The sequence below is a fragment of the Gossypium arboreum genome, chromosome 9, assembly GCF_025698485.1.
Source record: "Gossypium arboreum isolate Shixiya-1 chromosome 9, ASM2569848v2, whole genome shotgun sequence".
Lineage (NCBI taxonomy): Eukaryota > Viridiplantae > Streptophyta > Magnoliopsida > Malvales > Malvaceae > Gossypium > Gossypium arboreum.
The window spans coordinates 10,879,071-10,951,159 of NC_069078.1; the positions used below are offsets into that span (position 1 = coordinate 10,879,071).

The window sequence follows — 72,089 nt, forward strand, 5'->3', positions numbered from 1 at the left end:
TCAATGGTTAAGTGTTCTTGGTGTGTGTGAGGTCCCAAGTTCAAGTTATGCCTTTGGCAAAATTTTGGATTTTTCTGAGTAAAGCCTTAACTTTGTCCAAATAGGCTTTTATTTAAATTTTGGTAAGTAAACAACAGAATGGGCCTATTGGTCTAGTGGTTAAGAGGAGTGTTAGTATGTTGGAGGTCGTGGGTTCGAATCTCTACGTGGACAAGAGAGAATTATTTTTGCTCGGTTTGGTAACTAAGAGTTTGAGTTGTAATTGATAACTGAATAATGGGTGGTTGAGATAATGTAGGTAGTGGGATTGAGTGAATCAGTCCCCCCAAAGTCATCTTTGTAACCGACGCCTAACTCCCTCCTCTGCCAGTTTTTCTTTTCTTTGCTTTTCTTTTCCTCCATCTTTTTTCTTTATAGTCAAATTTTTCTTCTCTTTTTCCCCCACTCTTTTTGTTTTCTTTATTTTTGCAAATCATTTTTTTCGGTACAACCATCGATCTTATTTGTTTCAGTAAGTTGGGTAAGCATGCTTTAGTTTTGGTATTCTTAAATCGGTAATTAATGGAATTATTTCGTGTTTAGGAGACCCTTAGGCAGCTGTGGGTTTCAATCGGGGCCGGGGAAGTGTGATTTCATTATTGTGCATTTAAGGTATGAGTTGTCAGAAATATTTGGGATTGTATGTTCTTAGTAATTCAGTTTGGTATCGGGTTAAGTGACTGAGATTGGTTTTTGGATGGTCAAAAATAGGTTCTGCAGTGCTCGGGGATCGTTTTAGCTTCAATTGAAACCAGGTGTGTACTCGATTGCACAAAAAATGAGGTTTTAGTGAAAGCTAAAAAACTCACTGTCGATGCCACACGAGTGTGTGGTCGCCCATGTGAAATGCCATGTGCCCTAACACGGGGGTGTGATCGACGAGGCCAGGTCGTGCGCACAAGACACAGCTGTGTGATGGCCAAGTAGGCCGTGTGCGACACACGGGCTAGATTGATTTGGATCGTGTGGGTCCATACAGACGTGTGGGTCCACACGGATAGTCCACACGAGCATGTGAAATTTTGGGCTAGGCCGTGTGATCCACACGACCAAGGCCAAATTGGGCCGTGTGGGCCACACGGGCAGGCCACATGGGTGTGTAAACCCATTTTCACTAAATTGATTGCTAAGGTTGTACGGGTCGCCTAAGTCGACTGTGAACCTACTGTTGGGTTAGTAAGCATTACTTAGACCCCTAATTGTGTGAACTGACTGATTAATGGATATATATAGAGTATGATGATAGTATGCATGTATACATTTACTGACTATATATACTAATATCATGAGATTGCATGTCATGTATTGTATGTTGCATTGCATGGGGTTGGGTTGATTTTATTTGGAGGAAGTGTACTGAAAGGCTCTTAAGCCTAATATACTAGCAGCTTAGTTGCAAACTACTATTTTGTGCCACATTCGGTACTACCTGGAGTGTAAGGATGGGTGGGTTGATTTAATCCCCACACGGAGTATAGGGTTGGACAAAGATGGTGTGTAGAGGCTGATTGGGTAGGACTTTATTACTGAATATTGTATATCTGTTATTGATACTGTTATGGGCTAAGGCCCTTGTGCATACTGACAATGATACTGGAAGGGGCTTAGACCCAATACTATTTTTGACTGTGCACTGTGTTTACTGTTGCTTGCTTTTCTGTGAGATTACACACTGAGTTTACTTAAACTCACCCTTCTGTTTAATGTGCACAAGTAATCCCCAGACCTAGACAGGCCGGTGCGGCGGAGGATTCGAGGGTGACCACAGTTTTTGGACTTTTATGATTTATAATTTATGGTTTATAGTTTTATTTATAGTGGTTTATGTGGATGTAATTTGGGGACTCTTTGGGACTTTTGCTTAAATTTGGTTTTTATCTATTTTTATGGATTTATAACTGCTAGACGTTGCAAAACTCGATTTTTAAAAAGCAAGGTTTTCTCTAAACACACGATTTACTCGAAACGGTTTTAAAAGCTTCCGCAACGAATTAGTTTAAAACAATCGATTAAACGAGTAAGGATTTTGGATTTAATAATAGATAAGAAAAGTAATTAAATAGAAATGGATTTATCATAGGAACTCAGTTTTCAAACAACCTATCATGTGACATCGCCAGATTCGGCCAAAACATCTGGGCCTAGTCTAGGGTGTTATAGTAGAAGTACACGTATGAGGCCCAAAAAATCTCTAGATTTCCCACAGTTGGGACCTCTGGATAAGTACAACTCGTACTCACCAGTTGCACCCTTTTGCTGACCTCCAACACTCCCTAACATATAATGTCAATTTAGACATAATAACTTTGTAGTTAATCGACATTTTCATGCTATATCGCTTGATGGTGAATATGCAGTCATCATTGTTCGTGATTTGTCGACCCATGAACAACTCTTTTGATTTGATATCTACCACCAATTGGTGAGCAGATATTATATCGGGGTATTTAGGGAACTTGGATATATGCACCGCATCGAGATCTACGCTCGACATGTGGGCCTTAAGGTCATTACATATGATATGCCACAACTCAGGTTCCCGACCGAAGGGTCGTGCACATTTTCATCAGCGTTCGCGCCTTTATCGTCAATATCATCTAGGACCTCATCTAGATGTTACTAAAATCTTCACCCTCGTGATCAGAATGACCATTATTATCGCATCCATATTCACCATCCACATTGGTCTCAATCACCATTGGATATGTTGATGCATTGTGTGGATCTTCACCATTTACACCATGGTCTCAAACACCTAGATTAAGGTTGCCATACACAGTCGGTACATGGCATAGATTTTCGGCCTATGTCAATGTCACTCCACCATCGTACTATTTTACCCATCTAACATTCATATCAATGTCAAACCCGCGTACAAATGATTGCCTATCAACAGATGCTCTCAAAACCTCCTTACACTGGTCTTGAACTCCATATTTTTGACTTAATAGAGTGACATCTTGAATGGGCTCCACATCCACTAACTCAACAACGAATTAGTTCAATGTTCGCCCTCCTAGTCGGGTAATAAAATAAGATCATTTTCTTCACGTCATCATCATCTAGAAGTTCCATCTCGGTAAATTTGATAGGATGTGACGAAACTAGAAATTTGTAAAATAGTTTCGACATCCTCCTCCCACAACGTTGAGCAATTTTTGAACTAATCTTTTCTTTCATATCATCGACAAAAACATTCTTATAAACCTCATTCCTATTTGCTGGAAAGATTCAAATATACAACCAACAGTTGTTTGTAAAATTACTCCATCAAAATGAACATATACGAAGAATTGGTTATCCATCTTCAATACTAATCTGTAAAATTAATTAAAAATAATTAAAATTAGTTTTTATTAATAAAATTAGATCCTACTACAAAAATATAATTAAATAAAATTAATTACAAACTAACCTTATAAACTCAAACTTTATTTTTGCAATGTAAAACACAAATCTTTTGCTTTCCTTTTTTGTTTTCTCCTCTCCTATTAAATAAATTTTCTTCCTTTTCTTCTCTAAAACTGCCACAAAAAACTTAACAACAGTCAAAACTTCAAAAAAACAAGTTTTTGGCCAAATTTTGGGTATATATTGTGTATGGTGCTGCCTGATAGCGTCACAGTGTCACCTGACATGTCGACGACGCCGATTAAAAAATATTATTTTTTTAGAAGCTAAAAAAAAAAGTTTGAAATGGAAAAAAAAAAACTAAACAAGCAAAAAAAGAAAGGGAGCATGGTCTCGGGCTCCCTTGCTTTTCTGCTTTCCAATTCTTTTTTTCAGTTTTTAGCCTTTTCGTTTTGTTATAGTATTTTTTTTGACACAGTCAACAATTGTATTAAAATTTTTCGGTGCTACCAACACACCGACAATTTCATTAAACATATATTATGGATACTTAGTATACTCATATTTATTCAAATATTTTTCAAAAATTACAAACCAAACGACACTATTTTTTTTTTTAAACTGATGATTGAGAGAAAATAGGGTAGTGTTGTCGGTAAGTCAGGCAACACTAATAGACTCTATTTAAAATAGTCCATTTTCGTAATTAATTATTTCTTTGAACTACTTTCGTAAATAATTATTATTTTTTATATTATTTATGTAAAAAAATCCGTAAAGTTGAGTGGTTGGAGCGACAAAAGTTTAGTATTTTTTAAGTATAGTGTTTAAGTTGGAATGAAGAAAATGACGTAAATAATTTATTCCATTTAAAAATTAGTATAATATAATATTGTTTATTGACGTAGGATTAAAAAAAGTGAATTCACTGAAAACTGGAGTCTAGTTTCCAACGTATTCTACATAGCAGAGTGCTATTGTTGAAAACAACAATAAAGAAGCTATGAAAACATTTCTAACTTCATTGTATTCTTGAGAGTCACCAAGCCATAGCTAACTGTTAATTAACTGTTTTTAACAACTACCTAACTTTATCAGTAAAGCTACTGATGAAATACTCTTAACAGCTATATAGAAAGAGCTCGGGGAAACGCTACAACCAATATTACATCAAGTTTGTAGAGAAACTAATTAAGCAAAAAATGGCAGCGGAAAAGGTTCTTCGGATGAACCCAGCTGATCATGAAATTAGCTATGCTAATAATTCATTTTATCAGGTATTTTATTTTTTTCTTTTCAATATCAATCAATTCTCCATTATATATATTCAATAAATACCAAGATAACTTTTTTCTTTTTTTCATCCAGAAAGAAGTATTAATGAAGGTAAGGCCAATCGTTGAAGAAGCCATCACAGATATGTTGAAGAAAATTGGTGTTCCAACTTGTATGAAGATGGTAGACATGGGTTGCGCCTCAGGCCCTAATACCTTCCAGGCTATATCTCACGTTATAGACACCGTCCATGGGTTATGTGAACAACAAGGGTTGAAATTACCCGAGTTTGAAGTGCTTCTAAATGATCTGCCAGAGAATGACTTCAACTCAGTGTTTAAGTCAATTCCTGATTTTTATAAACAAAAAGGAGATTTGGTTCAGGAAAGGTCTTTCATAGGAGGAGTTGCAGGTTCTTTCTACCACAGACTCTTTCCAAGTACAAGCCTGCACTTTGTACATTCTTCCAATGGGCTTCATTGGCTCTCAAAGGTCAGTCATGGCATTCCACCTCCATGGATATAAATCTATATCTATATATATCTTTTCTATCAATAATTAGCAGCTTTTAACCAAAAACATACCCTTCATTTAGAAACACTAATAAAAACTTTAAATCTAAATAAATATAAAATTTTATAAACTCAAGCTTTATCATATCAAATAATAATGGAAAATACACAAAAACGTAGTTAATTATAGAGCTTTGTTGAAATCTTCAAATATTTTGATATTGCAAATTAGAACTTTCATTTATTTTTATGGTGAGAAAGTTTTGAGGTATTAGAAAAGAAAACATGAAGTATAATTTGAAGATCATAATTCAGTATATGTAATTTCTACTTATTTTCTTTTCATAAATTTAAAATTTATTCTTTGAGTATCGTAATTGCATCAATAAATTCCATTTTAACTTTTAGTTATATTAAATGAATTTTAATTTAGGGTAAAACCAAATAATACAATTATTATTTACATATAAATCCAACAATGTCTTCAATATGCTTCTTCTTTTTTTATCAATACTTGTTATGGTTGAATTTTGATCATGTGATTAGCTCCCAGTTGGGCTAGAGAACAACAAGGGTAACATATGCATGGCAAGATCAAGTCCTCCCAACATATTCAAAGCTTATGCGAATCAATTTTGGGAAGACTTCACAAATTTTCTAAGTTCACGCTCCAAAGAAATAGTACGCCAAGGTTGTATGGTGCTAACCTTCATGGTTAGGAGAAACCCAAATCCCTCCCACGAACATCATTGTTTGGAACTTCTTGCTAAATCCCTTCTTGACTTGGTTGCACAGGTTGTAATTTGTATACCATATTTATATATTTTGGTTTCCTTATGAATGCATGTGCGGTACAATTATTCATTCAATATTGCAATAAATTAACTTAGTTAAGCATTGTAGGGAATTGTAAAAGAGGCAGATGTGGATTCGTTCAACCTTCCTATATATCCACCTTGCAAAGAAGAAGTGGTTGATATTGTTGAGAAGGAAGGGTCGTTTGAGATTAAGCAGCTACAGGTTTTCGTAATGGACATCGATCCTCTAAGCAGAGATGAGAAGGTTCGTAACAAAGAATTTTATATGAAAATGGGGAACAACATTGCAAATACTTTCAGAGCTGGTTTAGAACCTATTCTCTGCGGTCATTTTGGAGATGCTATACTTGATGAGTTGTTCCGGAAGTTTGCGTCACATGTAGCGGATGATCCAAATAGGTCAATGCATCAGATCGTTAACCTCGTGGTTTCATTGATAAAAAAATAGTTTTTAGTAAAGGCACTTAAAAATTATCAGAGGATCTGAATCACCGCATCAGGTAAATATTATTTACTTGACCAATATCATCTTGAAATAAAATTATGAAGCCCTCATAATAAAATTTGAATCTATGTTATTCAATTGGTAAATAAGAGTTCATAGTTACTCCAAACAAATATTCGATATATTTTTTTACAATTTAATCCTTAAGCTTTAATTAATTATTTTTTCAGTTAAATTACTCAACTTATCTTCAATATATTTGTAACACCCTGATATTCGATCCGATCATCGGGTCAGAGCTATAAGGTGGCACATTCGTTGTCGGAGTAATTGTAATATATAACATTCAATTCAACATTAATATACATTCAATTACAAGTGAATCATACGCATTAAATAATATACAATAATTTTTGAGTCTTATACGAGCTTATGAAAGATCGTTTACTAACCTGAGGTCGATACAGACCAAATTGTAAAGAATGCAAAGTTTCAAATCGACGTCGTGACTTCGAGATTTCCTTATCGCGATGTGACTCTCTAAGTAGGGTTCGTCGCAAGAACCCTACTCTGCTCCTTGTTGTGACGTCAAAGGTTCGTTATCACAATGTGGCAATCTGTTCCTTCCAAATACAATCTAAACTCTTTTCCCGGGAGGAGGATTGAAGTGTTGACCTCCCCCTCTTTGCATTAGTGTTTCTTTCTTCTGCTTCTCTTGCTATTCTTTGGAACGGTCACATGATATCATCCGATCTCAATGTGCGTACGAAATATCTATGGTGGTGTTGTACGAGATCTTTCTCTGTTTGCTATGGGAATGGGAACAGCTCTTTTTTCCTATATCCGCTATGCTATACAAGTTGAATCAACCTGAAATTTATTTATATACATATTTCCATGCTACTAACCTGATAACCTACCAAAACATCAAGTGAGAATCTACCTAAAATGATGGCAACTTTCAAACAATTAAGTTTTACAATTTAGCCATTTTCATAAACAAAGTTTAATTGCTAACAAGTTCACACCAATTTCATTCAATTTCTTAACAATGACAACTTTCAAAACTTTAATAAATTTACAATTTAGTACATGAGATGACTAAATCAAACTCTCATGACCTCAAGTCTATAAAAAAAAATACAAAATGGTTAGAGGCTTACTTTGGAATTAGGGTCGAAAGCTTCAAACCTAACAAAAATGGTGTTTTCCTCTTAGTTTTCTTCTTTGTCCAGTTGGAGAAGATGGAATTCTCATCTCACCTTCCACTAAGTTCTGTTTTATACATAGCTTAAGGGTTAATTAAGCTTAATTTACTTAATTAATCATGTGTCTTGACCATTTAACCTTTGTTTTCTTAATTTAATTTATACATGTATTACCATCCATTGGCATATAATTTAGAATGGTTTATTAACCATTTAAAAATTATATTTGGTCCCATAAAATCTCACTCCCTATATAATATTGTATATATGACGTAGGATTATAAAAAGTGAATTCACTGAAAACTGGAGTCTAGTTTCCAACATATACTATGTAGCAGAGTGCTATAGATAGAAAGAACTTGGGGAAACGCTACAACCATTATTACATTAAGTTTGTAGAGAAACCAATTAAGCAAAAAATGGCAGCAGAAAAGTTTCTTTGGATGAACCCAGCTGATCATGAAATTAGCTATGCTAATAATTCATTTTATCAGGTCTTTTATTTTTTTTTCCTTTTTCTTTTCAATATCAATCAATTCTCCATTGTATATATTCAACAAATACCAATATCTTTTTCTTTTCTTCATTCAGAAAGAAGTATTTATGAAGGTAAGGCCAATCGTTGAAGAAGCCATCACAGATATGTTGAAGAAAATTGGTGTTCCAACTTGTATGAAGGTGGTAGACATGGGTTGCGCCTCAGGCCCTACTACCTTCCAGGCTATATCTCACGTTATAGACACCGTCCATGGGATATGTCAACAACAAGAATTGAAATTACCCGAGTTTGAAGTGCTTCTAAATGATCTCCCGGAGAATGACTTCAACTCAGTGTTTAAGTCAATTCCTGATTTCTATAAACAAAAAGGAGATTTGGTTCAGGAAAGGTGTTTCATAAGAGGAGTTGCAGGTTCTTTCTACCACAGGCTCTTTCCAAGTACAAGCCTGCACTTTGTACATTCTTCCACTGGGCTTCATTGGCTCTCAAAGGTCAGTCATGACACTCCACCTCCATGTATTTAAATATATATATATATATATATATATTAGCGTCTTTTCTATCAATAATTAACAGCTTTTAACCAAAAGCAAACCCTTCATTTAGAAACACTAATAAAAACTTTAAATCGTTATATCTAAATCAAAAGAAATATGAAATTTTATAAACTCAAGCTTTATCGTATCAAATAATAATGAAATAAATTATAAAAGTGTACTTAATTATAGAGCTTTGTTGAAATCTTTAAATATTTTGATATTGCAAATTAGATCTTCTATTTTTTTTATGAAGAAGTTTGAGGTATTAAAAACAAAACATGAAGTATAATTTGAAGATCATAATTCGTGTATGTAATTTCTATTTATTTTTCTTCTTCATATCTTTTCTTTCATAAATTAAAATTTATTATTTGAGTATCGTTATTAGATAAATAAATCCCATTTTAACTTTTAATTATATTAAATGAATTTTATGTTAGGGTAAAACCAAATAATACAATTATTATTTACATAGAAATCCAACAATGTCTTCAATGCTTCTTCTTTTTTTTATCAATACTTGTTATGGTTGAATTTTGATCATGTGATTAGCTACCGGTTGGACTAGAGAACAATAAGGGTAACATATGCATGGCAAGATAAAGTCCTCCCAACATATTCAAAGCTTATGCGAATCAATTTCAGGAAGACTTCACAAAGTTTCTAAGTTCACGCTCCAAATAAATAATACGCCAAGGTTGTATGGTGCTAACCTTCGTGGTTAGGAGAAACCCAAATCCCTCCCACGAACATCATTGTTTGGAACTTCTTGCTAAATCCCTTCTTGACTTGGTTGCACAGGTTGTAAATTTGTATATAATATTTATATATTTTGGTTTCCTTATGAATGCATGTGGGGTACAATTATTCATTCAATATTGCAATAAATTAACTTACTTAGGCATTGTAGGGAATTGTAAAAGAAGCAGATGTGGATACTTTCAGCCTTCCTATATATCTACCTTACAAAGAAGAAGTGATTGAGATTGCTGAGAAAAGAAGGGTCGTTTGAGTTAAGCTGCTACAACTTTTCGTAATGGACATTGATCCTCTAAGCCAAGATGAGAAGGTTTGTAACAAAGAATTTTATATGAAAATGGGCAACAACATTGCAAATGCTTTCAAAGTTGGTTTAGAACCTATTCTCTGTTGTCATTTTGGAGATGCTATACTTGACAAGTTGTTCCGGAAGTTTGTGTCACATGTAGTGGATGATCCAAATAGTTCAATGCATCATATGGTTAGCCTCGTGGTTTCATTGACAAAAAAGTAATTTTTAGTAAGGGCACTTAAATATTATCAGAGGATTTGAATTACCTATAACGTGACAAGTCTTCTATGAATATTATGAAATATTGTTGACTATTCTAGGATGTCGTAGAAAATGACTCACAAATATCAATATGAATTAATTTTAAGACGTTTGAAGATTTATTAGCGCCCAATCTTTTGGTTTTGGTCTGTTTTCTTTTGATGCAATTAACACAGACATCAAAGTCTATGAAGTTAAGCGACTCTAAAATGCCATTAGACACAAGGCGCTTAACTCTACCTTTTGAGATTTGACCTAAGCGCTTATGTCATAATGATGTTGAATTTTTCTTATTTAATTTTCGTTTAATATCACGTGATTCTACATGCAAGATTTCATTATAGGATGCAACTGTATCTAGCAGACAAAGGTTTTCATAAGCATTTAAATAATCAGTTCCAACAACATTTGAATTTAAAGACAAACTAAACTAATTGTTTCCAAATGAATAATAATATCCAAATTTGTCGAACAAAGAAACATAAACTAAATTACACCTAAAAGATGGTACTATAAAAGTGTCTTTTAAATCCAAATAAAAACTAGTTCCTAATAACAACCTAAAATGTCCAATTGCTTCCATTTTCATCGATTTTCCATCGCTCACGAAGATGTGTCTTTCACCATCACTTGGCTTTCAGTAGCTCAGGCAAATCTACATAGAAACACTTATGTGAGTAGTAGCACCAAAATCTATCCACCAAGTGTTTTTAGATATTGAAGCTAAATTAACCTTAGAACATACCAAAGTAAGAATTATACATTTCTTTACATGCCAGACATGATATTTGACACATTCTTTCTTCACGTGTCTAGACTCGTTACAAAAGAAACAATCCTTTGTAACTTCTTATTGTTTCTTTTTAGCTAGACCCTTAGTAGTTTCATTCTGATATTTTATTTTCTTGCTCTTATCTTTAGAGGCACTAGCCAAATGAACACTTTCAGACTTATCATACTTCAACCTTTCTTCCTATTTCACACAATGAGAAATGAGCTAATTTAGATCCCATTAATCTTATTGATAGTTTTAACTAATTTTGAATTGGTTAAATTGTGCAGAAAGCGATACCAAAACCATAAAAACAAACAATTCCTCAGAAAAATTAATCTTAAGTGTCTTATATCTTGAAGCAATATGAAACATCTCCATAATTTATTCCCTTACATTTTCTTGACCTTTATACTTCATACTTCATAGATATCAAAGAAGTCAATATATATATAATCGAAATATCAAATCAAAATATCAAACCCATAAAATTTTATGAACCAATCATTCCAAAAAAAATAGAAACTTAATTAATTCCCAATGATTCGACATGACAAGGCTCTAATACCAATTGTTAGAACCGTAAAATTTTGATATAAAACTTAATAAATCAAACTTTGTCATGTTAGATCATCAAGAATAAACCAAAAACAAAAGTAAATGCGGAAGCGTACTTGAATCCATTATTGGAGATTACCCAGAAGGTTTTAATCTTCTAAGAAAATAGTTTTTCTCTTTATATAATTCACTGTGATGATAATGGAAAAAAAATGAGATATCATTATTTCTTGGGGACCACTACCTCTTTTAAATAACTGATTATTAAATCAGCATTGGGTATTTATAATTTGGCCCCTTATCAAATTATAAGTACTACTTATGACATCTACATATTATTTCCATGACACTTTAATTCCTATAATATTTATAACATAATTGGTTACTTAATATTGTATTACACTTTATAATTGCATTATATATTATATATTATACATATGTGCTCATAATTGAGGATTTTAATTCAACAAGACCGACATGTTTTGATGTATTATTTTGAGTTTATTGATATTTTAAATATTTATCGCATATATATTTATAATCTCACTTTTAGTTTCTTAATAAATTATATATTATTTTGATAAAAATAAATTATAAATTATATATACATACAAATATATCCCAATTATATACATATAAATATATTTCTATGTAAATATAAGTTTTCAATTATTAATTAAGTTCAATAATTTAATTTAATAGCTTTTAATTTTAAATTTAATAATAGAAAAATTAAAATGGTTAAAATAAAAAAATAAAAAAATAGTTTAAAATATCAAAATTTTGTACCAACCGATATAGGATGATACAAGCTAGTATTCATTGAAAGGAGCCGAAACATATTAAAATATTGACCCAAAAAAGTAGACTACTCTACACATTCCAATTACTTAATAGACTTGTGATTAGTCTCGAATGAGGTTAAATTAGATATTAAATCAATAGAATGCTCTGTTGGAGTTTATTTTCTAAATTTATAATCCTAAAACTTGAAATTAACTCAATTTAAATAGGGATGAGTAAAACTCGATTTGATTTGATTCGAAAAATAAAATAAAAAATCAAATTTTGACTTTTTCAAGTCAACTCAAATAAGTAATTCGAGTTTTGAGTTCGAGCCGAGTTGAATTTTACAATTCGAATAATTCTAGTAATAGATTGGTGTAAATACTCTTTTAGTCCTTGCCAATTTTGAAAATGAGCAAATTTGTTAATCTCTAAAAAATTACAAAAATCCAAAATAATTTTCAAAATTTAAAATTTATATTTTAAAAAATTATAATTTTTTAAAAAATATAGAGTAAAATTTTAAAATTTTCTAAAATAATAATTAGACCTAAATAAGTTAATTAATGATTCAAGTATATCATAGTAGAGTATGTTAATATTTTATTATTTTACTTTGAAAAATTTTTAATATATATGATTTCAAATTTATGTACATCAAATTAATTATATGGTAATAAAATTTTAATTTAATATATTTAATTTTTAATTTAATTGAAAAATTTCAATCAATTCGATTCGACTCAAATTTTATTTTACTAGACTCAAGAAAAGTTATTAAATTAAATTAAAATAATAAAATATAACTCCTCATCTCATTTAACATTAAATTTGTTCCATGCATCGAAGTGAGATAAAAAATTTCATTTATCTTATTTTATTTAATCTCATATTACAGTATTGTGAATAGAAATCCGACTTGGTGCAAGAGTTCGGAGTGTATCGAACATAAAGAGAAAAAGGAGTTCTCTTGGTGCTGAAGCGAGCCGTTTTGTGACCCATTGGCGCCTTGGCTGCGTTGCTCTGAGAAGCAAGCTCAAGCTCTCAAGAGAAGATTAGCTTCTCCATTTCGAAAACAGATACTTATGATTTTGATCCTAGATATTCCAAATTTACCCTTTCCCTTTCTCTAATTTTACCACCACCATGCCCATCTCTCTTTCATCTTCCCCCTCTTACTCTATTCTCAACCTAAAAACCAGACTCCACTCTCCGCTCTATCTCACGACAGTGAAACGACACCGTCTCTGGTCTCCAACTCCAACCAAAAATTACAATGCCGATTTCCAAGAAATTCTTCCCGGAAAATATTCCGGTCATTTGGGAGCCGTCCAGGCACGTGGCAGCTGGTGGAACCTTCCCGGTGTCCAAGCTTCGGAATCCTCTACGGCGAAGCCTGTTACTGTTTCGATGGCTCTTAAGCGAATATGGGGTTTGATCGGAGACGATAATTGGATTGTTTTTCTCGCGCTCGGTGCTTTGTTCATCGCTGCTGTTCGTAAAATTCATAACTCAATTGAAAATTTTAGCATTTTAAAATGAATTTCTTATTTCTCTATTTTAAAATAAAAAAAAAGAGTTAAATTCCAGGTTTCGGAGATTTCGATGCCTAGGATATTGGCGGCGTCGGTATTTTCTGCTAACAGTGGTGAGTCCGCAGCGTTTTTTAGAAGCTCGCGGATGTTGATTTTACTGTTAATTATCTCAGGAATTTGCAGGTATTTTATAAAACTTGTAAATGTTATTTGCTTTCGTTTATTTGAGTGAATTGTTTGAAATTTTATTTCTCTCTTTTATGTGAATTGCAGTGGCTTGCGAAGTGGCTGCTTTGCCATGGCAAATACAATCTTGGTAAGAAATTTTTTTTACATAAATTTAGTGCTACTTACGCTTTTGCTTTGCAAAATAAAGGGGGAAAGTCTTTATTGTTATTTTTTTGGTATATTGAACTATTATATTTCAATTTTTAGCTTCTTATCATTCATTTTAGTTATTTGCTAAAAAGTAGTAAATAAACACAACCTTATATTTTCATTTCCCTTTTTCTCTGACTGCAATACTTTAATTGCAGGTTAAGCGTCTTAGGCGAAGCTTATATGCATATCTTGTTTTTCAGGTTCGTGATCTATTTGAGAATTGTTTGTAGTACTTGGGGTTGTGAATTATGATGATGATGATACTTGGGGTATAGGTTCGACCATCTAAACACCCTTCAAATGCGTGGAAAACTAGAAAAAAAGTTCAACATATCTGTGTTGGACACTTACCTGTATTGGTTTGTAGTAAACCACTATCTGCTGCTGGTGCTTTTGATGTAGGATATATCCTTTTTTGACATGGAAACAGTTGGTAGTTTGACGAGTAGGCTTGGATCAGATTGTCAACGGCTCTCTCATGTTATTGGGAATGATATCCATCTGATAATCCGCAATGCTATTCAGGTTTTTTTTTTTTTTTAATATTATGCTTGCTGTGAATTTTTGTTTCCGGGTAGAGTTTGATAACTTAATTCCTTTTGGATTTTTAGGGAACAGGTGCTTTGATAAATTTACTGACTTTATCTTGGCCACTTACATTACCAACTTTGATTATATGCTCTGTTCTTGCTATAATATTTTCCATTTATGGCCGGTGAGAATTCTCTCTCTTTTCACCTTAATTAAGCTATTGAATTATCCCTCTTAGCTTATTTCTGGATCTCAGTTTATGGTAGATTGCTTTTCTTTATATGATTATGTGGTGTACTTATTATGCATATGCTGAACTAGCATTGCTGATGATTTTGGTAGGTACCAAAAGAGAGCTGCAAAGTTAATGCAAGAGTTCAATGCATGTGCCAACAATGTAAAACATGACTTCAGATTGCTGCCAGAGTTATGCCAGTCAAGTAACATTCTAATATAACCAGTATCTTAATGTAGGTTGCACAAGAAACACTTTCTTTGATGAGAACTGTCCGGGCTTATGGAACAGAAGGAGAAGAAGTTGAAAGGCAACATTCTATCTAGCATTACTCCACTAAGCATTCAAAAAATTTATGGGTGTACTTTTTCCTCTTTGATTGGCGCTTCTTTGTAAGGCACAGACGTTGACACCCAGGGCTTTCATGACAGAAAAAAAATGTTAAATTTTATTGTTGATCCCATTTGGTTTTAGGTACAAGCGGTGGCTGGATGAATTGGCTTTTGTAAGCATTCGAGAGAGTGCAGCTTATGGATTGTGGAGTATGAGTTTTCTCACCCTTTACCGTTTTACACAGGTTATTTACCATACATCCTATCCCTTTGCCTCTGGTTGTATTAACCCCACTGCAAATGATGAAATGTAGGAAGATGCATCATAGTGATAAAAAAAAAAGGTTGCTAATTCTAATGAAGATTTATTATATGACTTACTGTTAATTCACATATGATATATTGCAGGTTCTTGCGGTGCTTTTAGGAGGAATCTGCATCATGAATTCACAACTATCACCTGAACAGCTTACTAAGTACATATTATACTGTGAGTGGTTGATTTATGCTACTTGGAGGGTCGTAGACAACTCATCATCACTATTGCAGTCCATTGGAGCATGTGAAAAGGTTTTCCATTTAATGGATCTCTTGCCTACTGATCAGTTCTTATCACAAGGCAAGTAATTTGTGTCTCTTTTTAGGGTGATATCCCGTAATCCTAGATAGTTTTTAGATTAACGGAGTTTTGTTTCAGTTCATTCAGTTTAGCTTTCATCATTTGACATGCTGTGAGAGATAGTCTTTGCACTCTTTCTTGCCTAGTCTTTGCACTCTTTCTTGCCTCTTATTAAATTGTTAAACAATTTGGAGAAGAACTTTGCATCATCTTACCTGTATCCAAAGCATTTAACCTGAAAGAAATTGTCTCTTATTATTGTTCATGAAAGATGCTAAAAACGAGAATCAAATCCTATAATCTTAAACTTGTAATTTGATCGGCTAATTCATTTTAATTCAGAACTTTGTTCTAAATCTGATGATCTCATTAGAACCAATTTTTCTTTCAAATAATTAATTTTCTTTGAATTGTCCACCCCAATGTTTTCAGGAGTGAAGCTGCAGAGACTAATGGGGAATATACAGTTTGTGAATGTATCTTTTCACTACCCTTCAAGGATCTCAGTATGTCTCATGTCCTTACAAAAGTATCATTATACCAAATCGTAAATTTTTATTTTGTTTCTATGGTATGCTATAATTTCCATTATCTTAACAATCATCATTAAGATTTTAAAACTTCTTCATTAGGGATTCTATAGGGAGTCATCCACAATTGAGCAATCAGCCATTAATAAAAAAATATAAAAGATCTCCGTAACTAAATTGATAAATTTGGTCTACCTTTTCAATATTCTTGCCCTCTCACCTCCTCTTCTTCCTGATTTTCTCGTTAGAGTGGATTATGACAAGAAACATTTTCTGGTCTCTATTTTCTGATATTCAAGCAGGTACCTATACTAGATCGTCTAAACCTTGCTATACAAGCCAACGAAGTGGTTGCAATTGTAAGAAATTCCATTTCATGGTTGTTACTATTCTTCCATTGGTGTTTAAAACGGGGATTTGAGGTTTGACTGATCATTCTTATCTTGACAAGGTTGGTTTAAGTGGTAGTGGAAAAAGCACAATAGTGAATCTCCTGCTACGTCTCTATCAGCCAGTTAGTGGTCAGGTTAGCTTTGTCCTTCTCATATATTATGTTTCTCCATATCATCATACTGGTTCAATGACTGCTGTGTGTTGGCAGGTGATTATTCTTTTATGCTTTTTTTATTTAGTTACTGGTATTTGGAAGTTAGGGATTTCATGCTAAGTGTCTCTGATGGTCGAATTGCAGATATACATGGATGGTCTCCCACTCGATGAGTTGGACATCAGGTGGCTGAGAGAAAAGATTGGATTTGTTGGACAGGTCAGACTACATATTCTCTTTTCTTTGAAGCATGCTTGAATGTAGCTACACGGAATATTCTAAATCTGTAATTCAGTCAGGAACCCGATTTGTTTAATATGGATATCAAGTCCAACATTAAATACGGTTGCCCTAGAGAAGTTAAAGATGAAGATATAGAATGGGCTGCAAAGCAAGCCCATGCGCATGAATTTATTTCATCTCTTCCTCATGGTTATCAAACAATTGTTGATAATGATTTGCTCAGTGGTGGACAAAGGCAACGAATTGCTATTGCTAGGGCGATTCTCCCTGATCCTGCAATTCTTGTCCTGGATGAAGCCACCAGTGCGCTAGATGCGGAAAGTGAGCACTATCTCAAAGTAAGCATATAAAACTCATTGTCCTAAAATGATAGTAAAATATGAAATTCGCCATGTTTTTAACGAGCACTAATCCATTACCTTCTATTATCTTTAGGGGGTTTTTCATGGACTCAGAAATGAGAGTAGATCAAAAAGAACAATCATTCTTATAGCACATAGGTCTGGTATTTTCATATTTGCAGCTTTAGTCATTTTGATTTCTAGTTTTAGATTTGATCATGTTTGGAACATTGGAATTAACTCTGCAGGTTGTCTACCATTAAGACCGCTGACAGAATTGTTGTAATGGACAAGGGTCAAATCATCGAGGCATGATATTTTTTTGTCTATTCTCTTTTTGCAAATAATGGTTGTATCTTTTGACTGAAATCAATTATAGCCAACTTATGCATTTGCTTGCTTTATTTGCGGTCAGATGGGTGACCACACTGAGCTTCTACAGAAGGGTGGGTTGTACTCTCGATTAATCGGTGCCCAAGCCAAATCCATGGCTTGATTCTAAAACCCTTGGAGCAATTTCAGCTGTTTTTCTCAGTTGCCGATTCAGGGTAGAAGTAAGTAAGTAATCAATTACCTGTTGTTTTATTCATCATTGTTTTGCAGCTACCGTCTCATATTGTAGGATAGACATATGTTGTTGCACGAGTCTGTCTTTAAAGCCGTAGTCCTAACTTTGTACTTGAAATGCTGATTGGCAAATCAAGGCCCGCAAATATTTGCATTCGACACTTGTATTTGATTCGAATACGCATATAAAAACATAAAACTCTTATCTATCTATCTATAAAAACTTAAAAAGATTAAATGTGTGCATATCAAATTTGAAATCTCGATAACATAGCTCATAAGTAATTTTTCTGGAGATGTATAGTGCATTTGTCCTCTTAAATAGACTACTTGTCATGTTGGAGTTAAAAGTGCATGCATTTGAACTGATTAAAAGCTAAATGCAAACGTCAAAAATCATGATTTTGTTTTCGTCATAACAAAAACCCAAATGGACACCAAAAAACTCTACAAGAAAACAGATACAATCATGAAAATATGAGTGAATGTAATTAACTTTTATTAGCAAAAGATGTATATACCTTAATCTTATATTTTATGATAATATTATTTGGTTCTTTTTTAATAAAGTCATTAAGTTTTTAGATCATTTTACTAAAATGACCCCGAAAAATAAATAATTACAAAAATGATTAGGTTAAAAAATAATTACCAAAATGACCTGAAATGAGCAGTAAAATGGGATTGGGAGACTTAATTGTCAGCACCACCTTGATTTTTGACCCAATCATTGATCATTGGGTTAGGCTTAGAAAAAAAATTTGGGGTTGGGGGGACTTAATGGTCTACACCTGGGTATTTATTTTTTCAAACAGTAGCACACTAATATATATTTATATTAGTATTTGAAAAAAAATTTTGGTTGGGGGATAAGTGGCTGACACCACTTTTTAATATTAAAAAATAATTGTTTTTTGGTGTTAGTAAACTGATGGTCGATACTCATTTTATCAGATAAAAAAATTTTGGGTTTGGGAAACTAGATAGTCAGCATCACCTTTTTCTTATTAAAAAATTAATTTTTTTGCTTGCTGGCACACTAATGGTTGACACTCACTTTATCAGATAAAAAAAAATTGGGTTTAGGAAACTAGATGGCCTGCATCAGCTATTTTGTGAATCGAAAAAAAAATTTTGGGTGCTAGGACATTTATGGCTGGCACCCTTGTACTAAATTTGAAAGAAATATTTTTTTCGGGTGTTAGGACACTAATGGCTAGCACCTTTTAAATATATAAAGTTGTTTTGTCTTCCATTTTACCTTTTTGTTTGCTTTATCAGTTGAAAATCGATACTAAGAATATCAGTTTTGTTTGTTGAGGAGGAAACATGAATGGTTAAAGATGAGTCCCCAAATTCTATTTGTTTATGTTCATTTTGATGGTGGAATGATAAATACAGCGGAAAAAGATTGTGCCTTTCAAAGTTGGCAGAAAATCAAAAATGGGATTCAACAAGTATGTTTTGTTGGCAGATTTGTAACAAAAGATTAGTGCAAAGATACTTATTCGTTGTAGGAAGCAAATGTTGAGATTGTTTTACAAATTTTCAATTTCAACAAATCTATTCAAGTTTTCAAAAATGGAGCTTGAAGATAATGATTTAAAGACAATGATAGTAATTTATTATCCACCTAAGATGGATAATCTCAGTATTGTTGAGTTATTTGCGGAGATAGTTGAACTGGAACCTATTCAAGTTATTATTCTAGTAAGTTAATGTTCTGGAATTAATTTCGATCTTAATGTCTACTGGGAAGGTTCGTTGGGTTGTGGAGGGTTACTGCAAACTCTCGAAAATCCAAACTATGGTAGATGTTTATATAACGTTCTAATCTCGTGTCATCATCTAGATATTTATCCAGAGGTGTTGGCCACCATAGAATATGGTGATAAAGGGTCCAGTAATGAAGGGTCCGATAGTGAAGGTCTGAGTGACTTCAATTTGGATGACATCTCATAAAACAGACGATGAAGGCCTGGTGGAGGGTAAAGATGTACATCCCTATTTGGTCAGGAACACTAGATCCGGTATAGTTATCTATAATAATCTAGGGGCTTTCATGATTGATGTAGATCCTAATGCGGCGCTTGCGCGTGAGTTATTCGAATATCCAGATATAGTGTCAGCTCACTTACTAGATGAAGAATCAAAAGCTGGAGGGTTGTTCGTAGCACCACAATTCGATAACAAGAAAGACTGCTTACATGTAATAAAACAGTACAGTTTGAAGTTGTTTGTCGACTATGAAGTCACGAAGTCAACACAATCTTTATATGTCAGAGAATGCTGGATTAATCTTTAAGTGACTGTAAATGGCATGTTCGAGCTACATTAATACAATGGACACAGATATGGACAATCAGGAAAATAGAAGGTTTTCACACATGCATGGCCGCTTGTATGTCACAAGACCATCGAAAGTTGGATGTAAAAACCATATGCAATTGCATTATCTCGTTGATAAAAGACTCACCCACCATCCTTGTATCTATACTTATTGCAGGCATTCAAACTCGATTCAATTACGAGGTTTTCTACAGGAAGGCATGGTGGGTGAAGCAAATCGTTATGCAATAATTGTATGGTGACTTTGATGCGTCATACAACGAACTTCAATGGTGGGTAGTTGTGATGCGGGAGCATGTGTTAGGGATAGTAGCTAATTTTACAAACACTATCACATAGAGGCCTGGAAGGCAAGATAGAATCAGGGAAACGAGCCTTCCATTGATTGTTTTGGACGTCCGAGTCATCTGTTAGGATCTTCTCTCATTGCAAACTGATGGTGCAGGTGGACGGAACCTGACTCTACGACAAATACATGTAAATACTCTTGATTACGGTTGCACAAGACAACAACTAAAATGTACTTCTTATTGCTTTTGTTATTGTGGATAAAGAACTTTGAGTCTTGGGAATTTTTCTTGTCAAATCTGCGGAGGCACATTCTCAAGCAAGACAACATTTGCTTAATCTCGAACAGATCGAATGGACTACTTATTGCGGTAAGGAGTTCGGAGGTTTTGTGGTGGTTCGTTTATTGTATTCAACACATCGCGTTAAACTTTCATAGAGTATAAGAATAAAGAATAAAGTAAAGAAATTATGAGAATGGGTAAAAAAATACTATTCCAAAATTAATCTGATCATATTTTATTTTTTGAATTTGTTTGTATTTTTTTATATTTTATTTTTTGAAATTGCATACATGGGGTACGAGTTAGTATCGAAAAGATTTAGACAATGGTTTGCGAGGCTTGAAGCTCTTATGTCATCATTATCCAAAAATCGTCGTCTTCGTCAGTGGTTGGGTAGTATGGAGAATTGACAGTGGAGTCAAAGTTACAATGATAAGTTTCGGTATAGTCAGATGACGGCCAACATCATAGAGATTAACTCGGTCTTAAGGCGTACACATCATTTGCTAATTTCTGTTGTTTTCTCAGCAACATTCTATAGACTAGCCATGTTAATGCCAATGATGGGGTTGAGACAAGTAAAGCAGATAGAGGCTGGGCATGTGTACATTGAGGGCATCCAAAAGGCAATGAAAGTCAACTCAAATAGGGTACGGAAGATGAACACAGAATTGTATTTGTGCGACTTGGAAACTTTTCGGGTTTTAAGAGTACGTCGACTGTCCCTCGAGTATTCCGTCTAGGTCGTACGCAGTTGATATGCAAAATTGGCATTGCGAGTGTGAGTTATTCTAGACTTTTTGATAGTCGTGTGCGCATGTTTATGTAGCGTGTGCGTGTATAAATTTGGACATCGAAAAATTCATAAACAAGGTTTATACGCTACAACACACATTGCGTATCTATGGCAATGAATTTCCAATAATGTTGGATGTCTCCAACTGGGAAGTTCCACTGCTTACTTTCTAGATGTTGCTGAATCGTAATTTCCGTAGACATCTTAAAGGTCGACCACAATCGAAGAGGATTCGAAATGACATGGATGTCAAGGAGATGGGTGAACCTAGATAGTGCACGATATGCTGAACACCCGGCCACAATCGATCCAGTTTCCCACATCGTGTCTATGTTCCCGATCAATCTTCTTGTAATGTTGAATTGGAAGATGACGAGTGATTTCTTAATTTTCTATGATTTAATTAATGTATAAATTAAAGTATAGATAATTTCTCATGATTTTTAATTTTAATTACAAAATCAATTTAAAGATTAAATAAAAATAGTAATTTAATACACTTCAATTGAATAGTTTTAAACTAATTAAAGCATAGATAATTTCAATTAAAAATAGCTTAATAATTAAAGTTTAAATTAAAAATAATTGAATTTCTTAATTTTAATTACAAAACCAATTTAAAGATTAAATAAGAAATAAATGAATGCATTTCAATTGAATAGATTAAAACCAATTAATAAACCAATTAACAGACTTAATAATTAATTGAAATAAAAAAAATGGGGAAAGGAATGATCGGTGTTAGGCCTGTAGTGTGCCAGGCCCAAGCAGCCTGTTATGTCAGGTCGTGCCTTTAATGGTTGGTGTCCTGTCAGTGGGGCTTTGGTCCATTGGTGGTCGACTTTAAGCCTACACTGATGTGACCCTTCGGGCACAGGTCACGGTGCTCTCATGTATTTTTTTTTTCCTAATTTTTTCCTTCACCCTCAATGGTCCCCTTAATATAAACCCACATTTGAACCCCAACCATCCACCATCGCAAGTTCCACCACCAACCACCATAAGTTCCAACGTCGACCATCACCAAACGCCATCGATTGTCGTCAGTCACTTGATTTTTTTCCAATCCTTAAAATATGTAAGTAACTAAAATATTTTTACAATATTAAATGTTTTCTAATAATTTCTTAATTTTTTATATCGTTCATGATAATTTCTTCTATTTTTACGCAGATATCGAAATGGATGATAATTCTCTTAATTTTCTTCTAAAGCATTACAACCACATCGCTAAGTGTATTCACAATGTGATAAAATATTCACTTATTGACTTTTAAACAAAACTTATTATTTGTTTTTTAAAGATAAATAAAACGTACCATTTTTACTCTTTCCGCTATAACGAAACTGGGTTGTGAGACATTGACTCTATAATCCGTGATATTTTTCGAATCGAAGGTTTTGTCGTATTTGGAACTCGTTAGGTTTGGAGAAGCCGCGTACATTCGAATTGCTGACCTACGGGCTGATTTAATATCAACCTTGGTTGAACGATTGTGTTCGGAGACACACATTCCACTTCTCGTGTGGGGAAGCAACAATCACACTGTAAGACGTTTAGCTAGGGTTGTCTGTTAATGCGAAAGAAATGATCAGACCCGGAAAAGTGCTCGATCCATGGGGCATTTGCCAACGATTATTAGGAAGAGTGTCTCTTGATGATGAGGAAGGAAAATTAACCGAGTTGAAAATTACATGGTTAAGAAATAACTTTGAGCATCTATCGAGTAGTCCAACGCAGAACATTATCTACACTGTTAGAATGTTTATTCTATAACTCATAGGTGGAGTTTTGATGCCGGACGTGAATTAGAATAAAGTCCACATCATGTACCTTTCATTATTAGAAGACTGAGCCCAAGCTCGTAACTATAGTTGGGGCTCTGCAATGCTGGCGTGCTTATACAGTGAGCTTTATCAAGCGACAAAGCCATCCAAAAAGACCATGGGCGGTTGTTGCCTTTTACTGTAGTTGTGGGCTTTATATTAGATGTTATTTTTGGCATCAGTGAGCTACCAACCGTTGTCCTGGCCATTTGTAAATAGGTGATTTATCCTATAACTATATCTTTTGTTTCTAAATTATATAGTATAATACTTTTTGAATGATGAAAATAATAATCGAAAATATGAACTTGTATTTCAGATAGGCGACGTTACCGAAAATTGGACGATCATACACTGTACCAATATATTGCCAGATGATAGAGACTCATTTTGGGGATAAGGTAAAATAATTGAATAGACTTTTTTCTCCAAACACAAAATTCTTAAAAAAAAAATTAAACTTAGCTAAAAATGTTTGCTTTATACTGTGCAGTTTTTATGGGTGACGTATTCAGACCAGGAATTTACGTTACTCATACCATCATGGGTTTAAGAGTAGCAAGTTCTCTTCGTAACAAATGTGCCATTAATTAATTTTTATATGGTTGAGTAGCATGTCGCGGATTGAGTCTTGAGACAGTTCGATTGCATGTAACTTATTTCAGACCTTCCACAAGACTTCAAAGAAATACACGAAATTGATAAAATGGGTAGGGACCAAATAAATTGGGCAAACCAACATGCTTTATACATCATTCTGTGAAACGTCTAACATGAGAAGTGACTTCTCTTGTTTGTCTCAGAGACAATGTTCATTCCTTCGTGCGAGTATGCAACTTGGTATGTCCAAAACGAATTGCCCAACATATTTTAGGGTGGTGATCCCGGAACACGCGCAACTGAAATTTTCTCGATGGAATATGACTAGAACATGACTATGTCATAATCAAGTTCTACCATTCGAGAACACGAAATCTCTCTCCACCCTCGATCCCGAGCCCTAATATGAAGCATTTGAATCGTCATCGCATACCTCCATCTGAATGCTCCTTCGTTCGAGGGCATATTTGGCCATGACCTTGAGCCTCAACATTCGGCACACTTCAGGTCGTCCTCATACCACCTGGAGCTCTATCCGCAAGCACCTACACCTAACATTAAGGATATTTTTGGCTTAGCACCTCTGATCTCGCAATACCCCTTCACCCTTGATGATGGGGTGTACGATTATATAACTTCCTTAAGTACAACGAAAGAGACACTAGAGGCCAACCCGAACAACTATCTAGCGCCTCCTTAAGGTGCACGCCCTTGCCGACAGAGGCAGCCCAACCGTTATACACTGACCCCGAGGATGTCGTTGGGATCTAGACAATTTTGATTTTTTTTGTAAATATTTACTTTGTAATTTTTCTTCCAATACGAAAATTAAATTTTTAACATTGTTATTTATGGGCGTAGATGAGTACAAAATATTAAGTAAAAAAATATAAATCAAACAAATAATAAAACGCAACAAAAAATTATATATATATATAAGAAAATATGAGCATTCTACAAAACTAATATACTGAAAAATATATAATTCGACCAACAAATAGCACCTACTAAATTTTATTTACGATAAAAAAATAAAGCGAACATTTCGGAAAATTGATATAAGAAAATATAAAATTTGACTGATAAATAATACGACTAAAATATTTTTATAGATCCAAAATGATATAAATATTTTACAAAATTGATATGTGAAAATATAAAATCCAACCAACAAATAATATAGACTAAAATTGATTTAGGGATACAAAAATAATATGAACATTTTGAATAATAGCTTCTCTACAGTTAGTTGTCTTCTGCTTGAAGTAGGTCTACGTTGCATTTAATAATTTCAACTATGTTTGCCTCTCGTATTTTTTAATCGTCACCGGTCTACACAGTTAGCCATCTATGGCGAATCCAACCCTTAACAACATAACATTTGCGGTTCACGTGACAATATATAATTCAACTTTGTTAAAATATGACATTATATAATTCAACCCTGAAGTTCGGTTGTACACTCCAAATCACTCCCATCTACAATTTCACTACATCACACTGATTTAATGATATACTCCCAAATATGATATTCTCAATAATTTTTTTCTCATTCAATTACAATACCACAACCAAATAACTTTCATATATATATAGGTTAAGGAGGTGTCGGCCATTATTGTCTCAACACTCAAAAAAATTTTGATCTGATAGTGATTGTCAACTATTAGTGTGTCAACACAAAAAATTATTTTTTAATAAGGAAAAGGTGATGCCGACCATTTAGTTCCCCCAACCTAAAATTTTTTTATCTAGTAAAGTGGATGTCGACCATCAGTGTGCTAGTACCCAAAAAAGATTAATTTTTTAATATTATAAAGTGGTGCCGACCACTTATTCCCCCAAACTAATTTTTTTTTCAAATACTGGTATAAATGTATACCAGTGTGCTAGTGTCTGGAAAAAAAACATCCAGGTGTCGGTCATTAAGTCCACTGAATCCCAAAAATTAATTTTTTTAAACCTAACACAATCACCAGGTAATGATTGGGTCAAAAATCAAGGTGGTGCTGGCTATTAAGTCCCCCAATCCTATTTTACTGTTCATTTCAGATCATTTGAGTGATTGCTTTTTAACTTGGGTCATTTTTATAATTTCTTTTTTGAGTATTTTGGTAAAATAACTTAGTTTTTTATATTGTTTGATAAGTCAAAAATTGTTTCAACATTGCCAAACAGCTGAATTTAGAAACTTTTGAGTTGAATTGCTTAAAACCTATGCACATTTGCTACCCTTCCTATTTTTTTAATTAATTTTATTATTTATTAAACATTTAATAGTTTTAATCTAAATTATAAATATTTTAAAAAATTAAGAAATATGGATTAACCTTTTCTCCCAAAAAAAAAAAATACATACCCAAATTCTTTAAAGCAACAGTACAAATTTTCTCACCTCTACATCATCTTTGTCCATCCAAATTTAATTTTCTGCAGCAAGCTATAAAAGTATCGAAAGGCATATTAATAACATAAAATTTTTAAACTAAACCAAAATATTATTTGTTCACTAAAGGAATAATCTTAAAAGAAATTACACGAAATTAATAAAAAGTAAGACATGCTAAAGATGTAATCATAAAACAAAGATGAAAAATAAGCAACCATTGAAATAATTTTAAATTTGTTTACATGTAAAATGTTTTTCATAATGTTTTTAAGGTGTTTGTTTGGTGGAAAATAAAATACAAATGGAAATTATTCTCCATAAAAAGGGTAAAACCAAGACTTTTTTTTTTAAGGAAAATGTCTTATCTAATTTTCTTTGTAAGATATTTTTCAAACTATTAAGGCTCTGTTCATTGTCTTCATTGTCAAAAAAATAAAGAAAGGAAGCTCTCTTCACTGTCGAAGAAAATAGTTCATTATATTCTAATTTTATATTTTTACGATTTAGTCCTTCAAATCTAAATTTTTACTATTCTACAATAAAATTCCTTAAAAACAGATTTTCTTATTCTACAGTTCAGTCCTAAACCTCGTTTTGTACAGTTTTGCAAAACAGTCTATTTTCTAAAATTTTGAAATTTATAATTTAGTTCTTGCAACTAAAATTGTCAAAATTTTCCAAAATTAGTCCTTGATTTTTGAACAGTTAAACTTTCATATTCTATTTTTTTCAGAATTGTAAATTCTCAAATAATGTAAATTTGTCCTAGAACTCAAGTCTAAATTCTCAAATAATGTAAATTTGTCCTAGAACTCAAGTCTTGGAATCTTTACAATTTAACCCCTATAGTTTCAAACTTAACTATTTTATGCTCAACTTTCCAAATTTACATATTTCATAATCATATAATTTAGTTACTACATTAACGTTTCAGATTTCACTACTCAAACCCTTAGAATTCAAAAATTTACAAGTTTTACACTTTGGTCCTTCACTTTTTATTAAATTAAATCATTTTTCAACTTACTTATCCAAATAATATTCAAAATAAATATTTACCACTTTCAACTTAATTAAACATAATTTTATATCTATAAATTTATATTCCTAATTTAAGAAATTAACAATAAAGCTTAATTAAGTAAATTAAAATTGATTAAAACTAAAACAAGATTAATTAAAATATAAATAAGCTTTATGAAATAAATTCAATTAAACAATGAAAAGATAATAAAATCTCAAATGTACATTTGTTTTATTGAAAACAATTTTATGAAATATTTTGAAAATCATCAAACAATGTAAATTATTTTTCATATCCAAACATCAGAAAATATTAGTTTTTCTAAAAAAGAAAGTTATTTTCTAGAAATTATTTTTCGAGAAGTTATTTTCAATGAAACAAATGGAGTCTTACATCTAAAGAAAAAACAAAGAGATATTTATGACTGAAATAAATGTTTACGCTTAATAACAAATTTAAGGTAAAAATGTCTAAATAGGAGTAAAATTGAATAAAATTGTCTCTTATACAAACAACTCATGGAAAAGTTCAGTTTTGAGAGCAGGTTTGACATTAACTTTGTTTATATTCCTAAAGATTGAAAATTAGAGTAATTGATTACTTTTGTCCTCACCAAGTTAGTTCTCCAAAAATAATTCAATAGAACATTGTAAGATCACCGTATTAACAGTAACTTAGTTTTAAAACTAGTATTTTTTTCATTTTGTCCAATTAGCTACTTCAATTACTTGCTTATCAATAATTGGTTCTATAATTATTTATGAACTCCTAGAATCTTGGCTTGCCGAAAACTCCAATATATACATTAAGCCAACATAGGTTAATCATGTAATCATGTAATGAACTAAATGAAATAATCGTATTAAATTGAAAAATATATAAATTCCTCCAACTTGGAAGAAGCCCCACCCAACTTTCGCTAAAGATCAAAGGTGTAGCCAAGGGGCAATAGGGTTGTCCAATAAGTATAACATTTAATTTAAGCTTTTTAAGCCTTTTGGTTAAACGGATAAATTTAAATTTTAGACCTCTAAAAATAAAAATAATTTAATTGAAGTATTTTTAACACAACATTTTTGGCTTTACCCTCCCCCAAAAAAGTGTACTTTTATTTTGGTCCCTAAACAAAATTCTTAGCTTCACCTTGCCAAAGATTTAGATAAAGCTCATCATTTAACATTTCTTAAAAAGGAAAAGGAAGATATTATTGAGGGATTTATGCATAGTACAGTAGTTTTGTAGCGGCCTAAAATCTCTTATATAAAAGAAGGCATTGTTTTGTGAAAGTATTCAATAAATTTCCCGAGAAAGTGCATTAGAATTATTTAAAATTTTTGAGGAATTGATTGGAAAATTTGGAAGGTTATTAATTAAAATAAAAACGTGAGTTGAAAATCTTAGTTATAGACTAAATTGAATAAAAGTGAAAAGTATAGAGATTAGATTCTAATTTTACCATTTTATAAAGTAGGGACCTACTAGCAATTTTATGATGATTAAATGGTATTATAGGGAGATAAGGAAAGGTGATTAAGGGTGACAAATGGTGAGATTTGATTGGTAATGGTTGAAAATGAAAGAGAAGGAAAAAAAAAAACTTGTCTCTTCTCTCTTAGTTTGGACGGCAGCAAGGGAGCTGAGAAAAACAATTTTTTATTCCATCTTTTTGGTAGAAAAAGAAATAGGAAAGAGAAGAGAGAAAGCAGAATGATAGAGAAAGAAAACCTATCTTTGTTTTCAAGCTTGAAACAAGTGAGAAATAATGTTTTCTCATCAAATTCATCCTTGTTTTTGAGAGATAACTTTGAATACTCATTATTAATCATCTTTTCTATTTGGAAAGCGAGTTGAGATAGAGAAGAAAGTTACCGAGAAGCTTATCTAAGTGTAGAGTATTAAAGGAATAAGGAAAGAGCATTAATATTCATCATATATTTCATGTTTCATATAGATAGTCATATATTGGTTTCATTGAATTTGTTATGATTATGGTTTATATGTATACTTGAAGAAAAAGAGGATGAAGTTGATGTTGGAACAAGTTATAAACAGAAAGAGAAAGAAATAAAAGAGTGATTTCAAGTGGTAAGTTTGTAAGTACACTTTGAATTCTACTTACCTTAATTAATTATATGGTTAAATATGATGATAATTAATGATACAATATATGTTTAAGAATATGATAGATTTGAAAGTGTTAGGATCAACCTGATTAAGTAACAATAAAAAAAATAGCAAAATAAATTGAGAAATTAAACTCACAAATTTAACGTGAAAAAATCCCTCTAAAGAGGATAAAAAATCACGGGTAAAAATAATTTTTCTATAATAGCAAAAGAACAAATAGTACAAAAGATGGAGATAAAAACTAAATCCCAAAAATTCGAAAACAAAGAACCCTCAAAACATAAATAAAAAATTCTCTAAATGTGTTATGAGTTCTAATATCTAATGGGTGTATTTTCTAAGGTTGTAAAAGAACATATCTATAGGCTAAACTAGTAGGTCAAATAAACTATACTAATAAATGCTAAATATATTATACTAATAAATACTAAATCTTCTAAAAAGAAAATATATTTTGTTTAACTTGACTTGCAAGCAATCTCTTAGAATTTGGGTCACACAACTCTAACAGTCTCCAACTTGATGCGAATTCTTACAACGCCATCTTTGCCAAATCTCGCCACGGGCTTATCTTGAACTATGCAGGGAATTAATTGAGTCGAATCTGTGCTTAGAAGCTGGAAGACTTCTAGCCTTTGACTTGTACACTGCCAAATCAAAACTAACTCGGGTCTGATTTTCACGAACACAATGCCCTAACTTTTCAAAACCTGCATCCAAAAGAGAACCTCTCTTCAACGAAACGATCGTACCTTTTTCCCTCCTATGACCAAGTTGCCTCTGCTCCAAAAGAGTTGACTTCGACTCTAATAACGGACGAGGGACGTTTAATTTCACCAGTCACTATAAACTTTCCAGAATATAAAAACTGCTGGTTTTTTTTATCTTTTAACAAAACGAGAGCTCCATGAGATACTTTAACGTCGCTCGACTCGATGTTGATTCTGTATCCTTTCAAGTCTAAAATACTCAAGGAGATGAGATTCTTTTGTAAATCAGGTACATACTTGACATCTGAGAGTGTCTTAATCGTCCCATCGTGTATCCTAATTTTAATAGTACCGATACCAATTAGCTTACTAGATGAATCGTTTTCCATGCGCACAACTCCACCTTCAACCGAACTATATGTGGAGAATCATTTTCTATTGGGACACATGTGGAAATAACATCCCCAATCTAGGATCCATTCGGACGTGAGTTTAGAGTTATCGCTCGTTGACACTAACAAGAAATCATCACCGCTCGTTGACACTAACAAGAAATCATCACCGCTTTCATCGGCCAAATTAGCACCAGTTACATTTTTCTTGTTACTCTGAGCAGCTCTTATATTTCGTAGTTTATAACAATCTGCTTTGATGTGACCTAACTTTTTACAATATCGACACCTTTTGTCTCATTTCTTTGATGCTACCAAAACAGAAGCTTACCTATCTGCCTTGATATCCAAACCAAACTCATTGTCAAGTTTGTCTCTACTCAACAAATGACCCTTTACATCTTCGAATAAGAGTTTGTCTCTGCCATAAATCAGAGTCTCCTTGAAAGATTTGTATGAAGGGGATAAAGAGCATAACAATAGCATAGCCTGATCTTCATCATCAATATGAACCTCAACGTTCTTTAAATCATTTAAAAGAGTAATGAATTGACTGATGTGATCTCTAAGAAGCTCACCTTTGTTCATGCGAAACGTAAATAGACATTGTTTTAACACTAAACGGTTAGCCGGAGACTTGGTCGCATAAAGAGTTTCTAACCTTTTCAATAAGGCAGATGAGGTCTTCTCCGTCAATACCTCCTGAAATATCGTATTTGCGAGGCATAACTGGATTGCAGACAAGGCCTTTTCATCATGCTCGTCCCATTCTATTTGATTTAGATTCTCAGACTTTTTTCCAGTAACAATCTTTTTCAATCCGGTTTGAACTAGAATTGCCATCATCCGAACTTGCTACAAATTGAAATTTGTCTCACCATCAAACTTCTCAATTTCAAACCTTGTTGCTGCCATATTTGAACAGGCTGATCTATGAAAATTGAATTAGCTCTAATACCACTTGTTAGGATCAACCCGATTAAGCAATAAGAAATAAAAAGCAGAATAAATTGAGAAATTGAACACACAAATTTAATGTGGAAAAACTCATTCAAAGAGGATAGAAAAACCACGAGTAAAGATAAATTTACTACAATGGCAAAAAAAAAGAGTACAAAAGATGGAGATAAAAATTAAACCCCGAGAACCTAAAAACAAAGAACCCTCAAAACGTAAACACAAAATTCTCTAAATGTGTTATGAGTTCTAATCTCTAATGGGTGTATTTTTTAATGTTTTAAAAGAACCTATTTATAGGCTAAATTACTAGATCAAATAAGCTATGCTAATTAATGCTAAATTTATTATACTAATAAATACTAAATCTTCTAGAAAGAAAATATATTTTTTTTAACTTGACTTGCAACCAATCTCTTAAAATTTAGGTCATATAACTCTAACAGAAAGAATGATTAATATGATGAAAAATGGAAGGAATTAAAATAAATCTTGTTGATGCTAAGTGTGGTTGGTGGTGGAGTTAGCAGATTCGCCTCGTTAAGGATAGGGCAGAGAGTTGATGGTTTTGTTTGTCATATCATAGAGAAAGTGAGTTCTCTTAGAGAGGATGAGAGAAAGGCAAAGAGGAGAAGAAAAAGTCCTTCTTTATTGTTTTCTTGTTTTTTCATACCGAAAATGATAACAAAATATATTTAGATGGCCATAGGGTATGAGAGTTATGGCCGGTGGGCCTCCTTATGAGACTTGATATTTTATATGTATAACAATTACTTCTAAACTAGGGAGAGGTTATAAAGTGACATTATCTGGGACAAAAGTATTTTGTTTTAAAATTTTATAATTTAGTGAGTAGTTTCCATTGAAGGGTGTATGCTTTAAAATTTATTGGAATTCAGTTAAGTGTTTTAAGAGGCTAGCAGTGTATATGCTCTTAACTTAGCAAGTAGTTTCCATTGAAAGGTGTTTGCCTTAAGAGGCTACCGGTGTTTGTACTATTACCTTAATGAGCTTGGAAGGTGTTATAGAGCCTGAAAAGGCGAGAAAGCTCGAAAAATGCCCATTTTATAACAATATATTTGTACCTTTTGTTAATATATACTTGAGAAGGAGAAAAACTATTTGCTTGTTTGCTAGGGAGGCATTCATGGTGTAACGTTTATCCTTATAAAACATGAAAAGTACACATCAATAATTTTTTACAATATTTTATTTTTACCTCTCATCAGAGTGTGCTTGAAAAAGTTAGAAGGCATTCGCTCATTTATCAATAAGAAAAACATGGCACGACATTTGTCTTTGTGAGACTCGAAAAGCACGTTAGTAAATTTTTACAATAATATATTTTTACTTCTAATCAAAGTGTGCTTGGAAATGTTAGAAGGCACTCGCTTATTTATCGAAGAGGTACATATGATGTGACATTTTTTCCTATGCAATTCGGAAAACACGTCAACAAATTTTTGTAGTAATATTATTTATTCAATGCTTACCATTTGGAGAGGTACATGAAAATATGAATTTAATGTTACCTAGGCGAGGTGTTGATGCAGTCGTAAACCAACTAAAAATTTGTTTAAAGCAAGTACACCTATCAATTAATAGTATAGCTATGGTGAGTAAAGATATCGTTCCCACGAAGATTAAAAGTACTAGTAATTACCTTCTATTATTTAACTGAATACTTGGAGTGATTAATTAAAATTAAATTAACTAATTTAATTTAGCTAAAGAACACGACAAATAACAAATCAGGAAAACAAATGATTAACAACCAAGAAGTGAAATAATACCTAGGAAAGAATTCACCTAGACTTCATCTATCACTATCAATCTAAATTACACAATTTCTTCACTTAATGTCTTGATCCGTATAAATCTTTAAATTATGGTAATATCTCTATTTAAGAATAAGAGCAACTAACTCGATCTATGGATTCCCTTATTAGATTTGAACCTAATCTAGTAGATTTATGTCGTCCTATTTCTAGGATTGCATACAACTCCACTCAATTATACTAGATCTACTCTTAAATAGAGTCTATTCCTGCTTTTATTTTAGCACATCAAACATGGATCAATAGTCTAGAAATATTAAACCAAAAATTAAGCACACATAATTGAGAATAAGATCTAAGTATTTATAGTGTAAAAATAAAAATCAAATAACAGAATTCATCCTAGGGTTCATCTCCCTATGTATTTAAAAAATTAGTTCATGATAATAAATAAAAACATCTCAAAGATGGTATAACCAAAAGAAATAAAGAAACTCATGATAATATTTTAAGAAATCATCTGGGAGTCTTTAATCTTGACGAAAATCTGTTTCAGAATATGCTTTAATGATGTTTTTTGAATTGTTTTCTTGAAAATTCTATGACGGCTCACTCCCATCTCCTTATTTTTGTCATATATAAGCCTTAAAATGCCTGAAAAACCTAAAAAAATGCGCTTTCCCGCAAGTTTGGAGTGCAATTCGTGATTTCCACACTGTTGGGGACATAAACGTGTGGCAGCCTATGTGGCTCACACGACCGTGTGTCCAGCCCATGTGGCTCCTGAAGCTTGCTCTAATTTTCTGTTTTTCGTTCTTTTTGCTCCCAAATGCTCTCCTAAGTATAAAAATATGAATTTAAAGGATTAAGAGCATAAAATTCATCATTCTAAATCGAATAACCATCCAAAAACATATTAAGAATTAGACAAAAACATGATACTTTTAGTATTTATCAAATATCCCCACAATTAAGTGTTTGTTTGTCCTCAAGAAAAATCCTCAACCCGCAATCAAATTAAGCTCCCTCAATTTATTATTTCCTCCAATGTCTTAAGATAATTTACAGATAATCATACATTGAAAATTTACACAAAAATGATACTAAACAGCACAAGCAATCTAAGCAGAGAATTTTAAGCTTTAAAAACATTAGGCATCTCCCTTATCTCAATTATAACATGAAATTCAAACTCAACAAGAAAAAACATCTTCACTAAAGATTCACTCAAAGCACTCAAGTGTTTAAGGTTTAAGTAATATGCACTCAATAGTTGAACGAGAAATGTCATGACCATAGGATTGCTTGAAAACCAAATCTCCACCACTATAGAATGAGATGACACACCAATTAAGAGGTCTTTATTAGGTTGTAATAGGGCTTAGGTTGAGGGTATGGAAAAGGTCAAAATGATTGAGCTTGAATCGTTAGCTTCATATTGTGTTGAAAAGTTCAACAATATAAATGATGAAATATAGTCAGGCAACTAACTAAATCAAATCTTGACAAAAAAGGGAGTCAATAAAATAAATAATTTACAACATATATATGAGTTATGGGTTAACATTGACAGGTTAGAAGAAAAAAATATGTTAAGATCAACGAGGTTTACTAAGGGATAATACAATAGGTAAGTTGTTTAAAGGTTAAATGGGTTAAATCCTAAGTGCCTCTATCATATCAGTATATCAAATCAATAATGTGGTCTCGACATACATAACTGAAGCAAGTTCTAGAATAACAAATCAAGTTGACATACTCACAACTAAAAATAAAATGAGCATGAATAAATATATGCTCTATAGGCTCAAAAGCTCAAAAAATCAAGGTTTTGATGTTAAACTTGTAAATTTAAATTTAAAAAAAATTTTCCAATTTAGGGAGACAACCTAAAACGTTTATTCTTGAAAAATAACTTATCATGCTTGATTCTCTCGTGTCTTAAAGTATAAATAAACCAATACATAAAAATCCATAAATTATTCCAAAACCGAATTAATAAAAACTCCAAATTAAAAGAAATTACTTCAATGATAGATGTGTGAAAATTACTTAAAAACAAATAAAGGTTCAGGGATTATATTGCATAAGCATATAAACATCCTCTCTACACTTAAGATGTACATTGCCCTCAATGTACAAACAAATATAATCACAAAATAAGCACGATATCATAAGGGATGGAGAGAACTGAAACTGCCTTGAATTTGGATTAATTCGCCAAAATAGTGAAAACTGGAATCATAGGCTAATCTAAATGAAGTACATGTTTCTGAGCAAACTAATAAGAATAAATAAAAATAAATAAGAAAAAGAGATAACAAAATAGAAAAACTGTCGACAAAACAATAAAAGTACAGTGCATAATAAAATAAAATAAAATAACTAAAAAAAATAAAACTAAATGAAATCATGTGCCAGGCCATGTGAGCCACATGGTCGTGTGGCCAAGCCGTGTGGAATCACTCAGACCATGTGTGATTCAAAAATAGAGAAAAATAAGCTCAATAACCTCACAGTCTAGGACACGCCTATGTGTCGAAACTGTGTGCTAGGTCGTGTGCGATGATCCTTTACTTCTCCCGCGCATGTGTGGGCTACACGGTCTACCACACGCCCGTGTTTCAAGCCAGACCGTGTAACACTCTGTGCCTATATAGGTTAAAATAAAATTAAAAAAAAGTTTAGCTCCAGTATGCACATGTTTTACTACATAGCCGTGTGAGAGGATCACCCTAGATCATGTGGTCCCTTTTTTTTTGAATTTGTTTTGAATTTTTTTCAGAGGTTTTTTTAGATTTTCTTTTATTTCTACTTTTTTTAATATTTTCTTTCAATTTTTTTCTAAAATAACATGAAATTAAAATGAATAAATAAGTAAAATAAAAAAAACTTGGTTACTTCTCAATAAACACTTATTTAGAGTTTAAGCTTGACTTCCCTTTTCAAGCTAACAGTTAAGGCAGATCTTAGAGCCGAAGCTCATTTATCTCATTGTTAGTATTACCACCAAAACAAAGTTTGAAATGAAAAATATTTACCTTGAATGTGCCATAATCAGGGTGTGTTACCTCAATGGTTCCTTATGAAAATACGTTTTGTACCACAAATAGGTTTGACCCTCTTGAATTAAGCTTTGAATGAAACATTTGTGGATCTGACTTGTCTAGTAGCACTTTATCATCAAGTTTGAATAGATTCGTCCTCTTTATTTTCAAACTATGGCATTTCTTAGTTATTTCTTTGACCGTCTTTGGGTTCTCGTCAACCTTTGTTCGCCATTCATCTAATTTATCAAGCTGCACCATTCGCTCTCCACTCGTCCCTTGATTTTTTTCACCTTCAGATGGATACTGTTCAAACACGTATTCATTAGTAAATTCCTGCAAAGAATGTTGATTCACATAATTACTATCATTAACAGAATAACAAGTATCATTTAGCTCTCTAGGAACTCTAAAATCACGTGCTTGAAGTGTAGCCTTTTTATCACCTACACTTGGCACAAGTTCACCACTACCCACATCAATAACAGTTCTAGCAGTGGCTAAAAATTGATAAGTTTTAAATTTATAATTGACCGTACTTGAAAACTAACTATTATCACGATGAAGGCAAGCGTACCTATCGAACAATAGTATAGTTTATAGCAAGACTGAGATGTCGAACCCACTGGAACTAAAAGTACTAGTATTAACTTTCTTTTTATTATCTAGCCTAAAATTAAGGGGATTTTTTTTAACTAAACTAATTAACTAAACTAAGAATGCACAGAAAGTAAATTGGGGAAATACTCTTGGGAAAAACTGATTGATTTGGACAATACCCAAGGGAAATTCCACCTAGACTTCACTTGTTATTTGACTCTAAATCAAACGATTTATTCACTTGACTTGATCCGTAGAAATCTCTAAGTTATATTATTATCTCTCTCGAGACTAACAACGTCTAACCCTAGGTTGATTAATTGAAATTTCTTTCTAATTAAAACCCCTAGTACTGCATTAACTCGATCTATGGATTCCCTTATTAGGTTTCACCCTGATCTGGTAAAATTATGTCGTCCTATTTCTAGGGGTGCAATCAAATCCGCTTAATTATGCTAGATCTACTCTTAGACAGGGACTTTTTCTCCTCTGAATAAGCACATCAATACTTGAATCAATATCCTGAAATATTAAAGCAATAATTAAGAACTCATAATTAAGAACAAGTAAAATATTTATCATTAATTCAAAAAATAATAACAAGATCCGTCTTAGGTTTCATTCCCCTTAGGTATTTTAGGGGTTTTAATTCATAAGTGTAAAAGAAAACATTTCAAAAGAATAATGATAACAAAAGATAAAGAAAACCCAAAAACTCCTGAAGGAAATTGAAGGGAGATCGTCAGTCTTGAAGGATAATCTGGCTTCTGAGATGGATCAATTGGCTTTCTTCGAGTAATTCCTTGCCTCCTACTCCGTGTGTTTCTAAGTGTCTGCTCTAGGATGTTTAAATAAGCTTTTGGATGCTTCCAAACCCTCAAAGCTGCCTTTTCCGAATAGAACTAAACTTGGGCTCGACAGGGACACGCCCGTGTAAGGTGGCTTAGGCTTTGTTTAGAGTCTGCTAAATAGACACGGTCGTGTGGTCTACCTATGTGAGGAAGTCTAGGCCGCGTTGATTTCCCATGTTGACCCATTTTCTCTGTTTTTGGTCCGTTTCTCGCTCTTTTTACTCTCCTAGGCTCATCTAAGTATAAAACATGAAATTAAAGAATTAGAAGCATCGAATTCCACAAATTTAATGATAATTCATCCAAAAATATGCTAAGCATGGAATAAAAATATGTATAAATTACGACTTATCAAATACCTTCACACTTAAGCGTTTGCTTGTCCTCAAGCAAAATCCTCAACTCACGATCAAAATAGATTCTTCTCAACTTATAATTCTCATCAATAATGTTCCGAAATAATCCACAAGTAGTCATGCACTGAAAATTTAACTAAAAGAGCATTAAAGTTTCAAATATTCAAAATCGAGCATTTTAATCATAAAATTATAAGCATCCCCTTTTATCTAAGTAATTATCTTTGATTCCAAATTGACAATGGTTGACATCCTCACTAAAGGTTCACTCAAATCACTCAATGTGTTTAGGGTTCAAATTAAGCATTCACTAGTCAAACGTGAGAAGTTATTACCATAGACTTGCATGAAAATCAAGTCTCCACCACTATAAATGAGATGATACACAAATCAAAAGGTCTTTGAAGGGTTGTTATGGGGCCATGAGTTAAAGGTGTGGATTAAGGCTGAAAAAGAAACGATCAGAATTGATATTAACTTGATAAATTACCTAACTGGAAAAATAACTAATCATCAATTGAATACTTGTGAGCTTCTTCTTAGAATACGAAATTAAAAACTTAAGCTAAGAAACAAAGAATTACTACTAGTATGTATGTATGTATGTATGTTTTTTTTAAGAACAAATCAAATAAGAGAGAATTATGTGATTCGAATAAAAGAACATAGTTAGACAATTAACCAAATTAAATCTCGACAAAAAGGGAATCAATAAAATAAGAAAAATTCTCAATGAATCAAAAAGGGTTAAGTTATGGGTTATTATTAAGGGAAAAATTAAGAAAAAATAGTTAAGGCCCAAAGGGGTTCACTAGGGGTCAATTATGCGGATAGGTTTTTTTTTATGGGGTAAATGGGTTAAAACTTAAGTGCCTTTATCCTTTTAGTATATCAAATCAAAGGTGTGGTCTTGATATGTATAATTGATGCAAGTTCTAGAATAACCAATCATTGTTGACACACTCATAACCAATAAAATTAGTGAGCAAGAAAGATATATGCTCTGTAAAGCTCAAAATCTCGCGAAAGTTATGGGTATTTGATGTCAAACCTGTAAATTCAGAACTTCAAGATAATACCTCAATTCAGGGAAACAACCTAGCAATTTTAATTTTCAAAAATTTCAACTTATCATATTTGATTCCCTAATGTCTTAAAGTTTAAAAAATCAATGCACATTTACTTATAATTTAATTCAAAACATATCGATAAAAATCATGGGTCAATCAAAATTTATTCTAATAATGATATGAGAAAATTATTTGAGACAAGATAAAAATTCAGGGGTTTTCTGGTAATGGTATAAATAATCCCCTACACTTAAGATGTACATTGTCCTCAATGTACAAAGATAAATAATAGTGATATAAAGATAATATCAAAAGAGAGGGAGAGAAGTGAAACTACCCTGAAATTGTGGATGAAATCCCTGGATTAGTGAGAGCGAGGATTGAAGATAAAGCTGAAGGAAAGACACGATTCTAAGGGATAAATGAGAAGGCACTACTGTGAAAGAGAATTAAGGGAATAATTCGATAACAATCATAAAGATAAGCAGAGTTTTAAAAATATAAACATGAGTCTTCAAAAAATAAATAGAAATAAAAGTAAAAATAAAAATAATATGAGTTTAAAAAGAGGCATGGCCATGTAGCCCAACACGGGTCTCACACGGTAGTGTCACACGCCCGTGTGGCTTGCGTCCAACTCGTGTTTATTGTGAAACTAGAAATCGTCACACGGCCTGAGGACACTCCTGTGTGTCTAAGCCGTATGGTCACATGGTCATATCGTACGACCGTGCGCAATGTGGTTCGTTTTTCCAACGTCCGTGTAAATATGTGCACGCCTGTGTTCTTTTGACAGTCTCGACCGCGGGTGGTGGGCACGGGCGTGTTGTACGCCCGTGTTTATTTGGCAGGATTGCCCACGGCGATGTCTCACGACCGTGGCAATGTATCGAATCCTGTATTTTGAGAAAAATCTTGCTCTATTTTCACACGGCCGTATCCTCTCCTGTGGTATGAGCACGGCCTAAGGCACGCCCGTGTGCCTGGCCATGTGGATTTGGAAAACCTGCGTTCAAGGACTCAGTTAATGATTTAGATGTTAAATACAAAATTTTAAGGAAATCAACACTGTTGTGCTCGGGTTGCCTCCCGAGAAGCACTTATTTATAGTCTAAGCTCGACTTACCTCAATTTCGTGTGATTACGGTGGATTAAGGAGTTGAAACTCCTCACCTCTGCTATCAATTTTATCAAAATAAGGTCTGAGTCGAGTATTATTTACCTTAAAAGTTTCGAATACAGTATGTGTTACCTCGACTGTACTATGTAGGAAGATGTTCATTACCGAAGGCAGTCGCTCTGTCCGTATTGTGCTCTAGAGTAGCAATTCGGGGGTCATTTTCATCTAACAATACTTTGTCCCCAACTTTAATTTGTCTTGTTTCATCCCTATGTTCATTGTGGTGTTGCTTCGATTTTTCGTGTGCTTTTGGTTTCTCCTTGCCATTCATCTATATCATCAACCTGAAGTCTTCGTTCTTCATAGATGGGTCATTTGTTGTTACTTGAACATGGCTCATGTATGCTCTTCGAATGTGTTTCCTGGAAAGAAGGTTGCACCACATAATCAGTACTAGTAGCATGATTTATACAATCACCCTCATTTTTGATGTGTTACTCAAATTACGAGCTTGAAGAGTGATTGTTTCATCACCCATACGAAGTGTGAGTTCACTTGTGCCAACATCAATTATAGTTCTAGTAGTTGCTAAAAAGAGCCTTCCTAAAATCAAAGGCACGTCACTATCCTCTTCCATGTCTAGAACAACAGAATCAATTGGGAATATAAACTTGTCAATTTTAACAAGTACATCTTCAATAATACCCCTAGGAAATTTGATTGTCTTATCTGCCAATTGAACACTCATCCTAGTTTGTTTGGGTTTCCCAAGACCTAGTTGTTTAAACATTTTATAGGGCATGACATTAATACTAGCCCTTAAATCAGCCAAAGCATTTTTAACGTTGGAACTACCAATTAAACAAGGAATCGTAAAACTCTCTGGATCTTTCAACTTGTTGGGTAGCTTATTTTGTAGAACGGCTGAGCAAACTGCGTTCAACTCCACATGCGACGCCTCATCCAACTTTCACTTGTTTGCTAAAATCCCTTTTAAAAATTTAACTGCGTTCAGCTTCTGTGAAAGAGCTTTAATAAATGGTAGTTTAATATGAAATTTCTTTAATAGTTTAAGGAATTTACCAAATTGTTCATCCGTGTGGTCTTTCCTTGTCGCATTGGGGTATGACACACGAGGTTTGTACTCTTTACTTACCGGTTTTCGCTCACTGTGGTCCACTTCATCCTTACCTTTACTTACCACAATTCCTTGCCTCGATTCTGGTTCAGATTCAACTAACCCTTCTTTTTCTCGAACGGTAATCGCATTGAGTTGTTCTCTTGGGTTAAATTCAGTGTTACTTGGTAAGCTACCTTATGGTCATTCAAAAATCAATTTGGCAAGTTGTCATATTTGAGTTCCGAGCTCTTAGATCGACGCTTGTTGATTCTTAAGTGTTGTTTCAGTATTTTGAAAATGAGTCTCTGACACCGAGATAAATTTCGTTAGCATCTCCTCAAGGTTCGGCTTCTTTTCCTGCTGGTAAGGTGGTTGTTGAAAACCTGAGGGATTTGCGGCCTTTGATTTCCTTGGCCACCCCATGAGAAATTGGGATAGTTCCTCCAACCTGCATTATAAGTGTTACTGTATGGGTTATTTTGAGGTCTAGAATTATTATTACCCATATATTGAACTTGTTCCTCCTTGGTGTTAGGGTTGAAGGATTGATATTCTGTATGCACTCCTCCTCCATTTTCATCGCACCTCATCACTGGATGTACCTGAGTAGAACCATATAAACCGTCAATCTTTTTATTTAAAAGTTCTACCTGGTTAGATAGCATAGTGACCGTATCAAAGTTGAAAACACCGGCTGTTTTTGTCGGCTTCGTTCTCATAACTTGCCACTGATAGTTACTTAGTGACATCTCTTCAATAAATTCATAAGCCTCTTCAGGTGTTTTGTTATTCAAAGTTCCACCAGCAGCTGCATCGATAAGTTACCTTGTTGAAGGGTTCACACCATTGTAAAAAGTCTAAACCTGTAACCATAAAGGTAACCCATGGTGAGGGCACCTTCTCAATAGATCCTTGTATCTCTCCCATGCATCATAGAGTGTTTCTAGATCCATCTGCACAAAAGAAGAGATATCATTCCTCAACTTAGTCATTTTAGCCGGCGGAAAATATTTAAGTAAAAAATTTTCGGTCATTTGTTCCCAAGTAATGATTGACCCTCGTAGTAACAAGTTCAACCACTGTTTAGCTTTGTTCCTTAATGAAAAGGGGAATAACCGAAGATGAATGGCATTATCAGAAACGCCATTGATCTTAAAAGTGTCGTAAAACTTCAGAAAATTTGCCAAATGAGTGTTTGGATCCTAGTCCTGCAAACCATCATACTGAACAAACTGTTGTATCATTTGAATTGTGTTAGGTTTCAGTTTAAAATTATTTGCAGCAATAGCAGGTCTAACTATACTAGATTCGGCTCCTGTTAAGGTAGGTTTAGCATAATCATACATAGTACGAGGAGCAGGATTCTGATTTATTGGATCTGCAGCAACCATAGGATGAAGCTGATTATTCTGATTTTCAGCCATCTCATCAGTTGTATTATGGATATCTTTCTCTTGTCCTTTCTCTATGTATCGTAGGCTTCGCCTTATTTCTCTTCAGTTTCTGCGAGCTGTGCTTTCGAACTCATTATCAAAAAATAGAGGTCTTGACGGGTTTCTTCTAGTCATAAACTATAAAACCTACCAGAATGAAAAAGAAAATTTAGTAACAAAAATCAAAATAAAATTTAAATTGAAATAAAATAAATGGCTAAAGTAATAAAAATTAAGTGTTCCTAATATCTTAGTTCTCCGGAAATAGCGCCAAAAACTTGATTGTGATGTCAAATCGTGATAAGTTTTAAATTTATAATTGACCGTACTTGAAAACTAACTAGTATCACGATGAAGGCAAGCGTACCTATCGAACAGTAGTATAGTTTATAGCAAGACCGAGAAGTCGAACCCACAAGAACTAAAAGTACTAGTATTAACTTTCTTTTTATTATCTAGCCTAAAATTAAGGGGATTTGTTTTAACTAAACTAATTAACTAAACTAAGAATGCACAGAAAGTAAATTGGGGAAATACTCTTAGGAAAAACTGATTGATTTGGACAATACCCAAGGGAAATTCCACCTAGACTTCACTTGTTATTTGACTCTGAATTAGACGATTTATTCACTTGACTTGATCCGTAGAAATCCCTAAGTTATATTATTATCTCTCTCGAGATTAACAATGTCTAACCCTAGGTTGATTAATTGAAATCTCTTTCTAATTAAAACCCCTAGTGTTGTATTAACTTGATCTATGGATTGCCTTATTGGGTTTCACCCTAATCCGGCAAAATTATGTCGCCCTATGTCTAGGGGTGCAATCAACTTCGCTTAATTATGCTAGATCTACTCTTAGACAGAGACTTTTTCTCCACTGAATAAGCACATCAATACTTGAATCCATATCCTGGAATATTAAAGAAAGAATTAAGAACTCATAATTAAGAACAAGTCAAATTTTATCATATAATTCAGAAAATAATAACAAGATCCGTCTTAGGTTTCATTCCCCTTAGGTATTTAGGGGTTTTAGTTCATAAGTGTAAAAGAAAACATCTCAAAAGAATAATGATAACAAAACATAAAGAAAACCCAAAAACTCATGAAGGAAATTGAAGGGAGATCTTCAGTCTTGAAGGATAATTCGGCTTCTAAGATGGATCAATCGGCTTTCTTCGAGTAATTTCTTACCTCCTACTCCATGTGTTTCTAAGTGCCTCCTCTAGGATGTTTAAATAGGCTTTTGGATGCTTCCAAACCCTCAAAGGTGGCCTTTTCTGAATAGAACTAAACTTGGGCTCGACAGGGACACGCCTGTGTGACACGCCCGTGTAAGGTGGCTTAGGCTTTGTTTAGAGTCTGCTAAACAGACACGACCGTGTGGTCTACTCATGTGAGGAAGTCCAGGCCATGTTGATTTCCCATGTTGACCCATTTTCTCTATTTTTGGCCCGTTTCTCGCTCTTTTTACTCTCCTAGGCTCACCTAAGTATAAAACATGAAATTAAAGAATTAGGAGCATCGAATTCCACAAATCTAATGATAATTCATCCAAAAATATGCTAAGCATGGGATAAAAATATGTATAAATTACGACTTATAAAAAATGATCGACCTAAAATCATGGATACCTCAATATCTTTATTCATGTCCAATATAAGAAAATCAATAGGGGATATAAATTTATCGACTTTAACAAGTACAACTTCAATAATACCCCTATGATACCTAATTGATCTGTCAGCTAATTGAACATTCATCCTGGTGGGTTTTGGTTCCTTGAAACTAAGTTGTTTAAACATTTATACTAGCCCCCAAATCAGCCAATGCTTTTTTAACATTTAAACCACCAATAAGATAAGGAATAGTAAAACTCTCTAGATCTTTAAGTTTGTGGGGTAGTTTGTTTTGAAGAATAGTCGAGCAATCCTCATTGAGGTCTATAGTCAACAAGTCGTCAAACTTCATTTTACTTATTAACAACTCCTTTAAAATTTTTGCATATTTAGGAATCTGTGAAACATTTTCAACAAAAGGTAAGTTAATATGCAATTTTTTAAAAAAACTCAAGAAATTTACCATATTGTTCATTTATGAGGTCTTTTTTCAATGTTGCCAGATAAGGAATTCGTGGTTTGTATTCTTTAATCATCAGTTTATTCTCTTCCTTACTTTCCTCAACCCCATCATTTTTCTCAACAACTTCTAGATTCACTTTCTTTTCAGGCTCGACTAGCCTTTCCACGCTTTGCATAGTTATTGCATGGACTTACTCCTTTGAGTTAGTTTCAATGTTACTATGTAAACTACCTTGTTGTATTTCCGAAACCAATTTAACAAGCTATCCAATCTAATTTTCAAGCCGTTAAATCAAAGCTTGTTGGTTTTTTAGAGCTGTCTCAGTGTTTTGAAATCAAGTTTCGGACACCAAAATAAATTTAGCTAACATCTACTCAAGGTTCGATTTCTTTTCTTGTTGATAAGATCGTTGAAAACCGGGAAGGAGTTGTGACCTTTGATTTCCTTGACCACCCCAAGAGAAATTGGGATGGTTCCTCCAACATGCATTATAGTAATTGCTATAAGGGTTATTTTGAGGTCTAGAATTATTACCCATAAAGTTGACTTGCTCATGCTCTATGCTAGAATCGAAGGGCAAATATTATGAATTAATCATCTCTGCTCCATTCGCATCACATTATATTACCGGATTCACCTACTTAGAAAAATTCAAACCATCAATTTTCTTACCAAGAGCTTCAACCTGATTTGCTAACATAGAAACTGCATCAATATTAAAAACACTGGTTGCTTTAATCTGTTTCATTCTCATGACTTGCCACTGATATTTATTCAATGTCATCTCCTCGATAAACTCTTGAGTTGCCTCAAGTGTCTTATTATTTAATGTTCCACTAGCTGCTGCATCAATTAGTTGGCTAGTCGAGGGATTTAAACCGTTGTAAAAGGTTTGAACTTTTAACCACAAAGGTAACCCATGATGAGGACACCTTTTCAAAAGATCATTAAATCTTTTATATGCATCATATAATGTCTCCAAATCAATTTAAGAAAAAAAAAAAAGGGATTTCGTTCCCCAACTTAGTTGTTTTAGCTGATGGGAAGTACTTCAACAGAAACTTCTCAGTCATCTGATCTCAAGTCATGATAGAACCACTTAGAAGTGAATTCAACATTGTTTTGCCTTGTTCTAAGAATGGAAACAACCGTAAGCGTATAACATCATTAGTAATGCCATTGATCTTGACAATGTCACAATTTTTTAAAAAGTTAGCCAAATAAGCATTCGGCTCTTCATTTTTCAATCCATCAAACTGAACAGACTGTTGTACCATTTGAATTGTATTTAGCTTCAGCTCAAAAAATTTTACAGCAATAGGCAGTCTGACTGTACTCGATTTAGTCCCAATCAGAGTAGGCTTGGCATAATAATACATAGTATGAGGAGCAGGACGTGCAGAAGGTAGCTGATTATTTTGATTATCGCCCATCTCCATAATAATATCATTTTCCTCTTGATCGTCTACTATATTATGTTGATTTTGCCTTGCTTCTCTAACCTCTCTACGATTTCTGTGAGCAGTCTTTTCAACTTCACTATAAAAAATTAACGGTTCTGACGGGTTTGCTCTAGTCATAAACCGAAAGAACCTGTCAGAATCAAATAAACGAAAAAAAATTAGAATGTAAAAATTAAATTAAAAAAATATTAAACTAAAAATAAAAATGACTAAATTAATAGAAATAAAGTTTTCCTAATATTTTAGTCCCCGGCAACGACACTAAAAACTTGATGCAATCGTAAGCTAACTAAAAATTTGACTAAGACAAGTGTACCTATCAATTAATAGTATAACTACAGTGAGGAAAGATGTCGTTCCCATGAGCTATTTTATCCAAATGACCCTAAAAAATAATTAATTACAATAATGACCTAAGTTCAAAAACAATCACCCAAATGACTTAAAATGTACAGTAAACTTAGGTTGGGGGACTCAAGTGGTTGGCACCACATAAAAATCTGACACGATCATTGCCCAGTGATTGTGTTAGGGGTTAAAAAATTATTTTTTGGGTGCTGGACACTAGATGGTCAACACCCATGTATTTTGGGTGTTGGACAATAAACGACAAGCACCACTTTTTGCTATAAAAAAATATTTTTTTTGTGATGTCACACTAATGGTTGGCACCCACTTTATCAAATTAAAAAAAATTGGGCAGGGGGAAGTAGATGACTGGCACCAACTTTTTCGGGAACCAAATTTTCTTTTTGGATGTTGAGACACTGATGGCCAACACCATTGCCATATTAAAAAAAAAAAATTGGCGCTGGGACACCAATGGCTAAATAAATTATAGGATAAATTATATTAAAAGTAATAAAATTAAAATTAAAATAATAAATTATAGGATAAATTATATTTAAAGTAATAAATTTAAATTAAAAATAATTAATTAAATGATAAATTATATTTAAAGTATTAAATTTAAATTAAAAAATAGAATTTAATTAAAAAATTAATTAAAGGCAAAATTAGAATTTAAGTAAAAAATGGTTATGGGACTGGGCCACTAAATGGTCGGCTTTAGGCTAGGGGTGTTAGGCCTTCAGGTTTAGGCATTGTCAGGCAAGTTAAATGGTCGGCTTCATCAGCCCGTGTCAGGCCACAACCCGTGTCATGCAACCTATCCCGTCACATTTTTTCTTCTTTTTACTTAAATTCTAATTTAGCCTTTAATTAATTTTTAATTAAATTTTATTTTTAATTTAAATTTAATACTTTAAATATGATTTATCTTATAATTAAATATTTTAATTTTAATTTATTGCTTTAAAAATAATTTATCATTTAACTAATTATTTTTAATTTAAATTTATTACTTTAAATATAATTTATCCTATAATTAATTATTTTAATTTTAATTTTATTGCTTTAAATATAATTTATCCTATAATTTATTTAGTCATTAGTGCCCCAATACTCCAAATTTTTTTATAAAATTTGGTACAAGGGTGCCAGCCATCAGTATCCTAACAACCAAAAAAATTTTTTTTGTTCCCAAAAAAGCTAGTTTTGGCCATCTACTTCCCCCAACCCCAATTTTTTTTTAATCTGATAAAGTGGGTGCTAGCCATCATTGTGTCAGCACAAAAGAAAATATATTTTTTTAGCAAAAAGTGGTGCTCGCCATTTATTGTCCAACACCCAAATTTCTTTTTAAATATTAGTATAAATGTATATCAGTATGCTACGGTTTCAAAAAAAAAAACATATGGATGCCGACCGTCTAGTGTCCAACACCCCAAAAAATAATTTTTTAATCCCTAACACAATCATTGGGAAATGATTGTGTTAGATTTTTATATGTTGTTGGCCAGTTAAACCCCCCAACCCAAGTTTACTATTTATTTTAGATCATTTGGGTGATTGTTTTTGAACCTAAGTCATTTTTTTAATTAATTATTTTTTTGGGTCATTTGGGTAAAATAGTTCGTTCCACGAAGATTAAAAGTACTAGTAATTACCGTCTTTCTATTATTTAATTGAACAATTGGAGTGATTAATTAAAACTAAAATTAACTAATTTAATTTAACTAAAGAACACGACAACGAACAAATAAAGAAAATAAACGATTAACAACCAAAAAAACTAAACAATACCTAGGAAAGAATTCACCTAGACTTCATCAATCACTATCAATCTAAATTATGCAATTTCTTCACTTAGTATCTTAATCTGTAAAAATCCTTAAATTATGCTAATATCTCTTTTCAAGAATAAAAGCAGCAGACTCTAGTTGATTAATTGAAATTTCTTTCTAATTAAAACCTCTATTATATCATTAATTCGATCTATGGATTCCTCTATTAGACTTGACTCTAATCCAGTAGATTTATGTCGTCATATTTTGAGGATTACTTATAACTCCACTCAATTACGTTAGATCTACTCTTAAATAGGGTCACTCAATTACGTTAGATCTACTCTTAAATAGGGTCTATTCCTCCTCTAATTTAAGCACATCAAACATTGATCAATAGTCTAGAAATAATAAACCAAAAATTAAGCACACATAATTAAAAACAAAATTTAAGTATTTATTACGTAAAAATAGAAACCAAATAACAGAATCCATCCTAGGGTTCATCTCCTTAGGTATTTGGAAAATTAGTTCATGATAGTAAATAAAAAAACATCTTAAAGATAGTATAACCGAAAGAAATAAAGAAACTCATGATAATCTTCTGATAAATCAATTGGAGGTCTTTAATCTTGACGGAAATCTGCTTCAAAATCTACTTTAATGGTGCTTTTCGAGTTGTTTTCTTGAATATTCTGTGACGGCTCACTCACATCTCCTTATTTTTGTCATATATAGGTCTTAAAATGTCCGAAAATATATAATAAAAAATACGCTTTCTCGTAGGTTTGGAGTGTGATTCGTGATTTCCACATGGTCTGACACATGGACGTGTGGCAGCTTATGTGGCTCACACGACCGTGTCCAACCCATGTGGAATGGCCCGACTCGTGTGGCTCCTGAAACTTCCTCCGATTTTTCGACTTTCACTCTTTTTGCTCCCAAATGCTCTCCTAAGTATAGAAACATGAATTTAAAGGATTAGGAGCATAACATTCACCATTCTAAATCAAATAATCATCAAAAAATGCATTAAGAATGAAGCTAAAGCATTTTACTTTTGGCATTTATCAAATGTGTACCAAGATTTTATTTGAATCTATATTAACAAGTTATGGCACCAAATAAATAACTGACAATTTAATACTGACTATGGGTTTCACCCTTGTGCTAATCAAATGTGAGGTAGGCACTAACACCTTTATAAATATATAGTTGGTGAAGGTAAAATAAATTGACGAGGAGTTGAAGCATTTGATAAGGGGTTATAAACCATTTGTAAAATAAATAGTGGTAAGAGATTAATAAAATGAGTATTGTGTGCGATGCATGGCTTGATCACTTAAGTACAAAAGATCAAAATTGATAAAAGAAATGCAGGGTCAAATCTAAAATTTTAACAAGCAGTTACAAATGGCAAGGAGTTGCAAAATTTTAAACCAAAGTGGTGTATGTATAGCCACTGCTCATTGAATAGCTAAGAATATATTATATACAAATACTTGCATATAAGTGCTCGTAAGGTTTACACCGCAAGTTGAAATTGGGTAATGGTGAAGGGTTTTGACTTTTCCTATCTTTTTTATAAGGGTTAAATATGAAATTGGTGCCTAAACTTGTCCACTTCTCCTAATTTCGTACTTAAAGTTTTTTTCCCAGATTGGTACCCGAACTTTTTTCTATCAACTAAATCAGTACCCAAGTCCAATTTCATTAGTTTTTTATGACGTGACAACGTTGGCCAATCGCACGGTGCCACGTGGTATCTTGTTTGGCAGTGACAGTCAACAATTTTATTCTTTTCCTTCCTCAACCTTAAAGTCCTTATCTTCCATTTATTTTTTCCTATGTTTTTCTTGAGAAAGAAAAAATCCTATCCACCTCCCTTCCTCAACCAAACACTTCTTCACCACAACCAATTTTGTAGAAAAAATTTCGACCACCATTCAACAATGTATCCTACAATCTCACGAACTTTATCTACTAGATACTTTGGACCACATGTAGACAACAAAGAAGCAAAACAATGCAAAAAGGACCGCATGAACAATATGGTTTGACCCATGCTTGATTATACTCTTGTTCAGTTTCCTGATGTTGTTCTTCACCCCTGTTTGAGCTTTAATCATGGCCATTTGTTATCCTAAAGTGCCGATAAGCAATATTTATTATTTCCCTCTTCTTTTCAAGTTACTTTCCAAGATTACAATGGTTCAAAGAATTCAAAAATAAACCGTCTTCCACAAAACATTAATGCCTAATCTTCACCTCCCTTTTCTCTCCCCATTAAACCCTCAAACCCCAACATCAAAACCCCCCAAATTCACCCCATTAACTTTCATTACAACACCCTGCAACAACCCTCAAACCCAAACTCAGTCCTCACTCAACAATTAAATTCGAACCCTCAAAACCCTTTTTGAAACAAGTTTTATGTTTGCCTAAACAAAACCTATCCTCGTTCTCTATAAACTCAAAATGCCCACTTTTTCAAACATATATTGAAAAGGGTTTTGATTAAACATAAAGAAGAAACAGAGAAGAAGCTTTTGATTAAAAAAATTGGAAGTTTTTTAGATTTGAAAATCTAAGAAAAAGAGAAATGAAAGAGATTTGAAAAGTCTGAAAAAGGAAGGAGATGAAGTTGGAGAAGACAAAAAATCATTAATTGTCACTCTGATGCCATTTTTAGGCTGAAAAGGAGGCTAATTGTCAACGACGATGGAGGCAACAAGTTGGGTTGAAGAAGAAAGAAGAAAGATGGAAAAAAAAAGGAATGATAAAAAATTGGGGGAGAAAAGTCAAAAGAAAAAAATATTTATTTTTATTTTTTTAGATTATGATATCATCATGACGTCATTTATGTCACGTGTCACAATCTTATTCCGCCACGTGTCCTAAAGTTAATGACATTAGACTCAGGTACCGATTTAGTTGACAGAAAAAAAGTTCGAGTACCAATCTGAGAGAAATGAACAAGTTCAAGTACCAATTTTATATTTAACCTTTTTTAAATGGTAACATAATACTTATATATATTTTATTATATAAATTATTAAGGGGTTAAACCTTTTAATATATATTACTAAGGGGTTAAACACCTTGTTTGGAATCAGGCCAAACCCAAAAAGGAATACTATAAACTTATGGTTGAGATCCTGAATTCAATGGATTCTGAATCTGAAGATGAGAAATCCTTGACATCTTCAATCAAAACGGTGGATATTGCAAATGACACTATGATAGTAACAAGAACCAAAACTAGAAAAAGAAAAGAGTTTGCAACCTTCAAAGATTCTTTGTAACACAAAAGATGGAGATGAACAAGAATGATTGATCGCCCACCTCATCATGCAAACGTCGAGGCTGGAAATACTACAAATAGATTATATAAATTAAGTGATGTTTGCAAGTATATGGGTCAACTTGTAATATATTTTTGTTTTACAATGAAAAATCGGAGCATTTTGAGGATCATACCCAAGGGAAGTTAAATTAAACTAAAGGCTAATTTCTACACTAACAGGTCTAAACTGTAATCACCTAAAATTATAGTACGGAGGATACAAAATAATATTAAACAAACAAATATCATGAAAATAAGAAATTGAAACAAATAATTGAATTTTACCAAATTAAGCAAATAAAAGATTAACCCAATTTAGTGTTCATAAATTAACTTCAAATTTAGGATTTTGGTGAATTAGTTAATAACTGTCGAAACCATTTTTAAAATTGGGTTTTGGAAAATGGGAATCGACTTTAAGAAAAACGAAAACGGGAGTCACCACCAACCTTTTTAGGTGTTATTGGATCACCTTTTAAAACATTTTGTTTAAAAATCATTAGTTTTGGTCTACAAAATCAGAAAACGGGTTCGGGAGCCGGTTACATACGAGGAAGGGTTAGCACCCTCGTGACGCCCAAATATTGGTACCTAATTGATTATCAAGTGTCTTTAATGTCGGAAATTTGAAAGTTTTAAGATGCAATCCTCTTTAGAATATTTTAATTTTGAAAATTAGGGTTCACTTGTATCAAATGAATCAAAATATTACATCCAATAAGTTAGGAAGTAATATTTTTAAGACATTCGAAGCTAAGCTAGCCCTTTTGAAAATCCCTATCTTACAATGACAAAACGCCATATCCAGTAAGTTAGGACACAACGCTTTGAAATTTCAAGACAGTTACTCGTATTTTGAAAACCTTAAAACGTAGAAGGGTGCTTGACTATTCGAACTCAACGAGAAAAGTTGAAACCTAGTAAGTTAGGGCACTACCTTTCTCGAAGTTTCCAAATACCAAGCATTGCCTTTTTATTTGAAAATTTTGGAATCTCATTTTTATTGATGTATTAAGAATCATATAAAATAGAATATTGCAATAATAAGCAAATAAAACATGCATTTAAACATTACAACAACAATAATGCAAAGATCATACACTAGATATATACATGTTTAAAATTACATAACATCATACCCACAAAGATACACATAGCGTACATTGAAAATGAATAAGCAAAACATATAAACACGCAAAATAATTATCTCAAAAGTGATGCATGATATACAATTTGACATAAATTAAACATTACCACTTTGGGCATATATCATCATAAATAATCTAAAGGTTCATATATTATTGCTACATACAAAACATAATGAAGTGCATAATGAATACAACAAATATGAAATCGCAGTACACATATATGATAATACAAATCACAATAAATAATTAATTTCATGCAAATATACGAAAATAAATGATATGTAGAAGTTTAACCTACTATATCAAAATAAGAGAAAACTAAAGATAAATAAATAAATTAAAATGTATAAAACATAAATCAAATAAAAGTAAGCTATTTAAAATAATATAAGAATAATAAAAGAGAACCCTTTTCTTTTTAAAATGATATATACATATATAGATTATAATATAAGATATAATACTTAATATGTAAGAAAAAATCATGTACTAGATATCACAATTAAAATAAAGAATGTATATAATTAATAAATAATAATATATACTTTGTGATAAAATAAAGGTAATATAAGGAAATATGGTAAAATATAATGTATAATATTATTTACAATAAAATATGTAATGATATAAATCATATAGTACTAAAAATATTTGTAATAAAATAGCTATAATATAGCACGTAAGGAATATATATAAAAATCTATTAAGTATTTTCATATAAAAATATAGTAAAATAATTAATACATATTGGAAAATACATAGTATATACTAAATTTATAAATAAAATGTATAATAGTATGGATAATATAATTAATAATATATAAAAAATATATACTAAAAACATATAATATAAATAATATATATGAAATATATGATGAAAAATTTAAAATGTATAATAATAATATAATAGATAAATATAGTGAAATAAATAATATATATATATCAAAATAATAATATATTGGATAATAAAATAATATGTATTTCTTTATAACTAATATTAAAATATATATAATATTTAAAATAAAATAATATAAAAAGATTAAAATTAAATTTAATTAAGGAATTTAGGGTTAATTACGAATAAATAAAGAGAGCTGGGCCAAATTGGAACACGGGCCAAAGCCGAGGGACTCACTGGGTAATTTACCCTAATCCCAAAATGACATCGTTTCTCCAAAACATATTAAAGCCATTATGAGGATTAAATTGAAACAAAATTAGAACATTGGGGCTAAATTAAGAAATAAATAAGATGAAATTATTAAAGATAAATATGTGAGAGGACCGATTGGGAAATTAACCCACTTTACGAAAACACGCGGATCCTCCCCGGGTAATCGGGTCAACACGCGGATCTTGAGGTCCTAAAACGATGCCGTTTTGTCAAGGCTATATAAGCCAAATTCTAAACTTTAAAATCATTTTTGCACCTGGTTTTTAAAAAAAAAAGTAAAAAATCCTCTGAAAGAGGACTTGGGGGTCGGTCCCGGAGTACCGTTATGACTCCGTTCGGGGGTTCGTACGCGCCCCCGTCTACGCCACCACATGCGATGGTCAGAAACTGGAAAATCTCCCTTTTCTGACATGAATCGAAATGGTACGCTTCCCTTTTCCTTTTCATTATTCGCAATATATACATGCACATATATTTAAAACATTCACCTTTATGTATTTCAATCGACTGCTGGTTTCTTTAGTATTAGAACGTATTTTGTTTTTTATTGAATCTCTCTGTTCTTCAAAAAAAAAACCTCCTCTTTACAAATTAAAAAGAAAGGGTTTTTATAACCCTCGATTACATTTTAAGGAAAGAATTTTGGTTTCTTTTCATGTTTATTTCCTTTGCTGTTGTGGTTTTTTTTCTTTTGCAGGTACCATCGAGGATTTCATGGTGAGGAAACGTTGATCTGTGCACCGATCACGGCGCGTCATGGGGCCTAGAATCACGGCACCGATGGTGGTGACGATTGGCGTGCCTGTGATACCAGCTCTGGAACCTTCCATTTGCGGCGCCTAAGGTTCCAAAAACCCTAGCTCTTCCCTCTCCTGTTTACCAAATTGGGCCATTTGGGCCATACCTGGTTGGGTATAAACGGGCCAGTGGGGTAGTCTAGGCTATTGGGTTGTAACCGGCCTGTTTGGTTTGTGTGTAACGGGTCTGAGGTTTTAAGTATTTGGGCCACTAACACTTGGGCTTTTGTAAACTGGAATGAAATAAATAAACTTTTATTTATTTATTTTTATTTATTGGTTTTAAGGCCCGGTCAAATTTGGGCTATTACAGCTGCCCCTCTTTGCTCATTACTGTGTAACGGGAATCGAGCAAAGATTTAGAAAGACCAAATTTGACTGGTCTTATCAAATCATGGTCTTCAATCTGCTTCTTGTAAACTTATGACTGTCATGTTGATATCTTCGATCTGCTCTCCGCCAAACATAGAGATGCCAAATCTGCTTCTTCGATTTGTTCTCTAACAATACAGAGATGCCAAATCATCTTAGATTTGCTTCAGCGTAAGCACGGGAAAACCAAATCAGCTATGTCTTCGATTTACTCCTTGTAAGCACAAGGATACCAAACCATCTTGGATCTGCTTCAGTCTAATCATCTGAAGGTTAGATCTACTATGTGTCTGCCCTCCGTCGAATATGGAGACGCCAAACTTTGATTTGTTCTCTGACAATACAGAGATGCCAAATCATCTTAGACTTGCTTCAGCGTAAGCACGCGAAAACCAAATCAACTATGTCTTCGATTTGCTCCTTGTAAACACAAGGATGCCAAATCATCTTGGATCTGCTTCAGTATAAACATCTGAAGGCCAGATCTGCTATGTATCTGCTCTCAGTCGAATATGGAGACGCCAAACTTCGATTTGTTCTCTGACAATACAGAGAAGCCAAATCATCTTAGATTTGCTTCATCGAAAGCACGTGAAAGCCAAATCAGCTATGTCTTCGATTTGTTCCTTGTAAGCACAAGGATGCCAAACCATTTTGGATCTTGCTTCAGCCAGATCTACTATGCTGCGGCCTATTACCCTACTGCTTAGGGGATTAAGGCGCGTCGTCTTTGATAACCTGTAAAATGATTATGCCTGATGATTAGGATGCTATGATCGAAGTGAGTCAAATGTTCCTAATTAAACATGTTATGATGCAAAATATTGTGAACATGACCCCTATCCTAGACGTCACCACTCATTCCTTCATTTTTCTTTTCTTTTCTCAAAGTATTATTCTTGCTCAACCTGTAGGCCTGCACCCTTCCTCAAATGCTACGATCCACTGAGGATGTCTGTAAGATAATCTTTCCTTAGAACTGAATCGTTGGTTTTGTCCATTTTCCTTTTGGACTGGAAGAAAGAAATTCCTCGAGTTCCTTCATCCCTTACTTATGTGAATTTCTCGAACAATTTTCCTGTTTTAGTTTCTTATATTATCTAGAAATTCTAGAGTAATGCGTAAAACTTCGTTTGTGAACATATTTAGTTCATCTATCATTATTTCAATGCAACATACTTAAAGAATAATTGAAGATAAATAAATCTCTAAGAATAATTGGATTTGAATGAATTATCAAAAAAGATACAAAGGAAATTATCTGAAAGCCTATCTTTGAGAAGAAAAAAAAATCTAAAGATAGCAAACAGGCCAAAAATTAGATGCCCTAAATATCGCCGCTTGAGCGCTTATACATCAACTTCATGAAGGCATGTGTTTAGAAGATTCAAAGTTCTCTGTCGATTCCCTAGTATGCAACGTTCTTCGTTCTTTGTTGAGCAAGATTACCGGATGTTTCAAAATTTGAGTCGCCCTTTCGGGTTTTCAACTCAAAATCCTTTTGGTCACAAGGTGCCCTTTTGCCGGTTTTCACCTTGGCCTCTCCATTTTTCTCTTTTTTCCTCTTTTCTTCTTTTTTTTTTTGATTTTCTATTTGTTTTTTTTCTTTTTTGATTTTCGAAACCTCAAAACGCCCTTTGTGGGTTTTTACCTTGGATTCTCTTCTCCTTTAGACAAAGTATTTTTTAACTGAGTCTGAGTTCACTGGGTTGGGTAAAATTTTCCCATCCATTTCCGTTAAGATCAATGCACCGCCAGAGAAAGCTTTCTTCACGACATACGGCCCCTCCCAATTCGGCATCCATTTCATTCTAAAGTCTTTTTGAATAGGAAGGATCTTTTTCAGTACAAGGTCTCCCTCGTGGAACTCTCTTGGTCAAACTTTCTTATCATAAGCTCGCATCATTCGCTTCTGATACATCTGACCATGTCGAATGGCTCTTAGCCTCTTTTCCTCAATCAAGTTCAACTGGTCATATCGGGATTGAACCCATTCAGCTTCACCTAACCTTATCTCCGTCAAAATTCAAAGAGAAGGTATTTCTACTTCAATAAGTAACACTGCTTCCATCCCATAAACTAACGAGAATGGGGTTGTCCCAGTAGAGGTTCTGACAGATGTTCGATAGGCCAGGAGTGCAAACGGTAACTTCTCATGCCAATCTCTATAGGTCTCAGTCATCTTCCCCACTATTTTCTTAATGTTCTTGTTGGCAGCCTCCACTGCCCCATTCATTTTTGGACGATAGGGAGAAGAATTGTGATGCTTGATCTTGAACTGGTCGCAAACCTCTGCTATCATTTTATTATTTAAGTTCAATGCATTGTCGGATATGATCTTCTCAGGCATTCCATACCAACAAATGATCTCCTTCTTCAAAAATCGACTCACAGCTGACTTAGTAACATTCGCATAAGAAGCGGCCTCTACCCATTTTGTAAAGTAGTCAATTACCATGAAGATAAACCGATGTCCATTCGAAGCTTTCGGTGATATTGGTCTGATGACATCCATGCCCCACATGGAGAAAGGCCATGGAGAAGTCATAACATGTAAAGGTGAAGGTGGTATATGAATTTTGTTCCCATAAATCTGACACTTATGGCATTTCTTGGTATAGTTGATACAGTCCCCTTCCATAGTGGCCCAATAATAGCCAAACCTCATAATTTGCCTTGCCATCGTAAACCCATTTGCATGCGTCCCATATACACCTTCATGAACTTCTTCTAAAATTAGCTTAGCTTCCACAGCATCGACACATCTCAAAAGTATTTGGTCTTTCCTTCTCTTGTACAGGATATCCCCGTCCAAGACGTAGTCGCAAGCTAACCTTCTCAAAGTTCGTTTGTCATTTTCATTGGCCTGTTCAGGGTATTTACGATCTCTCACATATCGTAATATAGCCTGATACCAAGGGTTATCGTCCTTTTCTTCCTTCTCAATGTTACAACAATGAGCTGGAGCCTCGTAGACACTCATTTGAATTGGTCTCATCTCTTCCTCTTTATTCGCCTTAATCATTAAGGCCAAGGTTGCTAAAGCATCTGCTATCTGATTTTTGTCTCGTGGGAGATAATTGAAGGTGATGTCATCGAACTCCTCAAGTAACCCTAAAACTATCTTTCGATAATTGATCAATTTAGAGTCCCTTGTCTCCCATTCACTTCTAAGCTGGTAAATTACCAACGCAGAATCTCCATATACTTCTAGGGTTTTTATACCTCGCTCTATAGCTGCTTGAAGTCCCATGATGCATGCTTCATACTCAACCATATTATTCGTGCAATCAAAGTCCAACTTGCATGTGAACGGGTAATGATCACCATTCGGGGATACCAAGACTGCCCCAATTCCACTTTCGACTACATTAGAAGCCCAATCAAAATTTAGCTTCTAAGGAGAATCTTCGGTCGTTGCTATACACATTAACTCCTCATTTGGAAAATCAAAGTTCAATGGCTCATAATCCTCTAGAGCCCTATTGGCCAAGAAGTCTGCTACCGTACTTCCTTTTATAGCCTTCTGACTTATGTAGACTATATCAAACTCTGAAAGCAAAATTTGCCATCTCGCTATTTAGAGCCGTTGACTCCATCATGTATTTCAATGGATCAAGCTTTGAGATGAGCCAAGTGGTATGGTATAGCATGTACTGTCTTAATCTCCGAGTTGTCCAAATCAGCACATAGCACAACTTTTCAATTGGTGGATATCTCATTCACAGTCAGTGAATTTCTTACTGAGATAATAAATTGCCTTCTCCTTTTTCCCTGACTCATCATGCTGACCAAGCACACATCCCATAGAATTACTGAACACTGACAAGTACAGTATTAACGATTTATCTAGGCTAGGTGTAGATAATACCGGAGCATTCAACAAATACTTCTTGACCTTTTCAAAAGCATTCTGGCACTCCTCATCCCAAGTACCTTGATTGTGCTTTCTGAGGAGGCGAAAGATAGGATCACATTTCTCAGTTAGTTGTGAAATGAACCGAGCGATGTAATTCAACCTTCCTAGGAATCCTCAAACTTCTTTTTGAGTTTGTGGTGGAGGAAATTCTCATATTGCTCTGACTTTGTCTGAATTAACTTCTATTCCCTTTTCACTGACTACGAAACCCAATAGCTTTCCCGATGTAGCTCCGAAGGTGAACTTTGCCAGATTGAGCCTCAATCGAAACTTTCTCAACCTCAAGAATAGTCTTCTCAAAACTTCAATATGCTCTTTCTCTGTTCGGGACTTAGCAATCATGTCATCAACATATACTTCAATGTCCCTATGCATCATCTCGTGAAACAAGTTCACCATGGCCCGCTAGTAGGTTGCCCATGCGTTCTTCAGTCCAAACGGCATTACTTTGTAGCAAAAAGTGCCCCACAAGGTTATGAAGGTGGTTTTATCCATGTCCTCTGGATGCATCTTTATCTGATTGTACCCCGAGAAACCATCCATAAAGGAAAACAACGAATGTCCCGCCGTGTTGTCTACCAAAATGTCGATGTGCGGCAAAGGAAAGTTGTCTTTTGGGCTAGCTTTATTCAGATCTCTGTAATCAACACACATCCGTACCTTCTCGTCCTTCTTAAGGACCGACACAATATTAGCTACCCATTCGGAGTACTTGACCTCTTGTAAGAATCCTGCATCGAACTGCTTCTTAACCTCATCTTTTATTTTTAGAACAATGTCTGGCCGCATTCTCCGCAACTTCTGTTGGACTGGTTTGTAATCCTATCTTATCGGAAGACAATGTACTACAATGTTGGTACTCAATCCGGGCATATCTTGATATGACCATGAGAAGATATCTTTGAACTCCCGAAGTAATTCAACCAGACTATGCCTTGTGTCCTCGGTAATCATTGTTCCAATTTTCAACTCCTTCCCTTCCTCTAGGGCTACATTTTCTATTGCCTCTTTCTCATGCGACATAATTCATTTTTCCTCCTGTTTTACCATTCTTAACAGATCAGGAGACACATCACAATCTTGAACATCTTCAAAATCCTGAGATTCCTCTAAACACATGTCTTGCTCGCAAGAGAAATCCGGAGTTGCGGTATCAGTGCTCATATCATTGATATCTAGGGACCTGTGGGGGTATGAAAGAATATAAAAAGAATGAATGAATCTAAGAATGATTGTTTATGTGCTATGAATGAAAGAATGAGAATTGCAAAAGTTTAACGAAATATTGATTGATAAAAAGAAACCATATTCGTCCAAATTGATAATAAAGTTATGTTTTATTAAAATAATAATAGATGATTATAAGCCTTTTTCACAAACGTAATCTTACTACTCCTAGGCCCTAGAGTAACAAGCATGTTTCGAGAATTACTCTGAAAAACTCCTAAAGACTACAAGAAGGTCCTCCGCAGTCCAATTGTTCAGAGAGCTCCCCGGTTCGTAAGGGCGAATGCCCTCGAGGCTTCCTTGCTCCAATCCCTCATTGTGTACATCATTAATCTAATGACTTTCTTCTACCAGTAACCCTCCTGACTTAAAGGATTTGGATATAGATGGGAATGTCATCGGTTCCCACTCCACTTTTCCTCCGTTTAAACGCGCCTTTCGTCTCGCTTGGCGCTTCTCAATCTCTTGCCTCCGGTTTTTATGGTCTGGCTTGAAGCCCAAACCAAAGTGATCTTTCTTCTCAATCAGTTTTGGGATTTGAACCTCTCCTTGAAACTGTCTTCCTAGTCCCTTTCCTGGCAATGCTCCCTTCCCCATCATCATTTGCAGGGCCATCCTTGTGGCTCTAGACATTTTGGGTACCAGCACCTCACTTCCTTCTAGAATGAAGGTTGCATTGATGATTTCTAAAGAGCGGAAAGAACACTCAATAGCCTCTTCATTCACCTCGACATAAGGGGCCTTGCTAGTGACTGCTGCTATAATGTCCTCCTCTGTATTGATGGTTATTAACCGTCCATCTGTTACTAACTTCAATTTTTGGTGCAATGAGGAGGGCACCGCTCCTGGCGAGTGTATCCATGGTCTCCCCAATAAACAATTATAGGAGGGCTTGATATCCATCACCAAGAAATCAACTTCATATGTATTTGGCCCAATTTCCAAAGGGATGTCAATTCGTCACATCACTTTCCTTTCGGTTCCATCGAAGGCTCTTAGCACATTGTGACATGTTTTCATATGCGAACTGTCAATGGGTAATCTGCTCAATATGGATAATGAAAGGACATTCAAAGCCGACCCGTTATCAATGACTACACTTGGAAGCGTGTATCCCTCGCACCGAGTAGTGATGTGCAAGGCCTTGGTTGACCCTATGCCCCCAGGTGGAATTTCATCATCATTGAAGTAGATGAAATTGTCAGCACTGATGTTATTTACCAACCGGTCCAACTTGTTAACGGATATGTCATGGGTGACATATGTTTCGTTAAGTACCTTCAACAATGCATCCCGATGCACCTCAGAACTCAGAAGTAAGGCTAATCTTGATATCTGAGTGGTCGCCCACGCACCGCTTCGACCACACTATACTCACTATGCTTAAGGAACTTTAGAAACTCCTTAGCCTCTTCCTCCTTTACCGGCTCCTTGACAGGCACTTCAACCTCTTTCCTCTTCTCAACGTCAACATCCTTTGTTTTCGTGGGCTCCACTCTGATGCCCTCTCATCATAACGCTTCCCACTTCGTGTATGGGAACCTTCATTTTGCACGCCCCTAGACGTACTGGCTATACACTCCCCCTCAGGTACTGTTACACTGCAATCATAGCTCCATGGCACCCTCTTGTCATCCTTGTAAGAGAAAGGAGTGGGTTTATGGATGACAACCTTGGGCCCGGTTTGCGCCCCCACTTCATTATTCCCCGACAAGGAAATAATAATTCTTGGTCGGCTGGTTCCTTGTCATTCATTTTCCAGCACACATATTTGTCTTTTGCAAGAACTACCCTCAAAAATCTGTAACTCTTTGTTAAACATAAAGCCTTGCACTATGGCCTTGAACTCTTCACAATTTTGGATCATATGACCCACCTCTCCATGGAATTCACAATAGTTCCCCATTCTTTGTCTACCTTTTCGAGAGGTTAACACACCTCTCTTCACCATCTCCTCCTATATTACTTTCATGGGTGTCTTCACCTTAGCAACATCTTCCTTGATTCTTCCTTCCCTGGTTTCATCAATGGCATTCACTCCTTGATTGCCATGACCTGGTAACAGATTTTCAGCATTAGGGGTACTGTCGAATTTTACAACCCCGATCTTGATAAGCCTCTCCACGGCTTTCTTGAATCCGGTGCAGTTTTCAATCGAATGCCCCGGTATTCCCGTATGATATTCGCATTTAGCATTTGCATCATACCATTTGGGGTACAGTGGCTGTAGTGGTTTCAAGTGAAATGGAGCAATGCCATGTGCATCGTATAAGCTTTGATAAAGCTCACGATACGTCACAGGGATAGGCGTGAATTGCATCCTTTCCGAATTCTGTCTTATGCCCGATTCCTGTCTTTGAGTACTTTGTTGCTCGACCGCAGCTGCTTTGGGTTGACCAACTATGATTGCCCTTGAGTTGAGACTATTCATGTTATTCACCTTGTTGTCATTTCTCCTTGGGGCCGATCTTTTAGCCATTTCCCCCTCAATTTTACCACCCCTTATGGTGTTCCCAATCATCTCTCCTGCCATAACTATATCCGCGAAACTTTTCGTGGTGCTTCTAATCATGTGAGTGATGAACGGTGCCTTCAAAGTGTTGATAAATAACATGGTAGTCTCTTTTTCTAATAGTGGTGGTTGTACTTGCATTGTCACCTCCCTCCATCGTTGTGCGTATTGCCTAAAACTTTCATTAGGCTTTTTCTCTATGTTTTGAAGCGTGATCCTGTCTGGCGTCATATCAGTCACATGGTTGTACTGTTGCATGAAGGCTTGTGCAAGATCTCTCCATGAACCAATTCTTGTACGGCTCAACTGATTGTACCACTTAGCCGCTACTCCTACTAAGCTGTCTTGAAAACAATGGATCAATAGTTGATCATTGTTTACATACCCAGTCATTCTCCTACAAAACATTGTTATGTGTGCCTCTGGGCAAGTAGTCCTGTTGTACTTTTCAAACTCCGGCATCTTAAATTTGTGAGGAAGCACCAAGTCTGGGACCAAACTTAAGTCTTTGGCATCAATCCCATGATGATTGCTAGCACCTTCCAAAATCCTAAACTTCTCCTCCAACCACTTGCAACGATCCTCCAACTGTTTTGAGGATTCGATTGCAATTCTTTCCCTCTCCATCATATCTAAATCAGGAGTGATAGGGTTGATCGGGCTATCGCCCAAATTATTTCCTGACCCAGATGGGAAGTTCACGACGATTCCAGCATCAACTGGCCCATGTTGAGGCTTCACAGTGACAGACGGCCTTCTAGGAAGTGCCTCGGTTTGCAGTGGCACATGAGGCGGAGTGAAATCCGGAGGATGATCCTCACTCTCCTCACCAGTGATAGCCATGGGGGCTTTCCCTTTATCAATGCCCTTAAAAGCTGAGCCATTTCAGCCATCATATTCCTCTGAGCCTCTAGTATTTGCTCCCTCATATTATTCTGCATCTTGGCCAACTGCTCTTGCAATTGGTCTTGCATATCTTTTTGCAATTGTTCGAACCTTTGATCCATACTCTTAGTTTTAGTGCGGGTGCCGTAAGAATGTGTGATTTCCAGATTTTCTTTTCTACCTCTCTGGAAGTAAACTTTAACTAATTAGGGTCTTTCTATAACTTTGAATGCATATGATGTGATGTAATGCAAATGCATGAATGCAAAAAGGCATCGATTTCGATTCAATCTCATTTAGAAAACTTTATTTAGAAAAAGAATATCTTTACATATAAATGGATTACATATACATCTTTGCCCTAATGCCCAGAGTTCTAACTTTATCTAATAAAAGGGCTAACTCTCGACCTTTATCAGACGCTGACTCATACATCATACTCAATGCGTCAGCTCGTACTACTAAGTCTCGAACATATGCAGCAATCTCTCGGATCTGGGCTATAGCCTCCCCAATAATGTAATCCCTATCTCTGACTTGACCTTTAACTTGATGGAGCTCTCCTTTTATACAATCTTCTTGTGCCTCGAGCTGCTCAATTTGAAGTTCACCATTATGCAATGCCACTTCCAAATCTTCAACCTTACTTTTTAGCTCCTTTAACTCGACCGTAGGATCATGGTTTCGATGCCAACGAAGGGATCTTCCCAGCTCAGTTACTTTAGTCTTTAAACCTTGATTTTCTTTTTCTAAAGTTAAATTCTGAGATTACATCTCCTAGAACTTCTTCTCCCAATATTCGGCTTTAGCTTTTTCCTCTTGGACCTCTTTCTGCAACTAATCTGAAGACCCTCCTATTCTCGCTCTCCTCAAGGATATTTGTGCCTTTTTGTAATGCTCCTTTAAATCATCTCGATCTTCCTCTACCTTTCTCTTTTCCTTCTTTACCTTCTCGACCTCCATCTTTTTCACGTCAACGTCTAGGCTCAAATACATCTTTTCTTTCTCGAGCTTTTCTATCCTCTTCTCGAGCTCTAAGTTCTTTCTCTCGAACTCTCACTTCATTATTTCTAACTCCGAGGGCATCACCTGTAAATATTCCTCTATCGGTCAAGCTCCTTCCACGCTTGGCTTAGGGATGTTATCATTAATCCTTCTACCTCTCCATTCAATATACTCCGGAGTCGTAGCAGGGCTAATAGCTACTCCTTTTAATCGACAAGTCTGGTTCCAAGCACTAGAGATCTCACTAACTTTCTTCTTGTAATCAGCTCCTCTATACACGAACTCACTCTGAGTCAGTCCATGAGTTGCTGGTACGAACTGCCTCAATCCAAGCTACCTCATCACCAGTAAAGGGGCATAACCGATGGCACCCCAAATTCCCAATAGAGGGATCCAATCAAAACTGCCGCATCGGTAAAGAATCTCACCAGGAATCATCCACAGAGCCCTCCACTCAACATCTTTTGACTGAAGGTTCTAAAGTAGCGCTATCCAATTCTCTTCTGGAACATCAACTCTCCTAGTTGAAGCTGCTATGTCCTTCAACGGTGAGTAATCCTCGAAGAAGACCCGACAAACCATTCTGTCTATCAATCGAAAGTGACTGTAGAACCAAGCTAAAAGTAATTGAGCATAACCAACAAACCTACCCGCACTGGCCCTCCTACATGCATTCAAGGACCTGAATGTCTCTGCCAAAATCTCAGGAACTGAAGTGACCCGTTTGTTAAGTCGATGGAAAAGATCCGTGGTCGCCTCGTCCACATATCCCAAGGCCCTGGGGAAAACCATCAATCCGTATAAGCTTAAGGCAAAAATGTCTACCCTCTTCGCCTCATCTGGATGTGTCTGGATCCGATCTTTCAAAGTTCCCCACGGAATGCACTTACTCTCACCTTTTTCCTTAATTCTAGCCATGATCCACTGCTCACTCATCCCCGTAATGGTCATCAACTTTTTGCCAAAGATTAGGACACAAGCAGCTCGAGAATAAATCCTATCACACTGAAATCTAGGACACCGAAGTAAGGCGGTGTACTCCTCCACAGTAGGCACTAAATCTACCTCCCCAAAGGTAAAACAACTGTATGCAGGGTTCCAAAACTGAGCGAGAGCTCGAAATAAGTGCTCATCAACCTGAATATCAAGTAAATGAGGCAAATCTCCGTAATTACCGTAGAATGACTGTTTAGTCTCATTGCCCCACTAATCCCAAATTTCCTTAAGCTCCTGCAGATTATTCTGTGTGACACTGATACGAGTGTAGTCTGATAGCTCCGACATATATCCCACAGCTATACTATCCCCTTTTTCTAGTTGAGTTTGCTCAGACCATCTATGGACGTTGGTATTACCCTCTACTCTATCAAGAAGTCCGTTCTCCATAATAGAACTTTCTAACTTAGAAACTGATCGTGAATCGATACCTTTCCAATGCAAAATGACATGCACAAAAGAAAGAAAACAGCCAGTATCACATAATATTCATAAATACAAAGATAACCTACAAGGATGATAGCTAAAGTATAATTCTATTTAAGCTAAGCTCTTATGGTCTTTCTATATGTGGTTTAGCTCTAAAGTTAAGGTACCCGAACCAACAGATTCCTCAATTCTCACCCATTATAGGCTCAATTGAATCGAGTTCTGTTCAGGGGAATACATTTCCCTATGGCTACACGGAGATGAAAATCTCACGAAACCATAGATATGGATGTATCCTGAAAGTGATCCACTATCCTGCACGGAGGCGAAAACCTCATGAAGACGTAGTTTCTCACTCTCACTTAAGGGTGTGACCACAACGGTTATGCAAATGCAAAGCGTATTAGAATATAGAAACACATGCAATAATACCCACATGTAATGCAAAGAGGATTAAATTTTAAAATTTTTAATTTCTGACATTAAGATAAGAAATAATCAATTATACGGCTTGACTCTCTTATTATTCCCCAACGGAGTCGCCAAGCTGTCGAAACCATTTTTAAAATCGGGTTTTGGAAAATGGGAATCGACTTTAAGAAAAATGAAAACGGGAGTCACCACCAACCTTTTTAGGTGTGATTGGATCACCTTTTAAAACATTTTGTTTAAAAATCATTAGTTTTGGTCTACAAAATCAAAAAACGGGTTCGAGAGTCGGTTACGTACGAGGAAGGGTTAACACCCTCGTGACGCCCAAATATTGGTACCTAATTGATTATCAAGTGTCTTTAATGTCAGAAATTTGAAAGTTTTAAGATGCAATCCTCTTTAGAATATTTTAATTTTGAAAATTAGTGTTCACTTGTATCAAATGAATCAAAATATTACATCCAATAAGTTAGGAAGTAATATTTTTAAGACATTCGAAGCTAAGCTAGCCCCTTTTGAAAATCCCTATCTTACAATGACAAAACGCCATATCTAGTAAGTTAGGACACAACGCTTTGAAATTTCAAGACAGTTACTCGTATTTTGAAAACCTTAAAACCTAGAAGGGTGCTTGACTATTCGAACTCAACAAGAAAAGTTACAACCTAGTAAGTTAGGGCACTACCTTTCTCGAAGTTTCCAAATACCAAGCATTGTCTTTTTATTTGAAAATTTTGGAATCTCATTTTTATTGATGTATGAAGAATCATATAAAATAGAATATTGCAATAATAAGCAAATAAAACATGCATTTAAACATTACAACAGCAATAATACAAAGATCATACACTAGATATATACATGTTTAAAATTACATAACATCATACCCACAAAGATACACATAGCGTACATTGAAAATGAATAAGCAAAACATATAAACACGCAAAATAATTATCTCAAAAGTGATGCATGATATACAATTTGACATAAATTAAACATTACCACTTTGGGCATATATCATCATAAATAATCTAAAGGTTCATATATTATTGCTACATACAAAACATAATGAAGTGCATAATGAATACAACAAATATGAAATCGCAGATATACATATATGATAATACAAATCACAATAAATAATTAATTTCATTCAAATATCGAAAACAAATGATATGTAGAAGTTTAACCTACTATATCAAAATAAGAGAAAACTAAAGATAAATAAATAAATTAAAATGTATAAAATATAAATCAAATAAAAGTAAGCTATTTAAAATAATATAAGAATAATAAAAGAGAACAAATGATATATACATATATAGATTATAATATAAGATATAATACTTAATATGTAAGAAAAATCATGTACTAGATATCACAATTAAAATAAAGAATGTATATAATTAATAAATAATAATATATACTTTGTGATAAACTAAAGGTAATATAAGGAAATATGGTAAAATATAATGCATAATATTATTTACAAATAAAATATGTAATGATATAAATCATATAGTACTAAAAATATTTGTAATAAAATATCTATAATATAGCACGTAAGGAATACATATAAAAATCTATTAAGTATTTTCATATAAAAATATAGTAAAATAATTAATACATATAGGAAAATACATAGTATATACTAAATTTATAAATAAAATGTATAATAGTATGAATAATATAATTAATAATATATAAAAAAATATATACTAAAAACATATAATATAAATAATATATATGAAATATATGATGAAAAATTTAAAATGTATAATAATAATATAATAGATAAATATAGTGAAATAAATAATATATATATATATCAAAATAATAATATATTGGATAATAAAAATAATATGTATTTCTTTATAACTAATATTAAAATATATATAATATTTAAAATAAAATAATATAAAAAAGATTAAAATTAAATTTAATTAAGGAATTTAGGGTTAATTACGAATAAATAAAGAGAGTTGGGCCAAATTGGAACACGGGCCAAAGCCGAGGGACTCATTGGGTAATTTACCCTAATCCCAAAACGACACCGTTTCTCCAAAAAATATTAAAGCCATTATGAGGATTAAAGTGAAACAAAATTAGAACATTGGGGCTAAATTAAGAAATAAATAAGATGAAATTATAAAAGATAAATAAGTGAGAGGACCGATTGGGAAATTAACCCACTTTACGAAAACAAGCGGATCCTCCCCGGGTAATCGGGTCAACACGCGGATCTTGAGGTCCCAAAACGATGCCGTTTTGTCAAGGCTATATAAGCCAAATTCTAAACTTTAAAATCATTTTTGCACCTGGTTTTTAAAAAAAAAAGCAAAAAATCCTCTGAAAGAGGACTTGGGGCGCCCCGAGTCAGATTATGACTCCGTCCGGGGGTTCATACGCGCCCCCGTCTACGCCACCACATGCGATGGCCAAAAACTGGAAAATCTCCCTTTTCTGACATGAATTGAAATGGTACACTTCCCTTTTCCTTTTCATTATTCGCAATATATACATGCACATATATTTAAAACATTCACCTTTATGTATTTCAATCGACTGCTGGTTTCTTTAGTATAAGAATGTATTTTGTTTTTTATTGAATCTCTCTGTTCTTCAAAAAAAAAACCTCCTCTTTACAAATTAAAAAGAAAGGGTTTTTATAACCCTCGATTACATTTTAAGGAAAGAATTTTGGTTTCTTTCCATGTTTATTTCCTTTGCTGTTGTGGTTTTTTTTCTTTTGCAGGTACCATCGAGGATTTCATGGCAAGGAAACGTTGATCTGTGCACCGGTCACGGTGTGTCATGGGGCCTGGAATCACGGCACCGATGGTGGTGACGATTGGCGTGCCTGTGATACCAGCTCTGGAACCTTCCATTTGCGGCGCCTAGGGTTCCAAAAACCCTAGGTCTTGCCTCTCCTGTTTACCAAATTGGGCCATTTGGGCCATACCTAGTTGGGTGTAAACGGGCTAGTGGGGTAGTCTAGGCTATTGGGTTGTAACCGGTCTGTTTGGGTTTGTGTGTAATGGGTTTGAGGTTTTAAGTATTTGGGTCACTAACACTTGGGCTTTTGTAAACTGGACTGAAATAAATAAACTTTTATTTTTTTATTTATTTTTATTGGTTTTAAGGCCCGGTCAAATTTGGGCTATTACAATAACGAATCTAATTATTACCTTTCGGCCTCTAACTAAATTAATTAATTGGTAGAAATTATTTATCTTTCGACCTTACAGTTTAAACCGGGCTAAATCAAGAGATGCTCTATAAACTATTCTTTTGACCTCATATACCTAAATAACTTCCTAGGATTATCAATCCTAAGGTTTAATCATACGTGATTTAAGCCAACTAGTTTTAAAGCAAACCCTATTTCTTTCGTAATTAATTCCACATCCGTTCATTAATCTTTCTAAGGTTTTAGTTCTTCATTAATCTATATGCAAGTGTCCCTAAATTAAATTTTGACATTCAAACGAATATCAAAATAAATGAAAAAGGAAAAGAGGATTTTGATCCTTTGGATGTTGATTGAGCGTGGAAACTGAAAACCCATTTAACACTCGTCAGATGAAAATCAATTGAAAATTGAAACACTAGAAATACTAAAGATTGCTGAAGAAAATAAAACATTAAAATTGAATCCAATATAAAAGTTGACAGCAAATTCCCAATAAAACAAACCTTAAAACTAAAAACAAAAAATTAACTAAAGGAATAAGCTCTCTAATCAAGCATTATTATTTATAGTTCTAGTGTTTTATGAACAAATTAGGTCAAATACAAGTGATTAAACAAATTAAGGCGAGTTGTGTACACCCTCAACTATAAATTGGGCCTCATCGAATTAGTGTCACGACACCATAGGACTGGTGTCGCGACATTGAAAATCAAATGGGATTCCCTTGGCCTCGAAGTTAGGTGGCGCGACATTGACTCCTTAATGCTCCAGTTTTGCTTCGAAGTTGATGCTCGCAACACCACCAATGGATGTCATGACATTGGAGTTATTCCTTTGATTCATTGGCCTAAACTGGTGTCTTGCACACTCAATTAACCTATTAATTTTTTCTTAGGCCCGAATGGGCCTAAAGGGTCATCAAAACACTCAAAAGAACTTTTTTATTGAAATCGAATATAAATTACCAAAATATAAAACTACTAGAAAGATAATGAAATTACCCGAAAATAAGCTCATTAAATGCTAGAAATAACCTAATTTGTCATAACGAAATGTAGCAGATCAATGATTCCTTGTAAAGAAATATGAAGATGAATAGGAGTGATTCCCTTCAAAAAAAATAGAGATGAACATGAGTGTTTCCCTGTAAATAAATTGATCTTGTTCATAAGAATAATTCCAAGAAACAATCCATGAAATACACAATTTTGAAAAGAAATTGATTATTTTGTATGTGTTTTTGGTCTGGTTATGGCTGGAATTTTTCAAAGAATTTGGGCCATAAATTTGGGATTTTTTCTAGTAGGTTATCAAAAGAAGATGGTTCATATTAGTTCCACCATTTTTTAGACCAATTTGGGAATTTGAATTAGGCATCATACTTGAAATATATGAGCCAAGAATGTCTCATATGTCGATTGTTGATAAGGAAGGCATTGTACCAGGATGTTTGATAGCCTAGTATCTAAAATATAGGTAGTGGTTAATTTTGGTGGTAAATTTGGTTTGGAATTTCTTTGGATAATTTGTGTTTTCACCCTAATCTCTTGGTCTAATAATTTTAATTATTTGGGCTATCAAATGAATAATAAAGTTAGGTTCTTTCGGATCTGTTTAATGTTTGAACAATTGATGGTCGTGAAACTAACTAAAAATTTGACTTAAGGCAAGCGCACCTATCAAACAGTAGTATAGTTATGGTGAGACCGAAAATATCGTATCCATGAGGACTAAAAGTACTAGTAATTACTATCTTTTTGTTATCTAGCCTAACAATTAAGAGAGTGCTTTATCTAAGACTAATTAACTAATTAACTAAGATTATGATAGAGATTAAAGTTGGAAAATACTTTTGGAAAACCGATGGAGGAGCCAATACGCAAGGAAG

The 72,089-nt window shown here is 34.0% G+C and overlaps 2 protein-coding genes, 1 non-coding gene and 1 pseudogene across 4 annotated transcripts; all 4 read left to right on the plus strand.

Annotated features, from left to right (window-relative positions):
- Nucleotides 1-4,356: 4,356 nt before the first annotated feature.
- Nucleotides 4,357-6,607, plus strand: LOC108455657 (probable methyltransferase TCM_000331). The gene is made up of 4 exons (XM_017754195.2): nucleotides 4,357-4,667; nucleotides 4,759-5,157; nucleotides 5,724-5,972; nucleotides 6,081-6,607. Exons 1-4 carry the CDS (start codon nucleotides 4,593-4,595, stop codon nucleotides 6,441-6,443), a joined length of 1,086 nt encoding a protein of 361 aa, XP_017609684.2. The 5' UTR covers nucleotides 4,357-4,592; the 3' UTR covers nucleotides 6,444-6,607.
- A 1,460-nt stretch (nucleotides 6,608-8,067) lies between these two features.
- LOC108455656 (probable methyltransferase TCM_000331) lies at nucleotides 8,068-9,959 on the plus strand (annotated as a pseudogene).
- A 2,994-nt stretch (nucleotides 9,960-12,953) lies between these two features.
- Nucleotides 12,954-18,213, plus strand: LOC108454340 (ABC transporter B family member 26, chloroplastic-like). Of its 2 annotated transcripts, none has more exons than XM_017752768.2 (18): nucleotides 12,954-13,608; nucleotides 13,705-13,832; nucleotides 13,923-13,965; nucleotides 14,186-14,230; nucleotides 14,433-14,555; nucleotides 14,642-14,745; nucleotides 14,904-14,958; nucleotides 15,036-15,106; nucleotides 15,271-15,373; nucleotides 15,537-15,747; nucleotides 16,180-16,253; nucleotides 16,577-16,636; nucleotides 16,729-16,803; nucleotides 16,969-17,043; nucleotides 17,124-17,405; nucleotides 17,503-17,567; nucleotides 17,657-17,717; nucleotides 17,824-18,213. In XM_017752768.2, the coding sequence occupies exons 1-18, from the start codon at nucleotides 13,261-13,263 to the stop codon at nucleotides 17,902-17,904; spliced, it is 2,004 nt and encodes a 667-aa protein (XP_017608257.1). In that variant the 5' UTR covers nucleotides 12,954-13,260; the 3' UTR covers nucleotides 17,905-18,213. The 2 variants fall into 2 exon arrangements, with proteins under 2 accessions (XP_017608257.1, XP_017608258.1); XM_017752769.2 differs by having other exon boundaries at nucleotides 16,580-16,636.
- A 24,326-nt stretch (nucleotides 18,214-42,539) lies between these two features.
- LOC128280969 (small nucleolar RNA R71) lies at nucleotides 42,540-42,646 on the plus strand. The gene has a single exon (XR_008271186.1). It is a non-coding gene; the product is annotated as a small nucleolar RNA R71 (small nucleolar RNA).
- Nucleotides 42,647-72,089: the final 29,443 nt, after the last annotated feature.

Bases quoted from the DNA above. Each gene is read 5' to 3' on its own strand.
- LOC108454340 (XM_017752768.2), top strand. From the start codon at position 13,261: ATGCCCATCTCTCTTTCATCTTCCCCCTCTTACTCTATTCTCAACCTA. The intron at 15,748-16,179 runs GCAAGTAATTTG...CAATGTTTTCAG, and splicing joins TGATCAGTTCTTATCACAAG to GAGTGAAGCTGCAGAGACTA. The intron at 17,044-17,123 runs GTCAGACTACAT...TAATTCAGTCAG, and splicing joins AGATTGGATTTGTTGGACAG to GAACCCGATTTGTTTAATAT.
- LOC108455657 (XM_017754195.2), top strand. From the start codon at position 4,593: ATGGCAGCGGAAAAGGTTCTTCGGATGAACCCAGCTGATCATGAAATT. The intron at 4,668-4,758 runs GTATTTTATTTT...TTTTTCATCCAG, and splicing joins CTAATAATTCATTTTATCAG to AAAGAAGTATTAATGAAGGT. The intron at 5,973-6,080 runs GTTGTAATTTGT...TAAGCATTGTAG, and splicing joins TTCTTGACTTGGTTGCACAG to GGAATTGTAAAAGAGGCAGA.